Source organism: Ambystoma mexicanum, chromosome 1p (genome assembly GCF_040938575.1).
Source record: "Ambystoma mexicanum isolate Mex_15411 chromosome 1p, UKY_AmexF1_1, whole genome shotgun sequence".
Lineage (NCBI taxonomy): Eukaryota > Metazoa > Chordata > Amphibia > Caudata > Ambystomatidae > Ambystoma > Ambystoma mexicanum.
This window is the reverse complement of record NC_090921.1, coordinates 650,600,172-650,672,260: the sequence shown is the minus strand read 5'-3', so window position 1 is coordinate 650,672,260 and position 72,089 is coordinate 650,600,172.

Genomic DNA, 72,089 nt, shown 5'->3' with positions numbered 1-72,089 from the left:
CAACGTAATGCTTTGCTTTGACTGGGGGAACAATGCAGCATTCCCTTTCTAGGCAGTGGTGTTGCCCATTGTTCAATGTACTGTTTCTCTTGCAGCTATAATCATGCTGGGCATTTAATGTTGCTCAGAGTACACCTTCCATACACGTACCGAACCCACGGCTCACGGCTATGGCATGGGAGGGTGGAGGCACTTCCCCGGGGAGGCTGAGTGCAGCACCACTGCAGACGGGAAGTAGATGTCACTAACGGATGGAGGAGGTTCTGTCAGCTGAGACCGGCAGTCTTGTGGAGGTGATGATAAGTCCCAATGCAGATTGTTTGCCATGGGGGGTGTTGAAAAGATTGGGAATGACCCCCAAAAGAAGCCCTTAGTGTCTGTCCTTCGGGGCCACTGACTGCAGGGATTGGAAGAGCAAGAGGTACGGAGACCCCAACCAGGCAATGCACTGTTGCATGGTGGCCCCAGTAAAAATCAACCCTAGTCCCTGAATTCCAACACTGGAAGGTAAAGTGCCAAATACCAGCCACAATCCACCAAGCTAATTTCCCTCTGAAGTGCCCCCTGCCCTTTTACCACCATGAGGAGCCACTGCTCCGGATTCCCGAGTTCTAAAATGGCCACCGCCATGCATCTGCGATATTTGTTGACATCGGTTGCCTAGCAACCATCTACAACACGAGATATCAGCCCACAAGAGGAGCTGGAGGTGGAAGCCGGCCCACCTAGCCAAAGGCCCACTGAGACAAAGGCCCATTCCTGTCTGCACCTCCAGCTCACTTCCACCCAGGGCTGGAGCCCTGCACCATCCTGCAGCACCACGCTGCCCTCGAAGCCTGTTCGCTGCAGTGGCAGCTAGGCTTCCAGCCGTATTCTGCAAGCCATCCTGCACCTGAATGAGGAGGCCGACATCCGTTGCCTGCAATCCTGCCCACTGTGGCACCCTGTGAAGGCCAATCGTGCTGCCTACAAGGTATGAAGTGCCCCTGCCCTTTTGCCACCACGAAGAGCCTTTGCTCCAGATTCTCGAGTTCTAAAATGGCCACCACCATGCATCCGCGATATTTGTTGACATTGGTTGCCTAGCAACCATCTACAAAATAAGTTGTCAGCCCACAAGGTGGGCCGGAGGCGGAGGCCGGCCCACCTCGCCGAAGGCCCACTGAGACAAAGGCCCCTTCCTGTCTGCAGCACCAGCTCACTTCCACCCAGGGCTGGAGCCCTGCAACATCCTGCAGCACCACGCTGCCCTCGAAGTCTGCCCGCTGCAGTGGCAGCTAGACTTCCAGCCATACTCTGCAAGCCATCCTGTACCTTAATGAGGATCCCGACATCCGTTGCCTGCAATCCCACCCACTTTGGCACCCTGTGAAGGCCCATCGTGCTGCCTACAAGGTATGAAGTGCCCCCTGCCCTTTTGCCACCACGAGGAGCTGTTGCTCCAGATTCTCGAGTTCTAAAATGGCTGCCGCCATTTTATATTTGTTGACATCTGTTGCCTAGCAACCATCTACAACACGAGATATCAGCCCACAAGGTGAGCCGAAGGCAGAAGCTGTCCCACCTCGCCAAAGGCCCACTGAGACAAAGGCCCCTTCCTGTCTGCACCACCAGCTCACTTCTACCCAGGGCTGGAGCCCTGCAACATCCAGCAGCACCACGCTGCCCTCGAAGTCTGCCCGCTGCAGTGGCAGCTAGACTTCCAGCCATACTCTGCAAGCCATTCTGCACCTGAATGTGGAGCCTGACATCCATTGCCTGCAATCCCGCCCACTGTGGCACCCTGTGGAAGGCCATCATGCTGCCTACAAGGTATGAAGTGCCCCCTGCCCTTTTGCCATCACAAGGAGCTGTTCCTCCGGATTCCTGAGTTCTAAAATGGCCACCGCCATGCATCCGCGATATTTGTTGGCATTGGTTGCTTAGCAACCATCTACAACACGAGATATCAGCCCACAAGTTGAGCCGGAGGCGGAAGACTGCCCACCTCGCCGAAGGCCCACTGAGACAAAGGCCCCTTCCTGTCTGCACCTCCAGCTCACTTCCACCCAGGGCTGGAGCCCTGCAACATCCAGCAGCACCACACTGCCCTCGAAGTGTTCCCGTTGCAGTGGTAGCTGGACTTCCAGCCATACTCTGCAAGCCATCCTTCACCTGAATGAGGAGGCCGGCATCTGTTGCCTGCAATCCCACCCACTGTGGCACCCTGTGAAGGCCCATTGTGTTGCCTACAAGGTATGAAGTGCCCCCTGCCCTTTTGCCACCACGAGGAGCTGTTGCTCCGGATTCCCTAGGTTCTAAAATGGCCACTGCCATGCATCCGCGATCTTTGTTGACATTCGTTGCCTAGCAACCATCTAAAAACGAGATGTCAGCCCACAAGGTGGGCCGGCCCACCTCGCCGAAGGCCCACTGAGACAAAGACCCCTTCCTGTCTGCACCTCCAGCTCACTTCCACCCAAGGCTGGAGCCCTGCAACATCCTGCAGCACCACGCTACCCTCGAAGTCTGCCCGCTGCAGTGGCAGATAGACTTCTAGCCATACTCTGCAAGCCATCCTGCACCTGAATGAGGAGCCCGACATCCGTTGCCTGCAATCCCGCCCACTGTGGCACCCTGTGAAGGCCCATCGTGCTGCCTACAAGGTATAAAGTGCCCCCTGCCCTTTTGCCACCACGAGGAGCCGTTGCTCTGGATTCCAAAGTTCTAAAATGGCAGCCGCCATGCATCCACGATATCTGTTGACATTGGTTGCCTAGCGACCATCTACAACATGAGATATCAGCCCACAAGGTGAGCCATAGGCGGAAGCCGGCCCACCTCACAGAAGGCCCACTGAGACAAAGGCCCCTTCCTGTCTGCACCTCCAGCTCAATTCCACCCAAGGTTGGAGCCCTGCAACATCCTGCAGCACCACTCTGCCATTGAAGTCAGCCAGCTCCAGTGGCAGCCAGACTTCCAGCCGTACTCTGCAAGCCATCCTGCACCAGAATGAGGAGCACGACATCCGTTGCCTGCAATCCCACCCACTGTGGCACCCTGTGAAGGCCCATCATGCTGCCTACAAGGTATGAAGTGCCCCCTGCCCTTTTGCCACCACATGGAGCCATTGTTCCGGATTTCCAAGTTCTAAAATGGCTTCCGCCATGCATCAGTGATATTTGTTGACATTAGTTTCCTAGCAAGCATCTACAACATGAGATATCACCCCAAAAGGTGAGCCGGAGGCAGAAGCCGGCCCACCTCGCCGAAGGCCCACTGAGACAAAGGCCCCTTCCTGTCTGCACCTGTCCGCACTGGCAGTATGGCGCGGGACACTACCGTCGTGACCTTAAGCTCCCCCTGAGCATTACATCCCTCTACCTTGTGAAAACCGATTAAACTACAGGCCGTACCACGATCAACCTGGAAATAATCTTCCTTGGACATTACCCTTGCTCACCTACTACGCTAAGGACTATCAGGTACCTCCCATTGCTCCGGACTATCAGCTACTTGCCGCACTATTAGCGCACCCTAAGCACACTTGTTACCACAAGTCACGCACGAAAGTGCAACACTCAACCTTTACCCATAGGTAATAGGCTACCTTGCATATGCTCTCGATTCTGCTACTACTCAGGCTAGCCTTAACTCTGTGCTTGCCCTAACCACACTCCATTGACATCAAACAACAGACCATACCTAACCATCTGAAAGCTACATTGTGTATGCCTGCAGACCTCCAGTGTATGCCACAAACGCTCATGCCCCATGCCAGATTGTATGCCTGCTCTAAATGAACAGATTCTCTATTTAGTCATCACTATGCATGCCTTCCAGTAACTGCCTAATGAACAGGCCACTCTGACACGCATCACTGCCCACTTGTTCTGAATGTACCACTTAAAATGTACTGATCTGTATGTACCTCTGAAAATGCACTTATACATATCTCAACTCTAGTCAGCACGTGCATCCTGTAATACACTCAACCACAGCCTGCCTGGAACCCCTGCCACTATCCCGATATCTGACCATCCTAGTAATTAAGAACCCACCCTCCTGTTGTTTTAACACCCTCTACTACCGCCCTATGGCCATTCTGCATACCAACCTAGCGAGGCTACTATCCTGCCTGCTAACTTACGCACTATCCCTATATTTATGTACTCACAAATGTTCACAAACCACCGCAGAATACCAAGCCTACAGTGACCCACAAATGGACCATCCTAAAGGCAGATACGCACTTTCCAAGTCCGCAAGTAGCTGCACCTTAATTTTGGCCATGACACTATCCTGTCTAGACAACATCCAACCCACAATCTTCCTACCAGACCTGGTACAACCCACTACTACATAAACATCCAACTTCCACCTAGATCATGACTTCACACCTGAACAATGGATTCAGATATTCGCTAGGAAACCCACACATAACAGACCATGCCCTACCACTATCAGGGACGCAAGACTAGGCTACAGATTCCTGAAAAGACACCTCAAGACATTACCTAACCTCTGCTTCAAGCAAAAGTAAAACACAACACACAACAAAGCACCTATCACAAGTAATCCTCCTACCAGCCCTAACTCGCCAGCCAAAAGCATCATCCAACAACCATCACCTACCAAGACCAGCTCCATTTTGAAAGGAGATCTTATCAACGCAAGGTCACTAACTGCCCATGCACTCAATATCAATGACCTCATTACATCCAATGACCTAGACTTCCTAGCCATCACAGAGACATGGCTCCACAGCGCCTCAGGTCCCCTCCTGTCACTAGCCATCCCAGACCAATACACCATCATTAGGCATGACAGAACCTCATCCAAAGGGGGCGGCGTAGCTATCATCGCTAAATCCTCCTTAGGCCTCAAACAGGTTCCACGCCAAACACTAAATTCTACTGAACACTTATCGATCAAACTACCTCTATCACCATCTCAAAGTATCACAGCCCATCTGATCTACAGACCCCCCGGCCTCCTCTCCACATTCGAAGAAGACCTATCACATCTGCTAACTACCAATACCAAACCATGTTCGCAAACACTCCTCCTCAGAGACTTTAACCTGGGTCTACATGACACCACAGATAAAAACGCTACAGAGATTAGCAACAGCATAGCAGACTTAGGTCTTACCCAACGCCTGACACAAGCTACTCATTCCAAAGGGAGACAACTAGATTGGATAGCCGACTGCAACTGCAATATCGCCATCACATCAAACCATCCTCTTGCCTGGACAGACTGCCATGCTATCCTCTTTTCTATTCCTAGAAATCCTCCGAACCAGGAGAAAACCCTAGCCCCTCCAAGATTAGCCAGAAACTCACTAACATAACAGCCATTTAACTACTCCCACTTCTTCAGCAAATCCTACATAGGGACACAACCATCGAACCCAATGAGGACCCCACTCACCTGGTAAACCTATACAACACTACCATCCAAAATGCCATTGACAAACTGGCCCCTCAAAAGCCTTGCAAGGCCAAACCTGTTGCCCACCTAAACACTTGGTTTACCCCACAATTGAGAACACTAAGAAAAAACAAGAGCAGCTGAAACAAATTGGAGAAACGCACCTACGGCGGCTAACAAAGAAAACTTCTTAGTATCATCTCCCACATATAAATCTGACATCTTCTTAGCTAAATCTGAGTCCTATAACAACCGTATTCAGAATGCCAAATCTAACACTAAGGAACTATTCAGCATTCTCAGAGAGCTTGAATCACCCACACAGCCTCCTAATACCTGCAGCAATGACACCACTTGGTGTCAACACATCCAAAAAGCACTAGCAGACAAAATTGAGCTCCTACAAGAGAAAATTAAAACGAAAAAAGCTAATCTAACTCAAAACCTTCTTGCTCACGCAACCGTGATTCCACCCACGCCTGAACCTAACCTATTCAAATTCTCCGCACTCAGTGTCAAGGAAGTAGAAGAAATAATACTAAGCCTCAAACCATCTCGATGCATGGCGACATCTGCCCTGCTCCCATCATAAAAGAAACAGCGAAGGAGATTGCCCCTTTTATCACCTCGCTACTAATCAACGCCTCCTTCAAGGCCAATGAAATTCCTTCTAACCTGAAGGACGCGTGGGCCATGCCACTCCTCAAGAAACCCTCCTTTGGTCCCAACAACCCCTCAAACTACAGACCAATTACCACGGTACCCTTCCTCCTCATCAACATCATCGACAGGGCAGCCTACCTACACATCAGGGAAAGCAATAACCTGCTAGGGCTACGTCAATCCGGATTAAGACCTAGACACGGCACCGAAACAGCCCTGATAGATCGAGTAACCGAAATCGATAACATCAAAGAATCAGGCAACCTCGCCCTCCTTCTCTTACTAGACTTATCAGCGGCGTTTTACCTAGTTGACCATAAAACTCTCTGCAAACACCTCTCCTCCGCAGCCCACTTCTCTAATGACGCCATAACTTGAATCCAATCATTTCTTAACGACAGAACAAGCTAATTGTTTGCACCTTCAGCTTCTGCACCCCCATCGACTGTCACATGCAGGGTCCCACAAGACTCATGTGTCTCCCCCACACACTACAACATATTCACCAAACCACTTTTCGATAAACTTGACCAACTGGGCATATCCTACACTAACTACGCCGATGACACACAAATGCTCATACACATCACAGGCAACCACGACCATGACTCACAACGACTCAAGGGTATCTACCTTATCATCCAAGCCTGGATGGCACAACACGTTCTCTGCCTCAACGACGACAAGACTGAACTTCTCCTAGTGGAAACCCAAGCTAGATTCAATAAATTGTATGACAAATTCAACACCTTTAATATTGACGGCAATGACATCAAAGTATCTAAAGACCTCAAAACCTTAGGTATGTACATTGATGACACTCTCTTGCTAGGAAAACAAATCAACACCACAACATCCACTACAGCCTACACATGCAAGCTCATTAACGCTTGCAGAACTTTCCTCACGACTGAAAACTGCATCACCTTGGCCAGAGCACTGGTACTTGCCAAGTTGGACTACTGCAATGTGCTATATTTAGGCACCAGCCAATACAATCTACACAAACTACAAATCTATCAAAACAATGCGCTCAGAGCAGCTACCAACTTCCCTAGAAAACTACACATTTCAGATAGTGAGACGTAACGTCCACTGGTTATCTATCAACCAAAGAATTAAATTCAAGACCCTCTCCCTCGTACATAAATGTATACACAACCAAGCACCTAAATACCTCTCTGACAAATTCAAACTCAACACTTCAGTCAGACAAACCAGATTCTCCCACCCCAACCTCCTTACCGTACCAAGGTACAAACTGGAAAAAGCAGGGGGTAGAAGCTTCCCAGTTCTCGCAGCTAAAACCTGGAACACACACTACCGCACAACATCAGGCTTGAACCATCCATTCACAAATTCCGCAACAGAGCCACATCTTGGCTCATTCAGAATGAAATCTAACCCACAACACTCACTCACAGTCTCTTTATAGATACTCTCGTACCCTATGCAATCCTTGTAAAAACTTCTGTGCTCTATGCTATCTATGTAAATATTATGTATATAAGCGCTATGCAATCTGCTTACCGTCCATGCTGGTAATCTTGTTTTGTTTATTTAATGTAACTGTACATATGCATATCTGTCTGTATCTAAGAAATGTGCCCAGTTGCCTCATGGCTCGGTGCGCTATATAAATAAAATACAATACAATACAATTCCCAATACGAGGATGATCACAGTGTGTGCATGCCCTGCACTCCAAATGCCCTCATAGATGATTAGATGGCAGATAGAGTCCAACCCTTCCAGCTGTGGCCACCATGCTAGCCAAGGTATGTACCAATGTTACACTGCATTGGCCCACTCCAGGCTAAAAGAGCCTGTCACTGCCAAAGCAACGACTTCCTAGAGTATGTGACCACAGGGCCTGCCTGATAAGGACAGTTGTGGGGAATAGCAAAGGTATAGAGCATAATGAAGACCATTGCTTAGACAGTTATGGGACTGCCTACAAAGACGGGTGGGGTGAGCTCCAATGATGAGGTGGTGGTGTATGTTTGCAGTGAATACAAATGGGTTCATGGAACGAAATGCAAAGCGGTTGTTTGCGCCATTGACTATTTGATATGTGCGTTTTATTTCCAACCCTAAAATAAAGGGCATATTTTGTTCATAGTGTTTCGTAGTGTGTTGCGTGTGCCATAAGTGCGGTGTATGGCCTGTGTGCCGCGTGCACCCAACTTTACGTGTGGTTGGTTTATGGTCCCTGCAAAGAATAACGTACTGAGAGCAGAGTGTCTCTAGTGCGGTTAGGGGGCCCAGAGGACTGCATGCATTCAGTTTTCAAAATGGTCTCAGAGTCTGTATGTTTGCAGAACTTTGGGCACAGTTTGTGTGGTAGGTTCTTTGTACAAAGGGGTGTTTAACATGTGTAGCATGTGTGGGCTGCATGGCCAACGTACTAGAGCATCATAGTGCTCCCGAATTAAGACCACTCTGTTACATTTGTGTCTGGTCTATGGCTGAATGTGTGTATTGTTTTTGTGATGTGGCTTCCGTATGTATGTCTCTGCTCAAGTGTGACTACATGAAGTGGCTGCATGTGAAGAGCTTTGTATTATCCATATATTGTGTGTGTTTGTGTGTGCGTGTGCGCACGCGCGCTCGCACTGTGTTTGAGTCACACACTGATCCTCATTTTGAGGTGGGCGCAAAGGGATACCGGGCACCGTTAAGGACATCAGTGACGCTAATCCCTTTGCGCCCTATTCCGAGGTCCCTTAGCGGGTCCCTTCCTTAATGCCTGGTCTGACCAGGTGTTAAGGACGGGACCCGTTAAGGGACTTCAGAGCTAATAATGGTAGCGCAAATTGTGGTACCGTTATTAGCTACTTCCCCATTCCCATTGAGCCCTATGGTCAGAATGGACCGGTAAGTCCCCATTGGACCAGGGCGGACTCGGTACCGGTATGGGAGGTAGTCATGGCGCAAATAGCGCCATGATTACCTCCATACTCGGAAGGAGGCCCACTGTGTCTGAGTTGCGAGGGTGTCTAAATTAAAATACATGGGAGGTCTTTGGCTTAAACATGTTTCTAAAAATAAATGTACTATGTATTGTGAATGTTGTGTGTGGTGATGCCTTCCTCTTCTCCCAAAGAAGAGGTGGTACCATCCATGGCACTGCCCAAGACAGATAGGCCAGCTTCCACACATTGCACAGGCCCTGACGTGCACTCCTAGGACAAGGAATAGACAACACCTCTGAAAAACCAACGCTTATGAGCCAGATTCGTCACCTGGCCATCATCCTTGTGGGGAGAAAAGCCCTTTCTGAACCTCGAACTCTGTTGGTACCATAAACATGGCAGTCCAACACAATCCGCTGGGCTTTTCTAGAATGCAACAGAAAACAAGCAGACACATTTACTGACAGAATACAGCTTCAATGGAAATCAGGCCAGTCCGCAACCAGAACTCTGCAGCAGGCCGGCCAGGTCATTCCACCAGGAAGACATGTTATTGGGAACTGTATGGCAGAGGGTAGGCCACTTGTGAATTTTTTGAGCACTGACACAAATTGAAGTACCAGTACCGACTGGCCCTCATGTTAATATTCATGGATGTACAGACCAACGCATAGACAGTAACTCACTGTACTACACTACTGTTAAAAGATGCCAGCACATCTGCTGGATACTCACAGCCCCTGCAGTGTTCAGCTGCTCCTGAGCTAGGTCCACACTGAAGCAATAGGCCCCGAGCAGGGGGGCATTACCACTTCAGGTAATGCCCCAAGGGCCCATAGTGGAAATGCCCGCCTGCGAGGGGCCTATTGCTATTAGTAACCTGGCCCATAAGACCGGGGTACTAAAAGTATATTTTTCTGTTCATAAAATGCTCCAGCGTTTCGGAAGAGAAAAAAAAATGTCCGCCGGGGAAGGGAAAACGAAGTCTGTTTTCCCTTTCCATGGTGGCCATTGAAAAAAATGGAAAAAAGTTTTAAAAAAATGGGCCGCCATGGAAACAGGAGAAGGGACTACATGTGGTCCCTTCTCTCTTTCCATGGTGCCCATTAAAAAGGTAAACAAAAAAATGGTCCCTGTGGAAAGGAGAGAAGGGATTACGTGTAGTACCTTCTTTCTTTCCATGACGGCCTGTTGAAGATCAGGGGCGGATGCGCTGGGAACAGAAGTGTTCCCAGCGTATCTGCTCCTGAGATGGACTTCAATGAAGCTGAGTGGGAGTTGGGGGGAGGAGGGAGGGAGTTCAGTGGATGCGGGGAGTTAAGAGGGACACCACTTACCTCATTCCCTGGCGGGGGAAGATGGCGGCCTCCAGCCATGAGGCTGCTCGGAACAGGGTGGATTACTACAGGTAATGCCCCGGTTCCGAGCCTCCGTACTGGCTGAGAGTCTGCCACCCCCCTCCCCGCTGGGTACTAATTTAAAATAAAAAAGATCTTCTCACAGACACACCTCATAGGTGCACTTTATAACAACACACAAAGTCAAACGTTTGTATTTGAGAATTCACACCAACATGACACAAACCCCCCAGCTGGCCTTAGTATCACGACTTCTTCTTGATCTCGCAGGCCACTTTTGACACGGTCATTCACCATATTCTTCTTTCCTATCTTTCTAATTTGGATTCCCGGGACTCTGTGCTGAATTGTTTTAATTCCTACCTCACACGGTGCAGTTTTTCTGTTTCCTGGGTTGGTCACTCTTCTCCCACCTGTCCTCTTCTGCATGGACTTCCTCAAGACTCAGCTCTTGGTCATTCTTCTTCTTCTTCTTCTTCTTCTTCTTCTTCTTCTTCTTCTTCTTCTTCTTCTTCTTCTTCTTCTTCTTCTTCTTCTTCTTTTTCTTCTTCTTCTTCTTCTTGTTATTCTTCTTGTATTTATTGAGCGCAGACCTTGCTTCGATAAGCAAGGGAGCACTTTACAGATGTATACAACAGTACAGATACATACCGAGGTGCTTTACAGTGGTATACAACAGTACAGATGCATAACAGAGTGCTTTTCAGAGGTAATAACAGAATAGATATACAGCAGGGGAAGGATACAGAGGGGCACAGAGGAGGGGTACAGCTGTACTGGGTAGCTTGGAGCAGAGGGGCAGGCGAAGTCTAGCAAGTCAGGTGGCATGAGGGGCAACGAGATGGCCTAGGTGTTGAGGAGAGTTTCTTTGAAGAGGTGGGTCTTGAGTTCTTTTCTGAAATATAGTAGTGTGGGGGTGAGTCTGATGCTGATAGGGAGGAGGTTCCACAGTATTGGGGCGTAGGCAGAGAAGGAATTTTTTCTGGTCCTTTCCATTTTGCAGTGGCGATTTGCAGTCTGTACATGTCCTGGCTTCTGGTGGTGCGCTCCACAAGAGATGGTGAGTTTCTTCACAAGGTAGCTGGATGACTTGAGGGTGACTATCTTATTGATGATACAGCAAAACTTGAAGGTGATTTGTGCGTCCAGTGTGAGCCAGTGAAGATCGATGAGGGGCAAGGTGATGTGGTCATACCTGCACAGACAAGACGGGCGGCTGGATGTAGGACACTTCTCAGGGGCACAAGGGAGGATGATGGGAGGTCTTTGAGGAGGGCATTGCTCCCAACCAGGTGGGATAGGACCAGTGCTTGAACGGTGGATCTAAAGTTATCCAGAGGGAGGAAGCACTTGACTTTCCACAGGAGGGAGGATGATGGGAGGTCTTTGAGGAGGGCATTGCTCCCAACCAGGTGGGATAGGACCAGTGCTTGAACAGTGGATCTAAAGTTATCCAGAGGGAGGAAGCACTTGACTTTCCACAGCAACCCCAGATGCATGTGTAAGCCCTGTTGGGCCTCATCATTGATTTGAAGCTGTGCCTTTATAATCAAAGTGAATAAGGAATTCACGTCTGGATTACCCTGGGTACCTTAAGATAATTAAACAAAAAAGATTCTAATAGCATACTTAAAATACACATTAAAACAATCCAAAGATGCTCATTTAGCTTTTTAGAAACATGTAAAATACAAAAACATATGTTTTTATAGCTAAACAAACTAAATGTATTACAACGTGTGAAGAAGCAAAGGAGAGAGATGCTAACAAAAGGAAGGCGAGTGAGGCATGCACCGATGGGGCAAAGGTAGCACAGAGCACCACAGCAATGAAAGGGCAGGAAGCTGGCTCAAGGAGGAGGGACAAGGGGAGTGACTGATGGCTACAGCAGGGAATCATGGAGGTTCAAAGGGCTGAAACTTCTCTTGTTTTGGCAGGAAGTGTAGGAGGAAGCCGGGAGCTTCAAGTGGGCATACTGAAGTGAAGAGAAGTTTTTGTTGCGCCGCCATGGCGCCATTGGTAACCGGGCCACGTTGGGCAAAAGATGCAAAAAAATTAAGAGAAGCTTTTGTTGTGCCGCCAGAGCACTGTTGAGAATCAGCCCGCATTTGGGGCTGAGACACAGATACAAGAGCTGCCGGTTCATTACACCGCTGCGCGCCAACCATCAGAGACGAGCAGGGAGGTGAGACTGACAGCGGAAGGCTGAGGAGGAGGTTTAGATGGTAAACACTCTTCCTCACAGTTATACCATGAGGTGGGACAGTCTGTCCTTTGGAGAAGAAGAGAAAGAGGGACAGTGAAAGTTGTAGTGTCTTTAATCCTCCGCACTCTTAACCCCATAACAGACAAGAACTGTGGGGTCATCATGGGCCACGGTTGTTCTTTTTGTACTACAGTGCCAATATCCCGGCGGCGGCCTTTTCAGCACCATCCAACTCTGAAGTTCCACTTAGTTAAATAAAAGGCTGAATTTAAAATTCCCACAAGAGTTTGTCCTTACTGCCGCACAGCATGTTTACACAAGGCTGAGACAAGTTCACATTCGCAAAGGTACATGTAGAAATATTGCAAAAAAATACATTCAAAATGCTGTAGACAAAGCATTTGATATTCAAAAGAAGTTATTTTAGCAAACTGTAAATGCTCAAAAGGAATTCACTATTTCTCTTCACATGTGTTTACATAACGTTTCAAATGTTAGAAATAACAAAAAAACAATCTCTTAGGCCAATGTATGCATACTTCCTCTTCAGAATATTATTTTGCTAAATAAACGTTAGCAGTAAATAATTATATAACACCTGCTTTTCATACAAAAGGTAATGCATTGAATGTAGAAATGGAAACATTCATGATATAATTGAAGTTGAAAGTCATACAAAAACTAAAAACAAGAAAATGCAAGTAATAAATTACCACAAGTAAAGCAATGGACATGTAATCAAACAAGGCCTGCACAAGATTAACACAACATCATTTAAAACGTTTGCTGTTTTAAGTATTGCCAAAGAAAAAACAAAGGCTTCTTTTAACTTTTGCAACAAATGTACTGTTGTTGCATGAGACAATGTACCAGATTACTTGGATATCATATTTCCTGTTCTTCTAGAAATCATTGCAATGGTACATTTCATCAGATTTGCATGCTTGGTGCACAGTTAAGGTGAAATCTATCATCAATAGGAAAAGCAAAGATTCAATGGTTAATAATCTTTGAACCAGTAGGAGAGATCAACACAGCATTTGAAATCCCTATGTCATGGCCCGGCGCCCCAGGACTGCAAGGTTTTGTGCAAATCTGTTTAATGGTTCAAAAGATTTAAAGCATCAAAAATGGGTGTGTTTTTTACTTTTCCATCCATTTTCCAACAGGGAAAATGTAAGCTTTTTGCTCACCCTGACAGCTCCAACAGCTGGACAGATTTGTATCAAATAAGAAACAAGTAGGTCAAAAAGTGCACAAAGGAAATCCTTTCTTGTTTTAGCACAAATCCATCCAGTGTTTTCTTTGACATTTTGTGCCTAGCATGGTGCCCCTGTAACCAAAAAGTTAGTCAGATCTCCCAAAGTCGGGCATTACAAGAATCGACATGGTAAAGTGGCCATAAATGATGTACAGGGTGCACATAAGGGAGTTTAGAAGGCAGAGGGCAGGGAGCAAGTGGGAAGAATAATTAGTAAAGGGTTGGGTCTTGGGGAAAGCAACGTTTTTTTTTTTTTTTCAACCTTTTTGCCAAGATCGAGAAGCAGCGTGAACAGGAAAAAAAAGAGGAAATACTCAAAATCTTTGCTACATTGAGATGTGGTTATCAGTGTGGTTGCTAGTTATTAGGGGAAGGTGAGCATTTCAAGTTAATTTAGGATATTTAAAAAAAGATACATTTACATAAAAAAAGGCTTTCTAAATTAATCGAAAATGTTTATGGGGTTGTATTAAGGTGATTTGATGGCCTGCGCTTGTGCATTGAGATCGATACCTGTTTTATTTAACTTTGTTTTGTGAATATAAAGTGCATCACACAGATGCTTTCATGGCAGAGCTGTGGTTACATTGTGTTTTGTTTTGATTGAATGAGGTTTTCACGTGATCTGAAGGAACATTTCTTGATTCAGTGTTCTTTTGGGGTGGTTCTCAAAGTCAGGCTTTGTACTGAAGTTTGAAAAGTTGCTTTTAGGATTGTTTAATGTTTCATTTGTTTGACGTGTGGGTGGGAGGGTTATAAAGGAGGTAGAGTAGTGTTGTTAGTTGTGGGGAAGAGGCATTGGGCACAGAGATAAATGTGTACTATTTTGCATGATTTCTCGATTTGTAAGATGTGACTAATGAAGCATATACAATCAGACCCTCCAGCTTATTGCGATTTTGCGATCCCGCAAAATGCCGCGAAAACGGCCGTTTTGCGCAAAATGCCACAAAAATGGCCGTTTTGTGCAAAAACAGCATCTTTTAAAAAAAAAAATTCTTTTTTTTTTAAGTAATCTGCAAAAATTACTGTTTTGAAAAAAAGAATCCTCAGGGTGCCAGGTGCTCAACTTTTTTTTTTTGTTTTTATTTACACAAGAAATGAAATCACTTGCGCCCCAAAAATTGCAGCCCAATCCACAAGGGACACATGAATGGGCACATTTTATATGCGCGCCCATTCAGATGGCCTTTTTCACCTCCTTGATCAAATAAAGTGGCGTTTCTGTCAATTTAAAAGCACATCCCTCATTTCCAAGCAAGATGCACTTTTAAATGTGCAGAAATTGTAGGCAACCCTACGCGCACGGGATGTGGGGCTGCCACTGCATGACAGGGTCTTTCCTGACCCTGTCATGCATTTCTTTTAAGGTATGAACCGCTGCTGAGTCGCTTGCATTTCTGTTCCTCAAACAGGATAAAAATGCATTTTTTGGGTCACATTTTACAGCGGCAGGCACCTAGAGTGCCTGTCCCTGTGAAAGGCGCTGGGAGCTTGCAGAACACTGTCGGGAGAGCGATTCTATTCAAAGTACTCCCCATTTTGATGACAAAAATCTATCGAATGTTACAATTTGACCAATTACGTGCAGTACTATTCGATCGATTTTTATAAATACTGAACATGTGTTGCGGGGGTGTCACCCGCTCCCCTTGTTTAGTATTTTTGGTCTAGGGTGGTTGCAGAAGTGTTTTCCCCTTTTTCCTCAAAATTGGAGGCGGGGACAGAAAAAAAAGGAAAATAACGAAAAAAGGACCCTGCAGAGTCGGATCCGACCCGCGTTAGAGGGACGGATCCGACCCGCGTTAGAGGGACGGATCTGGCACCGCAGGGTTGCAGGGGAAGCTGCAGCGACCAAGCGGTTAAGTAGGGGAGGGGGTCGGGTGGTGGTGAAAGGTACATTTTGGGTTGTTTGGCTGAAGTGCAAATCAATTTGCAGCAAAATTGACTACGGTCAATTCCGCCGCAAATAATTACACTTCGGTCAAACAACCCAGAACACAATTCAAGGCAGCTGCCAGCGCACAATTTGCGCTACAGCTCAAGCCTGTGATAATGCGCCGGTCACCTTTGAGAATAAGGTGACCTGCTCATTTCCAAAAATGGGTTGTCTAAAAATAGCATATCCTCCGTTCTTTTTTTAAATGCCCCCTCATTTGAGGAACTGGGACAAAATCTACATTTAAAAAAAAATAATAAAAATGGTTACACTATGAGAGAGAGGGAGAGTGATGGGTGAGATGTGAAGTGATGGGCAAGAAAGCAGAGGAAGAGCAGTGGGTCAGAGGAGGAAGTGCTGCACAAGAGAGCAGAGGAAGCAGTGATGCGGTGGGCCAGAAATCTGAGAGCGAGCAGAGGTACAGAAAGTAGAGGAAGCGGTTGGCCAGAAAGAGGCAGTGAGCTGCAGATTGGGAAAAAGGATGAGGGAAGAATGTGATAGAATGGGAGAAAAGATGCAAGATGCAGAAGCAGCACAAAAGAATGAAGGACTGTATATTGAGGGAGGAATTGTAGAGTGTAAGGTGTGAGTTGGGAGTATGATTTGGAGTGTGGCAGGGGCTGGGCAGTGCAGATTGTGACTTGACAGTGTGACATAGCACGTGAGTATTTGTATGACAGAGTGAGAGGTTAAGGAATTTAAGTTATGATGGAGAGTTGGTGAGATGTTTGTGGGTGTTTGGGGGATTGGAGAACATAGAAGGGGAATATTTTCAGCATTACAATTGATAATGATCAATTTAGTTAATACTATTAAATAGGCATGAACATTAAACCAGAAATGTAGCCAAATCAAACACTGTTCTGCCAAGCCAGAGACATCTGGGACTCTTCCTATTAAATTAATACAAAAGACACATAATAATGATACCCTGGCTCTCTTCTAGCCTTGCACTCTACCTATTTCCTGCAATGTGGCAATCTTACACCCTCCAGTTGATACAAAATGTCCCGCAAAAATGCCGCAATAAATAAAGGTTTGTGCCGCAAAATTTGCCATTTCATGCCGCAAAATTTGCCATTTCATGCCGCAAAATCCTGGAAGGTCTGTACAATGCAAAAAAGGTGACGTTTATTTTCCAAAAGTAAAAGATGGATGAGTATTGGTTGAAGAACTGTAATTCTCGATTCCAATGATATATTTGTACATTAAATGTTGATGGTGTTGTGTTAACCTTGTTAAGTTTATATTTATATGATCAAGAGCTCAGGATGATTGGTCAGGTCGGTGTATCCACTACGTTTCATTACGTTCATGGAAGGCTTTGCAAGCCAATCAGGATGCTTAAAACTTGGGGTGTATTCTCCTGTATAAGGCTGTGTTATAAGCAGCCTGAGTGCTGCTGGACAGTGCCCCCTTCCACTGAGCATCCTTCGGCTCCCCGCTCTTCCCTCGCCTCTTAGCAACTGTGTAATTTACTCTGCGAGTGCTAAGTGTGTTTAATAATTAAATGTGAAACCCATGAAGGGCAGGCGTTCACACAATCTATACCGTCCAAGACATCTGCATGTGTAAGTCAGAACTGGATTCAGATTGATTGCAACAGCTAGTCATGGTATATAGGCACGCTATGACCAAATATGGTCATACACACAAAGATGGACACGGGAAGGGCATGTGATCTCAAGTATTGGAGTCAAACAAAGACTAACTCCCATTTGATAATGCAGGAGTAGGTCAAAAAGGATTAAGCTATCTTAAATGCTTTAAATGAGGTGGCTATCTTAAACCAACAAAAGATGCCATGTGCCTCGCCACATGACTGCCGGAGGTGGTACCTTCTCTAGGACACTATAGGGCGCAGCTGCTTAGGAGTCTACATCAGTTTGGCTTTGTATCATGCCTGGCCAACAGGAAAATAGTGTCCAATAGCCAGCATAAACGGACTTACTCAGCAGGATAACTTGTACTTGTGAGTTTGAACTTTGTGAAAGGACACGCTGAACCCTGCTCATATCGCTAATTAATGTATCATGGTGTGGGAGAGGGTGGGGGGTGGGAACGATGGAAGGGGGGATGAAAAGTTGTGAACATTGATCTTTTGTTTTTTCTTTTTTTCCAAATGATGTAGCACTGTTTTATTCATGTCACGATTATAAAAACTCAATAAAACCAAATTAAAAAAAATAAACAGACTTTTCACCAGTCATGATGAAATTAGTTGAAAACCCTAGTTGTTGACAGTTTTATGAAGTTTAGGTGGTGGTCTTCTGGAAAGAGGTGTTTGTGTATGGATGTATATAGTTAGCTTGCTAGGATGGAATTGTGGCTTATTTGGGGAGTAGTTCTGGAGCCCCTCAAAACTTTGGAACTGTGACATAATTTGGTCACCAGAGGGACTGCTCCTGAGATTTCCCTGCTGTTGCAACCCTTTTGCTTAAGTTTAATGCTCATGGTTTGGACATAAGGCTCTTTTAGAGTAGATTTCCCTTTTTGTGTGAATTTCTCTCCTCTTGTGAGTCCCCCAGCACTTTTTGCTGGACCATTGGCCTTTTAACTAGTTCTTCTGAGTGAGTGCAAACCTTTTCCCACACTCACTCATTCTTTTACCATTCTTTTACCCTGCTTTTGAGAACCCTTTTTATAATAAATAATAATAATAATAATTAGGCATTTATATAGCGCTACGAACCCTCAGGTATCTGAGTGATGCTTATTATTACCCACGGTGTGTGGTGCTCATTTATCGACCTCGGAAGGATGAAAGGCTGATTCGAACCTGCGTTAACAGGCTCTGCACGGATGTCAAAGCGAGCGCTCTACTCGCTGTGCCACTTGACCGGCTCATTACCTCTTTATGGGATTTTATTTTGGATTCATGCTTTCTTCGAACTTTTCTGGCTTACACACTTTACTAAAGCAGCACACAGCACCTTCCATACAGTGTTGCTGGGAGCTCCACTTTAGTATTTCTTTATTTTCCCTTGGTTTACTCACAGTTACCAAGAGAGGGGAATACTTTTTATCCTACCTCTATTTTCTTCTGCAAGATCAGCATACCCAGCCAAGGTGTCCCCTTTCTCGACTCTCCAGTAACATTTTGGTTATTGTGACAAGCTCTTTGTTCAAGCTGGAGGCAGTGAACCTTTTTGAATGACTTTTTGCAGACTTTTGTCATAGACTGTCTACGGAAGGGGACACAAGGGTCCCCATTTACCCAAATGGTGGCTGTACCTTTTTACACCCTGAACAAGATGGCTTGTTCTTTCTGATGTCTTCTGCTACCTTTCTAGGTGGGGGAGGATTCTCTGGTCCCTTTGTCTTTGCCGGGCTTCCCAAGTAAAAGCTTGCTAAAGGTCTCTGAGTGACAGGCAGGACAGGAAGTCGGGGAGGTGACTGAAACTCCCTCGTTCTTTGTCCTGCAGTGTGGCTGACTATAACCATTTCATACTGGGAGGATGTCTATCCCCATAAACATAACAACACCATCAACTCCTAGTCTACAAATGTACAAGCTGAATTGAGAATCATGGTTCTCAAACCAATATTCATACATCTTTTACTTTCAGGAAAATAAGATTCAACATTTTTACATTGTATACTCTTCATTAGTTAAATCTTACGAAACAAGAAGTCATGAAAAATAGTGCAAATGTATCTCTGTGCCCACTGCCTCTTTCCCAAAACTAACAGCACTGCTCTCTACATTTCACATCCACCCTTCAAATAAATTGAACATTAAACAATCCTAAAAGCAACTTTTCAAACTGCTGTACAAATCTCAGTTTCGAGAAGTGCTCTGCAGCCCTTCAAACAAATTAAACATTAAACAATCCTAAAAGCAACTTTTCAAACTTCTGTACATAACCTGACTTTGAGAACCGCTCCCTAGAGAACACTGGACCGCGCCCTAGAGAACACAGGATAGAGAAGACATGTTTTACATTGTATACTCTTTGTTAGTTACATCTAATGAATCGAGAAATCATGCAAAATAGTGCAGATTTATCTCCGTTCTCATGGCCTCTTTCGCAAAACTGACAACAATAATCTACCTCCTTTAAACCCAACACTTCTTCCCTTCAAATGAATCAAATGTTAAACAAACCTAAAACCAACTTTAACAACTTCTCTAAAAATCCTGACTTTGTGAACCGCCTTAAGAGAACATTGAATCAAGAAACGTTCCTTCAGCTCATGTGAAAACCTCACCCAATCAAAACAAAACACAATATAACCACGGCTCAGCCATGAAAGTGTCTCATTGGTGCAATTTATATTCACAAGACAAAGTTAAATAAAACAGTTCATGAGCTCAATACATAAACACGAGCTGTGAAATAACCTTAGTACAACTCTACATATTTTAGTTTAGTTTGGAAAGCATTTTTTTTAAATATATAATTTTTTAATTCATAAATTTACTTGAAATACTCATCTTCCCCTAACTAGCAATCATACTGATTACCGTATCTCAATGTACTATAGTTTACAAGTATTTGCTATTTCTTTTCTACGTTTCTGCCACTTCTCGATATCGTGTAAACGCTCCACAAATAAAACCTACACTGTTCCCAAGCCCCGCACTTTTCCCAATCATCCTTCCGCACCCTGCCAACATGCTCCCTACCATCAAAACTCCTTAATTAACACCCTTTATGTAAATTTGAGGCCATTTTCATTGTTGATTCGGAACTAGATTTGCAAATCTCATAATGGCCACCTTTCAGAACTGAAAAGGCTTGGCAACAGCAATGCATCATGGAAGATATAAATAACTTCTTGTCTACAGGGACACCCTGCTGTGCACCAAATAAAAAAACTCTAGACTGATTGTTGCCAAAACAAGAAAGGTTTTCCTTAGCATTGTGCCTGTATTGTTCCTTATTTGGCATAAATCCATCCAGCATTTTGGGTGTGCATGTGAGCACAAATTTGACATTTTCCCTATGTGAAAATTAATTTAAAAATGAAAAACACACTGTGTTTTGGCCCTTCATATGTCTTGTACTGTAACACAGATGTGTATAAAACTTTCCATTCATGGGAGGCCCGGACCCATATATAGTAATGTCAAACGCTGTGCTGATCTGTGCTTATATTCTTCACTTTTCCTAAGGATGATAGGTTTCACCTTAGCTATAGGGTGTCGAGATGTATGTATGTATATATATTTTCTCTGAAAAAACTTTGTTAAAGGGAGTTATGGTTAAGTTGCACTAATAAAAACATATGAAATTCAATGAAAAAACATTGTTAAAGGGACATCATGGTTACAAGTAAAACTGAAAAACCTCAGAAATTTGCCAGTAATGGTAAGCTAAGCAACCATAACGCACACCACCACTGAGCACTACCAAGACGAACACCCAGGACATCAAACATGACATCACAAATGTCATTGATAACCGTTCTCGGGGGATAATGACCCCGCAGCCCAAGTTATGAGCCCAAGTAAAGCGAGGGTGGATAACGAGGGATCCAGGCCATTATCCCCCGTTCCATCCCCTGCAACAGGGGATGAAGGCCATTAGCACTCTGGGTTGTGGTGCTAAAAAAGCATGTTCCTTCCCACAGCAGGATGCACGCAGCGTCCCACTGTAGGAAGGAAAATCCTTTCCCAAGATGGCCTCCATGGAAAGGGAAGGCGGGGCACCATACGGAGCCCTTCTTCCCTTTCCATGGCGACGTGTGGCAGGCAAAGAGAAGGAGTGAATGTGGATGCGGCACCCACCGCCACTGCCAAAATAAGGTAAATAGGGGGATGAGGGGTTTAAAAGAAAAGAAATGGAACAGAGTGTGGGGGGGCGAGATGGCAATGGGGAGAACCAGCCGTCAGGCAGCTTGGAACAGGGGCTTCTACCAGTGGTTCAAGCTCACGTTCCTAGCCACCTGATTGGGTGGCTCCCCCGCCCAGGGTGCTAATGGACAATTGTATAATAGAGAAAAATATAAAAGGACAGAAACAATTTTCTGTCCAAAATACTTTTCTCTATCATACAATAAGGACCATAATCAATGGACCTTTATAACTATCCACGGTCTCCACTGTCCACGTTCCAGGCCATGGATCATTAAAAGACCTGGATGGTATGTGCACAACATTGCACAGTGTAGCCCTTCTCCCCTTTTTTATTATATATTTGTAACACTCCCTCAATGCCTGCTTTCAAGCAGTCACATCCATCCTTCCTCAAACTGTACATACAACCATATGACCATATTAAGCTTCCACACAACAACTGCCACTTAACGATCTTCTACAAATCTTTTGCATCTGAATTTTAGATGCGAAGGTGGAATGCCACTGGCTAACTACTAGAACAGACGAGTCCCAAGGGTGGGATGCATCTTAACTGTAACATCCCTTTAACAACGTTTTTTCTGTCAATTTAATAGGTTTTTATAGGTGGAAATGGTTCATGGTTTTACATCACTGTATATCAGTTATTAATGTTATTAATAATTCCTCTTTTCATATACATGAAAGAACTATAAACCTCCTTTAAGAAACATATCTTTTGCAACACATACTTATGTCTGTCGTTATCAGCAACGCATGCTTGGGATCCAATTCATCGTTCAATTGCCTATGGCATAATGATCCACCATGACCGCAGGCAAACCAAACCACCCCCATTATTCATTGCAACTACTCTGCATCCTAGCTCAGTGTCCACTATGCCCTAATAATTTAACCAATGGCCAGTGCTCATGGCTTGCAGCCATGGCCAATCTACAAATCCATGCGCACAGGCTTTGGCCATGCCACATTCCCCAATAATCAAATCAGAGTGAACTTTTGCATTTGGCGAGGGCCAGGCCCACAACCCAGACACCAAATGTATATCACTAGTTTTTCCGCTTACATTCTGACACTTTGGAAAAATAAAACAGATGACATATTTCCCAAAACATGATGCTCGTCACGCAAGTTTGTTGTAATCTAGTCCACCACTGCAGACTGTAAATGCAATCAGAATATTATTTCCCTTTCAAACCTATCGCTTGCCCATGCCGCATGCTCCAATAAGCAGATAACAGTAAACATTTCTCCTTGCTGATGGCCAGGTCCATTGCCCAGACACCACTATTACATAATTGTTTTGTGTACTTACATTTTCACACTTTCCAACAAATGAAATACAGGACATATTTGCAAAACATGCTTTGAAGTTCTTGCTGACCCTCCTCGTTCATATTTACTGCAATCCCATCCAGCATTTCAAACTGTACCCACAAGCAGAATGTTTTTTCCCATTCAAACCTATCCTAATTAAAAAAACTTTACAACATAGCTGTTCCCTGGTGGCCATGCCCACTTTAACCCCATTGCTAGTCCCTCGTGATCATGGGCAGTAGCCAGATTGTCCGAGGGATCACCTTAGTCCAAGACGCGGACAATCTGACCACTGCCCATGGCCACAGGCTATACTTCAGTCACCAAAGGTATATTACTTTTTTTTTGTACCCACATTATTACACTTCTCAAAAAATAAAACATGGACACATTTGCAAGACCATGCTTTCAGGTCCTTGCCAATACTCCTTGCACGAGTTTGCTGCAAATCTGCTCATGTTTAATTTTTTTTAAAAGCGTCAAAATGTACATACATACATACAATAGTCATATAACTTAGCCCTCACTTGACAAAATCCGTTCAGACTTTGCACAAACATTCAAGGTTGGGTCTATAATCTGTTTGAAAACATTTCTGCAAATTTGTCAAACATCAACAACGCTATAAGCCATCTAAAAATGTTGACACCCCTCTGTAGTTTAGCCCACTCTTGACAAAACTCCAACAAACTACAAAATTATGTATATCTAGATCTAAAATCCTTTTGCAAACTTGTGTGCAGATTCGAGAGAAAAGGCTCTAAAGAGACGAGACACACTGGTTCTTTGGTTTTGACTTTATTTGTGCTTTATGGGCAGAACCTTTGTGTCATTAAAATAGCCCACAGTCTATTTTTGTTGTTGCTGATTCATCAAATGGCAGCACATTTATAAGCATTTACAATATTTTGGGAACAGCCCTGTAATTTTGTTCCCTCTTGAAAACACAGCACACACTTTCCAAAACCAATCAGAATCAGGTCTAAAATGAAATTCCAAGTTTTCCTGCAGTTTCATTGAGTGGCGTCAAAGTTATAAGCCATCCAAAAACGGCTTTTCACCAACCCTGTAATGCACAAATAAGCATAGATGTCACCTAACATCGCAAATGTTCACAGACATCTCAGGACTGCCCCGAACGGTTCCGATAAATCAGAGAAGAAACAGGCAGTTTTTGTGCTTTTTAAGACCATGTCCCATCCCCATCGGCCCTCACCTGCCCAGAGATTGTTTGATAAGTTTGACAAGTACAATGTTGTGTTTTTTAATATGTTTGTACCATTTTTAATGACCAATAAGCAGGCGTGTCCGATGGCCACGGACCCCACGTCGGCCTCTGGACAAATTGAATGCCCGTCCGCGGATCAAACAGGGAAGTGAGTCTGCAGACCAAACCCAGATATTATTAATTTATTTTACCTACATTTTGGTCATTTTTAAAAAGAATACTGCACCGAGTTACACCAAATTTACAAAAGCACACTTTCAGGACCAAGCTGCCACTCCTGCTGTTAGTTTGGTAAAAATCCATCCAGCGGTTTGAGATGTAGGTGTGAGCACATTTTCTTTCTCCATTGTGTCTATGGGAAAAACCACACATTTTGGGACCCAGTCTATAACTTTCCCCTCATTGATGAAATTTAACCAAACTTTTCAGGATCGATCTGACAGAGCCAAGTTTCGTGAGGATTCGTCCGGGTGCGGGGGCGAAATTATAAGCCGCCCAAAAACTGCTCTTCCTATGGGTTGAGCAAATTAACCATAACTACAGGGCCATTTTTGCAGGCCCTGTAATATATATATATATATATATATATATATATATATATATATATATATATATATATATATATATATATATATATACCCAACAGCAAGTCAGGGGGAAGGGACAGAGTGAGGGCTTGCCAGGACTTTGGGAAAACAAGGTAACAGGCAATAGAAAGCAAGAGGCTACAGGGGCCATCTTGTTTCCTATCAGGAATCACCTGATTCTAATGGCAGGGTCTGCGTATCCCAAAAGGGGGGCTATTCAGAGCACCTGCCCAATTCAGCATGGAGCTGCCACCACCCCATACCCTGCTCTGTGGCCATACACAGGTGTCCAAAAACATCCACTAGGGGGACAGGGTTCTATCCCCACCCATGGGTGCCATAAGGGTATCCCATGGCTCTGTACACCAAACCAAAAGAGAGAGCTGCACCGCCAGGAATCCCACATGAACCCCTGTGGGGAAAACATGACAGAACACACGATAAAAATCAGTAAAGGACAAGGATACAGAGGCCCTGTTCCTCCGATGCATTTCTGGCATCACAGTCGCCCCCCCCCCCGAGACTGAGGTTAGGGTGCCTAATCTCCCACGAGATAGACACCCTCATCCAGGCGGTCAACATACCTTCTGTAAAGTCCATCTGCATTATCGTGACTCTTCCCTGGTCTATGCTCTACGATGAAGTCTAGCCCTTGCAGGCTAGTGGACCACCTGCGCAGTTTCAGGTTTTCACCCTTCATCTGCATAAGCCACTTCAGGGGTTTATGATCTGTTTGGACCTTGAAGGTGGACCCGTAAGGTAGGGTCTAAAATGCCTAAGGCTCCAAACTATACTAAAACATTCCTTTCCAACAGAAGCTCACCTAAATTCTCTACTCTTGAGTTGTCTACTGATGAATATGATTGGATGTTCCCTTCCTTTGTCATCTAACTGGGACAAGAGAGCTCTAATTCTGGTGCCGCAGGCATCAGTTTCATAGCTCTCAACCATTTTTCTTGCAAAGGCGGGTGAAATCACCCGATTTTGTTTCTGGCGGGTGAGACGCCCATTGGAATGAATGGGCGTGCAGGAGGCATGGCGGGTGAGTCAGCCCTTTGCAAGGCGGGTGACACCCGCCAAAAGCGGGTGAGTTGAGAGCTATGCAGTTTGAACGATAAAGGGCTTGCTGTGATCAGGCACACACAACAGAGGTGCCCTACACAGACGTTCTTTTAAGCCATCAAAGGCCCTCTGACAGCCATTAGTCCAATTAACCTTCCTTGGTTGTTTGTGTGATGTCAGAGGGGCAGCTATGGTCCCATAGCCTGCCATGAAATTGCGATAATACCCAGTGAGGCCTAAAATGGCTCTCACCTGGGTTTGAGTAGTGGGAGTCTCCCAGTCATGTACATCCTGCACTTTACTGGGGAGAGGTTGGATTTGACCCCCTCCTACCTCATGACCAAGATACGTGACTTTCATCTGAGATATCTGGCACTTGGTGGCCTTGATAAGGAGGTTAGCCCTTTTCAAGGCCTGCAACACCTTATCCAGATGTGTCAAGTGCTCTTCACAGGCAGAACTGTAGACGGCAATGTCGTCTAAGTAGGCCACACAAAAGGCCTCCAGCCCGCTGAGCGCATGATTGACCAACTTCTGGAAGGTGGCAGGGGCCTTCTTCAACCCAAAAGGCATGACCCTAAACTGGTAGAGTCTCTCAGGTTTTGAGAAAGCTGTCTTTTCCTTGGCATGGTCCGTCAGAGCTATTTGCCAATAGCCTGAGGTAAGGTCAAAGGTTCTCACAAATAATTGGTACCTGCCTAGGAACTTGCGTTGAGGACAAGGACCACTGGACTGGACCAGGGGACTGGTTCAGGGTTCAATAACACCCAGATCCAACATCTTGGGGACCTCAGCCTGGATGTGGTCCTTAACGATATCTGACATACGGTAGCATCTGCTTTTGACAGGCACACTGTCACCAGTGTCAATTTCGTTCCTACACCATGGTGTAAGGCCTGGTGTCAGTGAGAACAGAGAAGCATACTACCGGAGCAAAGCCCTGCAGGCCCTCTGCTGCTCTGTCATCAGATCTGGAGAGAGCTGTATTCCCTCCACTGAGCCCTCCTGAGGGTTGCTATGCAGCAAATCAGGAAAGGGCTCACTCTCATCCTCTTCTTGCTCTGAAGCTAGCAAGAGACATGAGACTTCCGCTCGCCTATGTAAAGGCTTGAGCCTGTTGACGTGGAATACTTGAGGTGCTACCCCATAGACTCCCATGTCAACCAGATAATTGGCTTCACCCATCTTGGAGATTATCCTGAAGGGTCCAGTCCAAATATCTGCCAAAGCTTGAGGCTTGGTAGGCTCCATGACAAGGACCTCCTGTCCTGGAGTCCAATCCACTTACGATGCTTTAAGGTCATTCCAGTACTTGTACAATTCCTGTCTGGCCTTCAGATTTGCTGTTGCCTGACCCATCATCTGTGTCATCCTCTGTCTGAGGCCTAACACATAGTCCCCCACTTGCTTGGCAGGACCTGAAGGGGTGACTTCCAAACCTTCTCTGATCAAGGCAAGGGGCCCCCCTCACAGGATGTCCAAAGAGTAACTCAAAGGGGCTGAAACCAACACCCTCTTGAGGTGCCTCTCTGTAACATACAGCAGGCATGGTAGGAGGAGATCCCATTTCCTCCTTAATAGCTCTTCCAAAGCACCTAGCATGCCCTTGAGAGTTTTATTAAATCTCTGAACCAGACCATTGGTCTGGGGGTGGTAAGAGTTGGAGAACTTGTAGGTTACCCCGCACTCTTTCCACATAGTTTTCATGTAACTAGACATGAAGTGGATCCTCTGTCAGAGGCAACCTCCTTAGGGAATTCAACATGGGTGAAAATGCCCAGGAGAGCCCTGGCAACCACCTTGGCAGTAACAGTCCGAAGGGGTATAGCGTCAGGGTACCTGGTGGCATGGTCAACCAAGACCAGGATGAACCGATGTCCACCTGAAGTGGGAGGGTCAAGGGGACCGACAATGTCGATGCCCACCCTCTCAAATGGGGTGCCAACCACTGGCAATGGCTGCAGTGGGGGCAATGACATTGCCTCCGGTCTTGCCAGACAACTGACAAGTTGGGCAGGTCCTGCAGTGGGACTCCACTTTTACTCCCAACCGAGGCCAGTAGAAATGGGCAGAGAGCCTCTGCTTAGTCTTCTTGCTACCAAGATGACCATCTAAGGGCACCACATGCACCAACTGCAGCAGGAAGGGCATAGGAAGGGCCTGTAAACCTGGGGTACCACCAACCTCTTGAGGGCACCAGGTTAAGGCATAGTGTGCTCACTAACAAGGATCTCACCCTCCCAATAGATCCAGAATGTCCTAGGCATTTCTCCCTGTGCCTGGGACTGGGCCTGTTTTCTCAGACCCTCGACAGAGTGGCACTCTCTCTGACCCTTTCAGAAGTCCGCTCGGGAGAGTTCCCCTTCAGCTAACAAGAATTGAAGGTCGGGGTGGTCCTCCGGGTTGAGTACCTCTCCCACAGGAAAGTCTTCTGGCTCTTCTCCCACAGGAGTTGAGACTGGGTTCACCACTGGACTCAGCCTGTCCGGAGCATGAGTCCCAGTGGATGCTGCAGCAGCAGCAGGAAGAGAAGGAGTCCCCTCCACAGAAGTGGCCTTCTTACCCTTCCATTTCCTTCTGTTTCCTTCATGCCTTGGGTTTCCCCGTCGCTGAGAGTTCCGGGCTCGCAGCCTGACCCTGTGTGACCTGCGCTCAGGTGACCGTCACAATAGCCATGGGTAAACCATCCGTGATCATCCCAACTCGACCAAATCGTTGCCTAACAAAATGTTTGCAGGCACGTTGTCCTGAACCAGGACCGGAAGCTTCACTGTCTTGTCTCCAATCGTGATGTGGACTAAGGCTACAGGCGATAATTTGGGAGGTCCCAATAGGTAACCTGGTTGTTCTCAGAGTAGCACCTACATAGTTCTCTAGCTTGAGCAGGGTCCTGTCCACCACTGTCATGCTTGCCCCGGTGTCTCTCAAACCAGTAGAAGGCTGGCCATTCAAGAGGACACTTCTCAAAAACCTACAGGTGTTCTGTGGGATAGTTCCTAGTACTTCTGAGTACTGGTCCCAGGGCCCCAGGGACACTAGGGAAATCTCTACGGGAGCACCGCATGTGATCCAGGTCGAGGAGGGGAGGACAGCGGCCTTCACCTCAGGTACGGAGTAGGGGTAGTTCAGGCTGACAGCCTGGACTCCTAGTGCCTTACCGTTACACTTGGGGTCACCCCTTCTGTGATCCAGAGCCCGACAATTCCAACAAGTGCCGGGAGTGCGGGTTACGATACTGGAATCACTTGGACCCTGCTTTGCAGCAGGCGGACCACTACTCTTACTCCCACCCACAAAAGACTTATCCCCACTAGGTTTTTGGGTCTTAGGAGAGGAAGGTTTTGGTTTACCCGACTGTGATTGCTTTTAGCACTCCTCAGCTTTCTGAGAGGTCCCCTTGTCTTTGCCCTTGTCCTTCCCACTGAAGTCCTTAGGGGACACCCGGTGGGAGACCAACTTCTCAGCCAGCCTAGCCAGCTTAAAGGGATCCAAAATGTTCTGGTCAGCAACATACTGACGTAGCTCTGGTGAACAAGCTGCAGAAAAATGTTAAAAAAACAAAAGGTGGGACAATTCAACAAAAGTTTTCACCTTGAATCCATCAATCCACCCCATCATGTTCATATGTGCAGCAATAGCCCAGTCAACCCAAGACACATTCTCTCTTTTCTTAAAATCCCTGAACCTTTTAAGGTATTGGGTAGCTGTCTTGCCAAACTTGGCAATCAAACCAGACTTCATGCACTCATACTGACCCCTTTCTTCCACACTCAGTTTCAGAATACAGTCATGTCCAGTCTGAGGCACTCTGCTTAACAAACACTTCGCCCAATCTCTCTTATCAACATCATGAATTGCACAAGCCATTTCAAATGCTTCAATCCATTGGAGGATATCAGAACCCTCCGCATACACACCCACCAAATCTTTCATAAACTTGGTAGCTGGGGACGTGACACTCTCAACTGGTTTCGCTGAAGTCTCCACTCGAGCTTTCTCTAACTGGATTTTATGACATTCAGTGTCCCGGTTCTTGAGTTCAAGGTCCTTGTCTTTGAGTTCAAGATCTGACTTTTATTTTTTATTTGTTTATTTATAACACAGCACAGAGGAAACAAGACAATAATGGCATGTAAGTCCCACAGGCAAATCAAACAAAATAGATTCAAATACCCTTCCCTCCCCACCCCCACAGGATCCCGCGTCAGCGGCAGAGGAAGTCTCATTCGGCCTGAGCGAGTTGGGAGCCCCCCTCCGACGGGGAGAGGGCCCGGGCGATCAGGCGGGCTTAAAAAGTCAGGGCCGGGTAATTCCGGTCATAGTCCAAAACTGGGGCCCACATGACAGCGAATCGGTGAAGCAGACCCGCTTTGGCTGCCGTGACTTTTTCGGCTATTAAGATATCCCATAGTTTAAGCCACCAGAGACTTATCAGGGGGCCTTCTACAGACTTCCAAGTGCGAGCCACTGTGATTTTGGCAGCCAGTAACAGCTGGGAGACCAGTGCCGCTCTTCTCCCTGTTCTCGGATACGAGTCCGGAAGTGGAATCCCCAAGAGGACCTGTTCAGGCGTCAGGGGGATCTCCATCTGGGTCATCTCTCGGATAATGGCCAGGCATTGAGTCCAGAATTCTTTCACTCTGGGGCAAGTCCACCACATGTGGAAGTAGCAACCTATAGAGCCACACTGGCGCCAGCATTGGGGGCCCAGGTTTCGCTGGAAATGATGGAGGCGTAAGGGGGGTAATATCAGCGCAACAAGAGTTTATGAGCGCATTCCCGATTGGTAATGCATCGGGATGTGGTACGTGTTCTCGTCCAAACGTGTATCCATGTGTGGTCTTCAATCGCTCGACCCAGGTCCGATTCCCATTGGGCCATATAGGAGGGCCTGAAGAGTAGGGGGTCATCCTGCAAGAGTTTGTATAGGGCCGAGATTTTACCCCGGGCCGGCAGGTCCTTAATCATAAGTTCTAGGGGGCCAGGGGTCTGATTGCAGCGGCTCGAGTCTGGGGGTGAGTGCACCAATGCCTTAGTTGGGCATAAGAGAATCTGTCCGTCTCTGCAAGCTGGAAAATCGATTTGCATCGTTCAAAGGTGAGAGGAGCATCGTTCTCAAAGAGCTGTCCCAAATTTTCGAGGCCTCCCGCCACCCAGTTCCTGAAGTTTTGCGGGCGAGCTCCCGGGGTAAAGGCGGGGTTAAGAAAAAACGGGGAGGCTGCGCTAAGGGATCCAGGGATGCCTCCACACCTGCGGGCCCATTCCCATGCTTTCAAGGTCTGCTTAGTGGCAGTCAGTATCCCTGGCCAGTTGCGTCTAAGAATAGTGGGAATGAACGGGAGGAAGCGGGGGTGGGAAGAGGAAGGCGAGATTGCTCAGTTTCCACCCATTTCGGGCGATTGGAGGCCAGGTCCCAAGCTTGAAATTGGGCCAATTGTGCGGCAATGTGATATTTCCGGAGGTCCGGGACTCCCAGCCCTCCCAGTTTCGTACTGGACATCATTGTTCTCCGGGGAATCCGGGCTTTCTTGCCTTTCCATATAAAGCCAACAATTTTCTTCTGGAGCCGCTGCAGAGGGGGAAGGGGGATTGTGGTTGGAAGGGCAGTGCATAAGTAGAGGAATCGGGGGAGAAGTTTCATTTTGCTTGCCGTAATGCGCCCCAGAAGCGAGATTTCCTGTGTCTGCCAATGGGCTAGCTCCTTCTCTAGTTCCGCAAAGAGTGGGGGAAAGTTGGCCTGGTAGATCTTCACAGGGTCAGCGGGGATCTGGACACCCAGATAAGGGATCGCCTGAGTATTCCATTGGAGCGGGCTAAGATTCTGCAAGGCTTCTATCTCGCCTGGGGACAGTCCCACGCCGAGGGCAACTGACTTGTGGAAGCTGATAGTGAAACCCGAAACGTCCCCAAAAATCTGCATCTCTGCTAGGGCCGTCGTCATAGAATCTTCGATGTTTGTGATGGTCAGCAGCACATCGTCCGCGTAGAGGGCAATCTTGTGTTGGGTAGCGCTGATCTTCGGGCCAGAGATGAGGGGGTTCTGGTGAACTCGCTGGGCCAACAGCTCCATGGCCAACGCGAAGAGCAGGGGAGATAGCGGACATCCCTGTTGCGTGCCGCATGTGAGGGAGATCGGATCCGGCATGCGGCCGTTGACTCTCAGCCGGGTCCTCGGGGTCTGGTAATTCGCCAGGGCCATCCGCATGAATGTTGGTCCAAAGCCAAAGGCCGTTAAGACGAAAGAGAGGTAAGGCCAGTCTATTTTATCAAAGGCTTTAGTTGCATCCAGGACGATCAGAAACCAATTGCTGGGAACCCTGGGCAGTGACTTATATTAGATCTAGAGCCCTGCGGATGTTGTCCTTCATTGATCTGTGGAGGATGAACCCTGTCTGGTCCGGATCTATAATGCTCGGGAGGTTTGGGGCAAGGCGATTGGCCAGGACTTTGGAGTAGATGTTAGCGTCCAAGTTCAACAAGGAGATTGGTCTATAAGAGCAATTTTCAAGGGGGTCTTTTCCAGGTTTAATAATTAAAACGGTGATAGATTCCTGCATCGATGGGGTGACGGTGCCGGAGACCGTGAACGAGTTGAAGAGGGGGGTCATGGGGGCCACCAGTTGAGGGTGGAAGAGTTTATAGAAGCGTGTGGAGAACCCGTCAGGGCCAGGAGCCCTCGGCTTTAGGCCTTTGATAGCTTCCTCCACTTCCTCAATAGTAATCGGGGACTCCAATTCCACTCTCACCTCTGGATTGAGGGGCAAAAGCGAGGCTTCCTGAATGTAGGCGCGCTGAAGATCTGGGTCACGCGGGGTCGCGGTCATTATCTCCAACTGGTGGGCTGTCGCCAACCGTAATTTCTCGTCTTCCGAGTGATGGATCCTTCCTTGCGCATCACGCAGGCCTGGGATGAAATTCCTGCTCTTCTCCTTGGTCAGTTTACTGAACAGTAATTTGTTGGCTTTGTTGCTGTGGACGTAGTACCATTGCTTGGTTCTGGTCAACAGATTCGCTGTAGCATCAGCGTAATGCGCTTCAAGTTTCTGCCGCGCCATCCGCAGGGCCCTGTAGGATTTCGGGGACCAGCCTTTGCATTTGTGAACGGCCTCTGCCTCGCGAACCTCCGTTTCTAGGATAGTCCGTACTGCCTGCTTTTGTTTGTGATAGGCGGCGCCTTGGGCAATCAACTCCCCTCTAAGTACTGCCTTCATAGCATCCCAGGTATTGGCCGGGGAGGTGTCTTTGTCGGGGTTTTCAGCTAAAAAGTTTTTAATCGTTGTAGCAATCGTATCTCTTATAGCGATGTCTTCCAGGATGGGGTCGTACAGGCTCCACTGGTGGCAGGGAGGTGGATCCGGGTCGTGAGCCTGCAAGGCGAGCGAAATCGGGGCATGGTCTGAGAGGATCCGGGAGCCAATCTTAACATTATTTGTGAAGGAAAGAATCTGGGGGGAAACCAGCATCAAGTCGATCCTGGAGAAGGTACGATGAACGTATGAATAGAAGGTGAAGTCTCTCTCTTCAGGAGATAGCACTCTCCAGGAGTCAACAACGTTCAGCACACGGAATAAGTGGAGTAGGGCCGTGGCCAGCTTCAGGTCTCTAGCTGGCGAGGGGTGAGACCTATCTCTGAGTGGGTCCGGGACCCCGTTGAAGTCGCCTCCAATGATCACCTGTCCCTCAACGAATGGAAGGAGGGAATCCTCCAGGTCCTGGTAGAAGCCTTCCTGGTGCTCAGTCGGGGCGTAAGCTGAGACCAGGGTGTAGAGTTGCCCAAGTACTGAGCATTTGACCGTTATGAAGCGGCCCTCGAGGCAACTCAACGAGTCTAGGATCTGAGGTTTCAGGATCCTTGCAAATAAAATCACAGTGCCTCCTTTCTTGGTACCTCCGGAGGCCAGGAATTGCAGGGGGTAGAGCTTGCTTCGTAAGCGAGAGAAGTCCGTCGGGAGCAGATGCGTTTCTTGCAGGAATGCGATAGAGGTTCCCTCACTATGCAGCATGTGTAGGATGGATTTCCACTTCGGGGGAGAGTTCAAGCCGCTGACGTTTAGAGTGGTGAGCTTCAAAGTTATGTGCAGGGGGTGAAGCCCCGAGTCCGCTTGTTGCGGGGGGGGAGTGGTGCAAGTTGAGTCAGCCATAGCCGTGAGGGACAGGCAGGATTAAGGTTTCCAATGGCTGAACGTTTTTAAAGGAAGTCTCCAATGGGAGACAAAAACTCCCAACAGTGGCCTCCAACGAGAGGGCCAAACTGTGACTGAGGGGACCGAATTTGATTAGTCGGTGACTCCCCCGGCCACCCTGGATGTCGCAGGGCAACATCTCCAATGTAATTGAGAGTCTCTCCAGGGGTAAAATAGATGACATCCACCCTGGAGGAGGATATGGACCGCATTGGGTCCGCGGTAAGCTTGTGGGTATTTCAGTGGTTCCTGTGTTATATGTGTTTCGGAGCTACTAGCCCCCGCTATCTGGGTTTGCGGTTCCGCTGCACTCTCGACCACGGGGTCCGCTTTGGCTTGGGTGAGGCAGCGTCTTGACCAAAGCTTGTCTGGCTTGAGGAGTGTGGTTCTGTAGACCCAGGGGAGTCCGGACGGAGGATGGCAGCTCCGTCGTCCAGATGGCTAATGGTGCGAGAAGTGCCCTTATATGAAAACTGTAGCGCTGTGGGGAACAGCCAGCGGTAGCGAATCTGTTGGTCTCGCAAGAAGAGCGAGAGAGGGCACAGCAACCTGCGCTTTTGGAGGGTCAAGGGGGAGGGATCCTGAAAAATCTGCAATGGGGAGCCTTGGAAAGAGAGTTCATCTTTGGAATGGCCTATCAACGAAGTGCACTCTTGTAATGACGTCCGGAGGAGTTTCTGTGTCCAATCCCCGGCGGGGCCGCAGTCGGTGAGTGCGGTCAAGCAGGAGCTGTGTCTCATCCATGTCTGGCAGCAGGGATTGAAAAAAGAGGCTTACGTATCCGGGAAGCTCCTTATCGGAGATCGCGGAAGGGACCCCACGAATATGGAGGTTGTTGAGCCGGGAGCGATTCTACAAATCCTCCTGCTTAAACTCGAGGATTTCGGTTCTGTACATTAGCGTCCGGATAGAGCGCTGGACCTCTGTTAGTGCATTAGTGTGATCCGTAGCCAGCTACTCCGACTCGCCCAACCTACTTTCGATGTTGCTGAGTCGTTCTTCCATTTGCTCCAGCCTGGACGTTAGTTCGGTCATGCAGGACCTGAATTCCGACTTGATGTCGGTCATAAAAGCCTGGAGGTCCTCCTTGGTTGCAAGTGACCCCTTATCTTCAGTGGATTTCTGGGGAGTGAGTTTGGGGAGGAGGGGTCAGACTTCTTCCCTCTCTCCGGGGCCAGCAGCATGGTGGAAAAGTCACCCGAGTTAGTGGTTTTTGAGGCTTTAGACATGGTTTCAAGGTGAAGGACTGGTTCAGGGGGCTCGGCCCGGCAATCACGCACCGAGACTCAGGGCACCGGTCGCGGATTCCGGGGACAGCAAGGCTAGGGGAGTGGAGTGGGCCGGGGCACCCCAGGAGGCAGTGCAAACAGTCAATGGGCAAGTCCCCCCCAAGAGTGATCAAATACCTTGATGGCCTCACTTCAAGAGGCCAGGAGGTAGCAGGTCCACGGGTCACCCTCCGTAGAGCAGGTCAGGCTTCCAGGGTCGTAGGTCTGTCCCCCTCAGCTGTAAAATGGGGATGGGCAGGGGCGCCCCAGGAAAGTCAGCGGCGTAGCTCAGGCTGGGGTTCCGCTGTGCAAGATGGCTATGGGTCTCCGATTCACCCTCCGCTGCAGGGGCCTAGGGTGCAGGCGGTAGGCGGTGAGGAGGGGTGGGCAGGGGCGTCCCAGGAGGCCAAGGAGGGTGTCACAACGGACCAGGGGCAGCCCGTAGGAGACTCAGAGGCCGGCGGGCTGTAGGAATGCTGTGAGCCTCAGAAGGTCCCGGAGCCAAAGGGGGACAGAAGAGGAAAATCCCCAGAGCGCTCCAGGCAGGAGAGAGCGGGATCGCCACCAGCACCGAGGGCCGCCGGGCTCACCTGGATGGTGGAAGGGTCCCTCTCAGGAGCTGGGAGCCGAGGCGTAGGTGGGCAGCGTGGGGCCCCCCTCTCGGAGGGGCCAGCAGTTGTGGGTCTGGTGCTGGGGGCCTCCTCTCAGGGGCCGAGGCGTAGCAAGGCGGCGTGGGGGCCCCTCCTCCAGGAGGGGGCCAGCAGCCGAGGACCTGGTGTTGGGGGGCTGCCGAGCTCAACCGAATGGCGGAAGGGTCCCTCTTGAAAGCCAGGGGCCGAGGCGCAGGCAAGTGGCATGGGGGCCCCACTCCTCTAAGAGGGGGCCAGCAGTTGAGGATCCCCGCCCCAGGCTCCCACAGGATGGGCACGGGGTCCCGGCGCAGGCGCGCCCAACGGGGTTGCAGGCCAGGAACCCGCAGACTGCGGGCATGGAGCGGGAGAGTCTCTGAGTGGTGGAAGGCCGGAGCGATGACGCACAGGGGGCGGAGAGAAGGCCGTGGGTGGCAGGAGACTCAGTTCGTGCCTCCGGGGCTCAGGGGCGCGGGGCGAGCCAGCAACACAGGCGATCCATGTGGGGTGGGGTGAGGCTAGTGGGCGAAGGCGTGCGCCATCACTGCACCTCCCGAGCGCACAGGGGGGAACCCCGTCTCCAAGGTCTGCCGCGCACCAGCAGGGAGAAGGAAGCAGCCGCCATCTTGGTTGCGGCGCAGGCCACCGGAGAAAAGATCTTCTGCTGCGTTTGTAGGGATCCCGGGGACGTTAGGCTCCCAGGTTGCAGCCATTGGTGCGGGGGATGCTCCCCTGCAGCATTCTGATAAATTGCACAGCGGGCAGAGCAGGAACCGGGGGAAAATCAATGGTGACCGAGGACCCATGCGGAGGCCATTAAAGGAGCTGCCTCATTGTCGGCGCTCCAAGCCACGCCCCCAAGATCTGTATTTTGAGCTCCACTTATTGTGTCAACTCCTCTTTCTTAAGCTCAGCATCTATTTCCAACTTGCAGTATTCAAAGGCCAATTTCATCCTTAATAACTTAAGTTCGAAGGATTTCCCTGAAGAAACATTGCTGGAGGTTGGAACAGAGGCAGCAGGAATGGCGGCATTCCCAGAAACAGATTCAATGGCAATCCCACGGGCAGAGGCCACAATGGTTGCATCCCCCCCTTCAAGAGCTTCACAATCAATCTGGTAGTCCATCAGGGCTGCTATCAGCTCAGCCCTAGACTTATCCACAAAGTCTAACTTCCTAGCTTCAAAAGCACTCTGGAGAGCCTCTTAGCTCATCTGAGTCAATTTACCATTCGCAATAGATTCCATCACTTGTAATGACGTTATCAAGTACACAACTAAACCTCAATTTAACAAAGTGTAGATATTCTGTAAGTGGCACGGTTATACACTGATTCTTAAAACCATAAGCATCTCACCGCTGCCACCAGTGTAAAGGACCACAGGGGGGTGTCTGTACTCCTGCTCTCTATATGGTAGAGGAGAGGCACAGATGACCCCAGCCAAGATACTCTATTCAGTAGCTATGGTCGAGCAATCAAGGCCTAGCTTCTCAGGAGGTGATGCAGGCTGGTTCTTAAGTACAGTGTAGTCCCTAAGCACCCACAAAGGAATATCCACAGTCTTTATATAATTAAGGTTCACAATTATATTCACTATCATGATAACTCGCTTTGTACTCGATTAATCTACATTGGCAAATATACACAGTTCTACGTGGTACCACAATTATTATTAGGTCTCATTAAAGTGCCTCAAATGTCTGGTGGTCAAATGTCACACAAATCAATTAATAAAGGTAACCAAAAATAGATATAGGAGGAAAGCAGTTGGTTAGAACAATAGGCAGAACACTGGCCCCGTTTACCGAGACAGCACTTTGTGGAGACCCCCCCCCCCACCTGGCAACCTGTAAAATAAAGATATACTACAAGCCCAGTCCATATATTGTTCACAAGAGTCTTTCCAATAGTTCAGCAACCCCAAAGTACCTGGTGTTGTAGAGTTCCTCGTCGGGGAATCGACAGCCCTTCTTGAGTGCATTCCCTTTAAGGCAGGAGCCACGGGTTATCAAACGTTTGGTGATGAAAAGCGTGAACTACGGTGGGGAGGTGGCCACTTCGTTCCTACTTGTGCTCGTTGACGATGGAGCGTAGATGTCCTGCAATGAAGAGGCGTGCAGGGCACCTCAGTGACGATAGTTCAGGACTGTTTGAAGAACTTTGGCCAGCAAGGGTGTCAGGTCGTCGGCGTCTCTGTGCTCATCAGGTGGTGGGAAACCCACCGGTGGATACTCCTCGGCTCATCGGCGGTCTCGACTTTCTCGGACGGGAAAAAGTGGTCGACGGTGCAGACGAGGGCGTCCTTGGATCAAGTTTTGTTAGGCAACCGGAGTGCTGCAGCTCCGGTTGGCGACGGCAGTTTTCGACAGTGACGGACAACAGTCTGGGCGGTTCTCCTTGGCATTCCGCGGCAGGCCTTGTTTCCGGTCGGCAACCTTTCATAGGTCTACCAGGGAGCTTTGGCAAAGATCAGCTGGTGCACGATGGTCCCTCATAGTTCGGGGAGAAGTCTCTATACCCAACCTCTCTTTGATCAGTTCTTGGAGTTCAACCGCTTTCATTTCAGCGAAGTAGAGCAACAGCAATTATTTTCTTCCAGAAGGGCTTCAAGGTCCAGCTTCATTTTCAACTCCAGTTTCTCTTCAGCTTCTGAACGATTTCTAGCAGTGAGAGGCCCCCTGATATAGTGTTGATCTCCCATTCATTCTGCTGGGTCACACTCAGGCAGCCAATGACTCAGATTGGCATTCATGCAGGCAGGCAGCCAATCAGGTGCATAGTGCATTCAGGCCATTGACTTCTCTCCAGACACTCACATCATGTTATGTGTATAGGGACAGGTACCCAGCCATTCAACACTCCACACTGCATGCATACCAGTTTCAGTCAGGGCTATCTCACACTCCATTCACCCAAGTCCCACCCACAGGGTGTACCCACAACATACAGTCACTGGGAAGGCTCCAGCCAGTCTGGCCCAGACTTCCCCACAATACCATATATGGAACTTCCACCCAACAGCCAGTCAGAGGGAAGGGACAGAGTCAGGGCTTGTCAGGACTTTGGGAAAACAAGGTAACAGACAATAGAAAGCAAGAGGCCACAGGGGCCATCTTGTTTCCTATCAGGAATCAACTGATTCCAATGGCAGGGCCTGGTTATCCCAAAATGGAGGATACTCAGAGCACCTGTCAAATTCAGCTTGTCAGACATACACTAGGGGCACAGGGTTGTACCCTCACCCATGGGTGCCATAAGCGTATCCCATAGGTCTGTATACCAAACCAAAACAGAGAGCTGCACCGCCAGGAGTCCTACATGAACTCCTGTGTGGAAAACACAACAGAAAACACACAAAAAAGCAGTAAAGGACAAGGATATGGAGGCCCTGTCCCTCTGATGCATTTCCAGCATCGCAGTGGGTACAGGTTGAAATGCTGGATGTGATTGAAGCAAATATGGAAAGGGAGGGTCAGCAAGAACTTCAAAACATGGATTTGTAAATATATCCTGTATTTTATTTTTTGAAAGTGTGAAAATGTAAGTACACGGAAATGTGATATAGCATTTGCTACTGGGCAATGAGAGTTGCTGTCAGCAAGGAGAAATGTGTACTGTAATTTTTTTATTGGGCTATTGGGCATGCAACCTGGGCAAAGCGGTAGGTTTGAATGGGAAAAAATATTCTGCTTGCGGTTACAGCGTGAAGTGGTGGACTAGATTACAACAAACTTGCTCGACGACCAGTAGCATGGACATGAAATCATGTTTTTCTAAATATGTGTTGTGTTTTATTTTTCCAAAGTGTAAGAATGCAAGTAGAAAAACTAGTGACACACATTTGGTGTCTGGCTAGTGGGTCTGGGCCTTGGCAAACGCAAATGTGTACTCTAATTTGTTTATTGGGGAAAGCAGCATGGCTGAAACCCACATGCCCCATGGATTTGGAGACTGGCCATGGCTGAAAGCCATGAGCAGTTATCATTGGTTATATTATTAGGGTATAGCGGAATCTGAGCTAGGATGTGGGCAGGTGCAGTGAATAATAGGGTTGGTTTGGTTGGGCTGGCTTTATGGTTCAGCCTTATACCGTAGGCAATTGAATGATGTTTTGCATCCCAGCATGCACTGCTGATACTGACAGACATAAGTGTGTATTGAAAAATCAGTGTTTTTTAAATCAGGTTTATAGTTCTTTAATAAATATGAAAACAACAATTATTAATAACTTTTATACAGTGATGTAACACCATGAAAAATGTTCACTTATAAAAACCTATTAAATTCACAGAAAAAACATTGTTAAAGGGATGTTACGAATAAGATGCTTCCCATCATTGGGACTCCTCTCCTCTAATAGTTAGCCAGTGATGTCCCCCCTTGGCATCCCTCAGCATTTCCCTCTTGGCTTCTCATGAGCACTTGCCCATCCGTACTGCCCCTTCTATTTGTGCACTTCTCTCTCTGCACAATGAATATGTGCATTTATGAGAGCACTGTGTACAATTGTTTTGTATGAGTAAGGGAAATGCAGATGCAAAAGATTAAGTGGCAGTTGCTGCGTGGAAGCTTAATATGGTCATAGGGTTACATGTGCAGTTTTTGGAAGTGATTGGTGGATGATGTGTGACTGACCGAAAGCAGGCATTGAGGGAGTGTTACAAATATAAAATCAAAAAGGGTGGACGGGCTGCCCTCTGTGATGGTGTGCATGTGCCATCTAGGTCTTTCAATGAACCATGGCCTGGAACGTGGACTGTGGGGACCGCGGATAGTTATAAACGTCCATCGAGTATGGTCCTTATTGTATTCCAGAGAAAAGTATTTCGGGACAGAACATTGTTTCTGTCCATTTATATTTTTCTCTAGTGTACAATTGTCCATTATTCCCATAAGCATCACACAAAATGCTAATAGAAATGTTGGTGAATCTTATTGAGTCTAACTACTTTACTGTGAAATGTAGATGGAGTCTATAAGATTATTTTGTGTTCTATTTTTTAACTGTGAAAGGTGGTTCCTAAAGGAACCTTTTTTGGTGTTTTTCTTAGTGTTTTTCTTTTGTTGCAGGAGAGGTCAGAAAGTAAGGTGGGGGGAAATGAGGGAAGAGGCAGCAACCACATATATGGAGGGGCAGGTAGTCAGGGGAAGATGGTATTTGTGTGTTACATCTAAGATAGGGGTGAGTGTTTTTCATGCTCCAAGATTACAGCTTCAAAAGCACTTCATAATTGCTCCCCCTGCAGAGTGTGTGTTGCAGTATATACAACGTACTGTTCTCTTCAAAAGATATGGATCAACAGCCTCTTTTATCACTTGCAAGGTAGCGGGTTGGATTTTGTGTCCCACAAAAGTAGGCTGTGTGGTTACAGTATTGGTTGAAGAAGATGAGTTGGAGGAAGACAGCCTTCTACTTCCTAAGAAAGGGACAAGCTTTCTGAGACCATTACAGTGGTTGGATTTGGTGTGGCGGTGCATGGAGGTGGTCCCGTAGGAGTATTGTCCAGGTAATCTGTGACTGACTACAACATTGACTCAGTGGATTTCACTTTGGTAGCTTTAACCTTTGGTACATTCCCAACAGTGGTAAGGAACTGCCTCACACATGATTAAATCTGGATGCTAGAGGTAAGCTCTTCCTCTACCTCATCTTCTTGGTACTCTTCATTGTTTTTTGAAGTACTGCAATACTTTTTTTTGAAGGTCCTCCTGGTGGCGGTGGTGGTGGAGCTTGCAGAGGAGTGATGGCAATAGCTGATGCCATTTTGAGATAAATAGCAGTTTAGCTACTATTCTTCCAAGTATGTGCTGTGTGCCAGATTGTTAATGGATAATGAGTAAGAATAGGTGTAGGAGCTGTGCAAGGGTACATTTTGAGCTTCAAAGTTCCTAAATGATCTGAAAATGCAGTTTCAAACTGTTTGCAAAGTAGAGGCACGTTCTCGAACATGTCATCATGCTGCGCGCAAGCATGTGGTCACGTGACACTGTCCAGAAAGTCTGTGATGACGTCAAACATTCACAAATGTTGATGAACTCAAAAGCAGTGCAAAAAGTTGCAAAAAGTGTATAGAAGTGTTAGAAATGATGCTAGAAGGTGGGGAATGGCAGAGTTTTAAGGTAAAAGGTTGTAAATTGGACAGAAACATTGCTACATTGGGGTAAGTGTGATATTAGTAGGTTGTAGGAAATTAGCATGCACTGGTGAAAACCCATGAAATTCACTGCAAAAACATTGTTAAAGGGTTATTATGGTTAAGTTGCACTAATAAAAACCTATCAAATTGAAAGAAATATCTTTGTTAAATTGATGTTATGGTTCCAAGTAAAACAAAAAAAAATAAACAGAAATGTGCCACTTATGGTAAGCTAAGCAACCGTAACTCATGCCACCACTGTGCACTGCTAAGACTAACATCCAGGACATGAAAGATGACATCACAAATGCCATTGATGACATCACATATCTGGGCCACTTGCTTTTGTTTACTGTTTTTACTGACAAAAGACATTTCAAAAATTTTAAAAGGTGCTATATGTTGGAATTCTCAAACATTTTAAGGGTGCTATATATGTACACATAAAACTTTTGAAATATTCTTAAAGTACTTTCCGTAGAGTTTAATCTGAACTCATATATAACATATATAACATTCATCCCTTGTCCAAGACAAAATACTAATAAAACAGATATTCTTGGAACATCATACACTTTTGAAATCAAACAAATTCGTATCAATCTGTGGACAAAACATAGCCCAACATGTTTCTGTCCTTATGATATAACTTATTACAGGACATTCCGCAGGAGGTGAGCAATAAAGCATAATTATATATTCCATAGTGTTCTATAGAAGTGCAGCATATTTTCTTGGCTAAAAATACAAACCAGAGAGACATTGGGCCTCATTACGATTTTGGCGGGGGTCCCCTATGGTGTGTGCTGCCGCTAGGGGGTGTTCGCAGAAGAGGCCGGACGCGAGGGCCTTTTCACATGATTTGTGAACGGGATGCGCAAATTCGGGGGGTACGCGAGCCAGTTGTCACGCACTGGCGCGAGCGGGGTGCACAATTTTGGGGGGTACGTGAGCCAGTTTTCCTGCAATTTGGCTGCCTCGTGTGTACATGAGAGCATTTTCACACGATTTTGCTGGCGCGAGCGGGGTGTGCGATTTCGGGGGTACACAAGTCCGTTTTCATGCTATTTGGCTGGTGGGGGTTTATGTGAGGCCGTTTTCACGTGATTTCCCTGGAGCAAGCAGGGTGCGCGATTTCGGGGGTACGCTAGTCAGTTTTCATGAGATTTGGCTGGCGCGAGCGGGGTGCATTATTTTGGGGGGTACGCGAGCCAGTTTACATGCGATTTGGCTGGAGGGGGTGTATGTGATGTCGTTTTCATGTGATTTTGCTGGAGCAAGCAGGGTGTGCGATTTCAGGGGGGTATGCAAGCCAGTTTCCACGTGATTTGGCTGACGCGAGCAGGGTGCATGATTTTTGGGGGTAAGCAAGCCAGTTTACACACGATTTGGTTGCATGTGTGCACGTGAGGGCGTTTTCATGCAATTTTGCTGGCGCAAGCAGGGTGCACGATTTTGGGGGTATGCGAGCCAGTTTCCACGTGATTTGGCTGGCGCGTGCGGGGTGTGTGATTTCGGGGGTTATGTAAGCCAGTTTTCATGCGATTTGGTTGCATGTGTGCACGTGAGGGCGTTTTCATGCAATTTTGCTGGCGCAAGCAGGGTGCACGATTTTGGGGGTATGCGAGCCAGTTTCCACGTGATTTGGCTGGCGCGTGCGGGGTGCGTGATTTCGGGGGTTATGTAAGCCAGTTTTCATGCGATTTGGCTGGTGTGGGTGTACGTGAGGGCATTTTCATGCAATTTTGCTGGCGCAAGCAGGGTGCACGGTTTTGGGGGTATGCGAGCCAGTTTCCACGTGATTTGGCTGGCGCGTGCGGGGTGCGTGATTTCGGGGGTTATGTAAGCCAGTTTTCATGCGATTTGGCTGGCGTGAGCGGGGTGCGCGATTTCAGGGGGTACGTGAGCCAGTTTACACGCAATTTGGCTGGCACGGATGTACACAAGTGCGTTTTCACACAATTTCACTGGCGCAAGCACGCAAGGGCCTATTCAAGTGATTTTGCTGTGGGGTGGACCACCCCATCACCCGTGACAGTACCCCACAGGAAGCCCACACCACAGGGCACACTCAACACCTGTGTCCATACCCCGCAGGCAGACCATCACCCGTGACCATGCCCCGCAGGCAGCCCACATCTCAGGGGACACCCAACACCCGTATCTATACCCCGCAGGCAGCCCACACCACAGGGGATCGTCCCAACTCCCATGTCCATGCCTCACAGGCAGCAGACACCATAGGGGACCCCCAACACCCATGTCCATGCCCCACAGACAGCCCACACCACAAGGAACACCCAAACACCCATGACCATGGCCTGCAGGCAGCCCATCACCCATGTCCATGCCCCACAGGCAGCCCACACCACAGGGGACCCCCAACACCCATGTCCATGCTCCACAGGCATCCCACACCACAGGGGATACCCAAACACCCATGACCATGCCCTGTAGGCAGCTCACACCACAGGGGACCCCCCCATCACCCATGACCATGCCCCGCAGGTGGCCCACACCAAAGGGGACACCCAACACCCGTGTTCATACCCCGCAGGCAGCCCATCACCCGTGACCATACCCTGCAGGCAGCCCACACCACAGGGGATCCCCAACACCCATGTACATGCGCTGCAGGCAGCCCACATCACAGGGGACATCCAACACCCATGACCATGCCCCGCAGGCAGCCCACATGGCACCATACACCGCAGATAGGGTCCGCCTCATGTCACCCCGACCCCCACCAGTGACAGAAACCGGCAGGAAGGCCCTGACTCTCGTCCCCCCACCAGTGACAGCAACCTCCAGGCAGGCCCTGACTTATATCCCCCCACCAGTGATGGCAACCTACAGGCAGGCCCTGACTCATGTCCCCCCACAAGAGATGGCAACCTGCAGGCAAGTCCCGACTCATGTCCCCCAACCAAACACATTGTCCCAACATTAAACCATGTAGCAAATGTCCACCCAAATGCCACCACACGCTGCCCCCCTCTCAGTGCAACTCAACACCCATCCATTGGCCCCCTTCCCCAGTACATGCCCCATGGCATGGGAATCACAAATGCACACATGCATGCACCCAAAGACATGACCAACATCGTTCCACAGCAGTGACAAATGGCAGAGCCAATGACGAGTGACACATGCACCAAACCATTGAGAGCAGACACAACTTTGATTAGATAGAATGGAAATTTATTAAAATCACAATAACACACCAAATGAAAAATAAACATGAAAATGAAATGAACGCAAATGAAAATGAAATGCAAATCAAAAAGGAATCCGAAAATCCAAAAAAAAGCTAATGCAGAAAGTGGTCCATGTCCAAAGTCAGTCCTTCAGTTCCAAATGTAAATAAAAAAATAAACCATCAGTCCATGGTGAAAATAAAAAGAAAGAAAACCAACAAAGTCCAACTATATACAAGGATGACGGGTCCATGATCCCAAAAGTAAAAACAAGACACCAAAAAAACCCCATGAAAAAGAAACTATGTATAAATTGTGGAGCTAAGTCCATGAACTCCAAATAATAAAAAAAGAAAGGAAACCTAACACTACAGAACTATATACAAGGGTGGCGGGCTAGTCCTACGACTCACCAATGTTACCAAGAGTCTGGGCCAGGGCATCATCTCTGTGTCAATATCCCGGAGACAGGCCTCAGTCTATCCTCGAGGGCTCGCAGGTAGTCCGTCATGCTCCTTTCAAACTCCCTGCAAGTCTCCTTGAGGAACTCTGCACACCTCTCTGCCCGACGTATGGAGTTCTCTGCACTAGCCATGGTGAGTCGTGCCCTCCGTGCCCGCCGCTGCTCTGCATCTATTCACTGGCCCATCCGCTGCCACACGGAAGACACACTTGTTCTTGGGTTCTCTTGCCCATCGGCCGATGCCTGCCCCGGTGTTGTTGTTGGCCCCGAGTCCTGACGCCTCCTAGGTTGAGCCTGCTGCTGCCTTGAAGACCTGTGCCTGCTCCACCAGGACTACCTCCGGGATGATGACACCCCCCATGGAAGTCGTGCACATGCCCTGCTCAAAGGTGCCTGCACAACCTCCTTTGCCAGTGGTCCTGTTGCTGTGGTGACCACCTCTGCTGAACCTCCGACTCCCGACTGTGGTAGGGATGTGATCTCCACCAGAGTGGCCGCGGTGGCTGGGACAGGTCCACAGGAGGCCCTGTTGGCATCTGGGCCAGAAGACGGCTGGGAGGACGACTGGCGCATATTGGGGGAAGAGGAGGTGGGGGTCACAGCAGGGTACAGCACCTGTAGCAAACCTGTGAAAATGAGCTGTGCTAGCCAGTGCAGGATGGCACAGACCTCTTCGTGATGATGTGCATGGTCCTGCCAGGAACCACGCACATCATCATGAATGACAGCTGTGCGCATTTGACTAGCACGGGCTCAACCCTGTCATAGATTGCATGTTCTGCAGGTATAGGAAGGTCCGTTGATGCGGACTCATCCTCTACCTGCGGAACAGCCTGGACTGAGGCATACCTGCAGGTGCACACTGATGCAGTTGCAGGATCAGGGACAGGATTAGGCACAGGCACCTCCGCTGCGACCTGCGCTGCCTCCTGCCCCTGCCCGTGGACTGCACCAATTGCACCTGTAGCATCACCCCCTCCAGGCCCATGCTGATCTGATGTGGCCTCCTCCTCGCCCACCACCAACCTGGATGACTCTGAGACGTCTTCTGCATCGGATTGCCCCTGTGGGGGCTCAGCCTTCCCACCCACTGCCGAGGAGCCCACGTCCAACTTCACCTTGTTGGGCCTCCCCTCAGTATCTGCGGCCATTCTTGCGGATGCGGCACTAGTCTGTTCGCTCGTGGAAGATATTGTCACCTGGGAGGAGGACTGGGCCTTGTGTCTCCACCTGGTGGAAGCATCCCCGCCGCGTTGCTCCACAGTGCCATCTCCGCCCTCTTCCTCCATCGCCGCTGTAGATAGGGAGACATTGAACACAAGCATCAGTGCACCGAACAAATGTCTGCTAGACACAAAGCAAATGCACATGAGTGGCACTGTCAAACGTCAGTACCATCATCAAACTCCAAAACACACAGGACAGTGCAAGCAACACACATGCACAAACAAGCATGTCACGTGCAATAGATACTCACATCCATGTCTAAGGCACTGTGGGAAGAACAGAAGGGGGCTGAACCTCACATGCATCATGGGACATGCACATCACATGCACACACACCACTGGACAGTCATGCATCTGGCCATGTCTACCTCCTGTCACAGTGCACTCATGGACAACTGGTCCGCATCAGTCAATTACTCATCATGATGCTCATGTGTCATGCATTCATGACGTTTTCCAGTCACACACTCACCACTCAGACACACGCACATGTACACCATGCATGTCCATGAAGGTGACATAAGCATCCATGTCTCACACCCCAAACATGGGCAAGTCCAGACAGATGCATGCAAACATGTGTGCATCATCACATGCTGGTGCACATCATGCATTGCAACACAGACACCATTGATGTGTAACACGCTTGAATGGACTCACATGCGGCACTGTCAAGTCCCTGCACACAGACATCCATGCATGGGGCATGCCAGACAAAAGGCAAAGGTGCACACTTCAGCCACACCTCAACATGCACTACACTGGACAAGAACACATGGACACTTACCACTCAATTTCAGACGGAGCTGCAACTGTAGGACCTGGTGGTAAAGCGCTGGGTGTATGTGCCCCAGGATCCTCATCTGGTTGTTGCTAAACTGGCCCGAGCACCCCACTTCATTATCAGCTGTGATGAGGTGCCGGGCCTTGTGGAGGGCCCTGGACCTGAAGTCCTCCCAGTGCTCCCAGACGCGGTTGTTGTCGTGGGGTACCACCCCCTGCACATTGATGGCACCCACAATGTACGCCCAGATCCTACTCTGTCCTTCCTTGTTGAGGCGCAATGTTGAGAAGAGGGTATCATTATGCCCCTGGATTTACTCCACAAGGATGCCAACTTCATTGGGACTGAAGCTGGCAGCCCTCTGCCTCTCTGCCGGGGGGTTGCCACTAGCCACAGATGTTACTTGGTCTGACATGGCAACCCCCGAGGCAGGTGTGGGTGGGCAACTGGGTCCTGGGGCTGGGCTGTGGAGCGATGATACAGCGGTCGAGAGTCTTTTGTATCAGCAGAGTTGGTCTCAGGCAACAGGATCCCTGGCAATGGATTCAGTGCAGGCACCTAATAGCAGGGTACGCAGGCAGCAGGCACACTGAGTGGGCTGGTAGCAGCAGATGGCCCGTAGGAGGCAGCTCAGGGCATTGGGGGGCAGGTAAAGGGCCTTGTGGGCAGGAGCGTGGTCTTCCGTGCATTGTCAGCTTGATGCAGAGTGACTGCACGTGCAAAAACAGCACATTAGTGTGGAATTTGAGGTAAGGCCCTTTGCGCATAAGCGTGTAAGTGATGTGACACGCACAGGCTTTGCCTTCGGTACGGGTTAAAGGTCTGCTTTGCTGTACGTGCTTTTCATGGGGACTGATGCATGAGATTCTGCTCTTTTGTGGGTTCACACATGATATCTTCACTACAGTTGCAGTTTGTACTTCTTCTTTTGGCAGGGGAGATGCTTACGTGCACATGCGCGTGTCTTTTTCTTTTTTTTCAAGGCAGACGGTGAGTCGTGCATGTATTTTTCCCACTGCAGGTGCCCCTGTGTGTCGTGTACCCCATTTTCGAGGTCAGAGTAGCCTGCGTGTTCCACGCGTATGCATTTTTTGTGTTCCTGGGTCATACGGCATACTGCAGGACCTTTATTCCATGCACGTGGGCTACCTAGGGGTCGTGTGCATTTTTTATTTGTTTTTGGGGTGCCTGAGCATTGCATGACCTGTCGTTTTTCCCCAGGGGTCTCAGACAGCCTTGCAGGAGCACAGGGGTACATATTCCTTCACGTACCCTGCCCCCTTCACCCCAATTGCCCAGGACAATTGTTGTGTGCACCTCCCATTCGCACTAGTCCCTCAGTGCCATGGTTGGGAGGCCACCAAGTGGTAAGGGAGGCAAAGCTGGGCAACCTCCCAGAGATGGCCGTGGTGGGGGACGTGGCCTGGGTACCAAGGTGGCCAAGGTAGGGGACGTGGGAAACGTGGGCAGGGTGGTCCACGAGGGCAGTGTGTCCAGGCCCATCCAGGGACAGCTATGCCCCCCCTGCGGGTCAGGGTGATGCAGCTGTTGCAGACATCCCCAGTGCCCATCTGACCCGACAGGATGTGCCATCTGCTGTCACAAGCCCCCAGGTTGTGGAAGTTGCCGGTGCAGCTGCGGCTACCACCACCCAGGCTTGGGGCCAGCCACCGCGGGCTGTATTGGCACAGGCACAAGAAGACTGCCTGGCAGATTTCTGTGTCGGGAAGGCCAAGGCACTTGTGGCTAAGGTTGCTGTGGCCAAGCCACGTGTGTCTGGGGCAGTAGTGACATCTGCTGCCCCAAGCAGCCAGGTTGTGGCAGCTGCAGGGGCAGATACAGCTGACACCATCCCAGCTGTGAGTCAGCAAGCCAGGACTGTGTTGGTCACGCCCCTTGGCACCGAGGCAGTTGTGGAACTGGGTCCTAGTGACAGTACCCAGCAGCCAATGCCTCCAGTAAGGCCGTCTGCACCTCCTCCCTCCTGAAGTCCAACATGTGCATACACCCCTAGTGGGGATTCATGATGTGTCTCCAGGGCATGGTTGGCCTGCATTTTGGTTTGTATATTGTTAAATGTTCATGTTTTCATGTTGCTTATTCATGTATTGCCTTGCATGTCTACATTGTTGATGTACTTCATGCTGTATGTGGTACCATGCCCCCTATAGCTGTCAGAGACACACTCAAGATGGAAGGTAGCCATGTGGTGGCACTGTCACATTGAGACACTTGTGCTATGGTGATTGGTCACTGTCTGATATTGTCACTGTTGGGTCCTGTGTTCATAATATATTATGCTGGTGAATAGATAGTCCTGTTTGTCTATTCCTCCTTTAACATTCCTCAGAAAAGCTTGCAGTTTAGTCAGCTTTGATTACATGTTCAAATATGGATGTTCGTCATCAAAAATTCTCAGAATCTTGCTGTTTACAGTCACTTCATAATGGTGACTAATAGAAAAGAGGCAAAAAAACGACATAGAGTTCATGAAGAAATGTTCCTCACTATGTCGTCATTAACGTGTATCAAAGAAGCCTGCAAATCAATCAGTAAAGAGAACGTAAAAAAATGAGCTTATTTGTAGTTCACAGTCCAGGGAATGTTCTTTTTTAGAATACATCTATTCTGAAGTAGAGTGATAGCAATGCCGTAGATCTCACTGTATCGCAGTTGTTTAATGCAGTTTCTAGCTGTTTTAATGCCCGTAAACGACTAAACAGTTTCAATGCGCATGGATAATAAAGGCGCAATTGAAAGGAAAGAATGCTCGCATGTGTAAAAGAATTAAATACACCTATTCAGATGACGATAAAATGTGTGTGAGGCGCATTATTTGTGGCAATATTTTTTTAAACGATTTTAATTGAAGGGATAATATTACGTTATAGCCTCTTCAGTGGTTTCTGTCTCTGTTTTGCAAAAGGTATTTTCGTTGATGTGCTCAAGATTGTGTTTCTGTTGGATGTCATGCAATAAACATGTGTGTTATAACTTGTTTTTATTTGTATTTTCCCTTTCTGGTGGTTTGCTCAATGAATGAGAATGAATGAATATTGGAAATGGCAATACACATGCTGTTTTTTAGGTATCGGGTCATAATGTCCCTATATATATATGATTGTTGTATATAATGCCACCGGAAAAAGTTTGTGGCAACATTATATTGGTGACCATATATATAGGGACAGGGAGAGCAGGGGCTGCGAGGGTGTCCCCTGCTCTCCTTGAAAAAAAAGGTCTGGGGGATTTCAGGGGTGTCCCCTGCATGTTCCACATAATAATATATGTGCAAAAAACAGCTCACTTTTTGCATGGTGACATTTTTGCGGGGACATTGTTACATGGAACCGTTTTTTAGGGGTGCATCCTTGCTATCATGCATCAGTGCTGTGATGTTTCACATTATTTTTTACTGCCGTGTCAACTTGTTATGGATGCATGTTTATGGGTCTTTTGAATTATGTTTAGAGGACATCTGTTTACTAATTGCTGTTATTATTAGTCAAATTTGATCAGGCCATATTGTGTTTGGGTGCAGCGTAAGTGAATGCTAGTGTAGGAGCTGCAGGGATTTCCTTTCACGAGGTACTATGCCTTATTATGTTTTGGCGTGTGCTTTGTTGCACTTTGAAACTTTAATGTAGGAGTGTTTGGAGTGGTGTAATCCTAGCAGATTACATTAATGCTGATAAACATTGTATGGGAGGATTATGTGTGAGTGTTGGGGACTGGATATGAGTATTCATTATCCTTGAGAAACTAGTGTTGTGATATTTTGCTTTATTTTCTGGTGCACTATGAAACTGTAATCAATGAGTGATACGTGTTGTATGACAGGTGTTGGCAAATTTTTGAGTGCTTTTGTTTGACTTACCAGCCTTATTGTTAGTGTCTGAAAATGGAAGTGTGATCTGCGTGGCAGATATCCTGCCAAGTAATCAGAGAAAACGTGGGGGCCTTTTTCTATTGCGCTGGAGTGTGATAGGAAAGCACAACATGCATGTATGCTTCACGTTTGCGCTCCAGCTCTTTTTACAGCCACCCTAAGGTGTAGGAGGACACCTAAACTGAGATAGCAGGTAATTGGCATTGTATTTAAAATGCCCCCAACATGTTTTGATGTGAGATTTGTGTATGTTGAATGCAAGAGTGAGCGGGTGTATGTGAATGTGGAACTGTGTAATAGGTATGAATTGAAAACGTTCATTATGTAGTCAACATGTTCTTTTTTTCTTTTCTTTTTTTTGCTATGTAGTCAACATGTTCAATGAAGGTGTGGTTGCTCTGAGGGCTTGAAGGAGTACTTTGCCGTCACACTAGGGGTGTGACGGGATACTTTGAGAAATTGTGAACTTGCTGTGTCTTTGGATTTCGCTAAAGAACTTTGCATGGGTATGCCAGCGAATGGTTATGCAGGGACATGTCTGTGTGAATGGGCGTTGGGTTGCTGGCATTGTTTTCGGAAACATGTTGCATTTTGTTTTTTGCTTTGTTAGCCTGGCACTCTGAATGTTTCTTTATGTTCCACAGCCATTGCTGTGCATGTGTAGCATACATACCTTGGAATGCATGGGTACAATGGATGTGCGTGGGTTCGTTTTGTACAATATATAGTTTGTTCAGCTATCACGTTTTTGTCCTCGTGTGCTTTACAGTGATTCTTGAGTTTATTAGTTTTTATTGTTTGTCAGGTTGCTGATGTGTGCCACTATTTATTGATAGGTGGGGACTTCTGGAACCTCTGAATCCAGTGTTTATGTTAATCATGAGACTCCAGTTAGTAGAACATCTTATTGCGAAATCGAGTGACATCATCTAATATAATGGCCGTCTTGTAGTGTTGAATGTAATGAAGAGCCTGATGTTCTTACACTACATGTTGATGGGGATGATCTTGGGTGCACCAAGGGTTCTGGCCTTCTCTGTGCAATGAGGGCTGATCTGTAGAGTTTGTTTAATCAGTTTCCATTGTGCCACTTTGTTCTTTCTTGCATTGCCTCTCATAAATTATAAAGGTTTTATCAGGTATAATCGATGAGCCACTAACTGATTCCTTGAGCATCAAATCCTGCCTCAATCTAAACACTCTCTGACGGCTGCGCATTATGAATGGATAGTCGCTGCAGGTCTTTGGCCCGGCATAGGCACGGTTGCATGGGAGTAAGTAGGAAAGATGTGGCTCATTAAGGCAAAGTGTTGTTGTGGGACTGTCCACGGGATGAGGGAAGTGGCAAGGGGTGGTGGTGAGGTGGGAGGTTGGTTGAATGGGGCATGAAGTACCCATTTGTGCACTCGAAAAGTAAACTGTGGGTGGGAAGCATGTGGGGTGGAGAAAGGGAAGAGGAAGGAAGATGGAAAAATGTGCAAAAGACCAAGTATGCCTACATACGTTATCATAGGACGTTTCATGCCTGCCAAATAAACATCAGCAGCAATGACTTCTCCCCCATATTTTCTGTGAACAGTGGGCTTCATTACAAGGTTGGTGGTCCGTTTGTGAAAGCAAAGAGAAAATATCCAGGCGAGTACCCACAAAAGGAAATACACCGAACACAGGTTACAAAGGAACATACAAAGATCTTTATTTTATACTGAACAGTTTCAAAGGACAAAGCAACAGATAGCTATCGGCCCTCAGTACAACACAGCGAACTCCAGCATGGTTTGGTGTGCTCAGTTAGTGGGACTGTACATTAGAATAGTCACACCTTATATACCTTTGAAAACATGATGTCCAACCCTACTGTGGGTTAATACTGGTTAATACATTACGGATCTAGGGTTCGTGCCGAGTTCACACATCTGTACACTTTAGGGTTTGCCTTTAATACATTGGCCAACAAGCCTCAATGGCAACAGTGTACTTTAGAATTTCTTATAGAGACCTTCTCAAACATCCATACAATGTAGTTTAAACAAATGTTCTCAATTCAGTATATGAATACATTGTTTGTAACATGCTCGCGGATTAGCTTCATTGGCACAAGTAATCCTTTACACATCAAGACCCTAACAAGGGGCCTGCAGGCAAGTTACACATTAGTTTGTACACAGAGTTCAAGACGGCCATGTTGCATTCGGAATGACACCGTCCACCATTTTAGAACACAGGGTGACTTGGCGGATGTTTATAAAATGGTGGCTTACACTGATCTAAGGTCAAGACCTTGCAGCGCAGATTTCCTCGCAAGTGGCTTATAAGCAGCTTGGCGTAGGCCAATACACATATATTCATACAGCATAGGAGGCACAATATAATTTCCCGTTTGACAAGCCCTCCTTTTGGCCTATGCCAAGTGCTAAACTACTTCTGATCTTCTTGCAAACAACTCCATGTATCATCGTCCATGCACCCTGAATCACGGTTGGAAATATGTATTGCCATTAGATCAGTTGCTAAGATTTCTTTTAACCCATATTCTTTGGATTTTTTATCTGGGGCATGTACCTTCTGTCCTATTGTACCTATCGCCTGTGCGCAACATCCCCCTAGCATCGAACATATATTAGATAAACACTGGATACAACAGCAAAGAAACAACAGAATTCCCAAAATGATCAGTAAGACCGACAGCACCTTCCAACCCCAAGATCGCAAGAAGTCCCAGAGCCAAGCACTAAGATCCCAGCTTCCCTCGGGAACATGCACTTCTGAACTTAGGACGTGCAGATACTGTATTGCCTTGAAGACAGTTGCGGAGGAATCTGGCATGAAAACACAGCAAGCGGACCCCACCAATTTACACACTCCACCACGTTCAGCCAGAATGACATCTAATGCCATCCGGTTCTGAAGTGCTACTAACCTTATTGCTTTCTGTTCTAATGTCATATTGTAGAGTATGTCCATGGTCCGGTTGATGGTTCTCTCCAGTACTCTCGCTAGTCTTCTGATGTCCTCGGAATTCGCTATCTGCCCCAAAATGGCACGAATGATTTTGGTACATCTCCCAAGACCTGTGCTGGAGTGTCACCATCCTCGTCCCACCGAGGGCGAGCCTTTGAAACCTCTACAGTACTAGCTATGAACACCCCGGGTAACAGGATCCCTAAATAACAAATTCCCTGCCAATCCCTGGGTAACCATGGAAATGCTACATTACCGCAAACAAAGTAGACAGGTTCGCCTACATACAAAGGTCTGTCTTCCCCAGTCAAATTCACAACGTTGGCACAACCTTTCAAATTTCCCATTGACTGAGTACCATTCCTCTGTATGCAGAAAGAAACTGAATTGGGGCTATGGTTAACAGTGTACGAAGTAGGCATGGCAGCCTTATTGCCTATCTGAGCCATCTTAAAAGAAATCAAAGATTGAAAAGGACGAGACAGTCTATCAGAAGGCCTAATAGAAGCAACGTTAGGCTTACTTCTATTTGGGAAAAGCGAGCATCCCAGGGGAGTCAGAACACGTTTCTCAAAACTATTCAAATTCGTACCATCAAAGGTCCCCGAGATGCTATCGTTCCAACGGCCAAAGAACAGCGCTCTAAGAGAAGCATAACAAGCAGTTGTCAGAGGTAAAGGGTGAATATACCAACCTAGCCCCTTATCCCTATGTTGCGGTAAATGCGAGCAGACCCAACAGTTGGACCTATTAAAAAAGGCATCTGTGGCATTCATGATAAGTAACAATGTGTTGTTGTGATATCTTTGTCTATGTTGAGAGTCTCTAGGAGACAAAGTATGCAAATGCACCAAAGGAGTAGGGACATTGGGTACATTTTCAGTCAGTAACAAGGTTTCTAATGGATGCACTTCTTCCAGGTACCAAAAACTTAGCACAGTTACTATTATAAAACCAATTATCATTATAAAAAAACAGCAGTATGTTTTCGGGGCCCAAACAATGTGTCCATTCTCACTGCCGGTCACACTATCATTTATCAGTCCTGTACGAGCGGTAGCGGCTGCAAGCATTGCCATCTTCAAACGAAAAACCCCAAAGTTATTTGCTGGCGACCTCCCGGCCGTGCAACTTCTTAGTCCTTTCACAACCCTAGCCAACAGAATCCCCTTTTCTCAAACAATTACTTGGGCAAAAAGCAAGCCCGTGATGAGTTTCCTTTCTTCTTCGAATGCACAGCCGAACCGTGCCGTAAGTCTATTTTCTTGGATGCAAATTGTGCCTTGCTGTTCCCGGTACTGATTGATCCGAGAACAATGTGTCGTCACTTCCCGTTGGAAGCAGCGTATGAAAAACAAGTAAAGATGCAAGATCCGGAACAACAGTTTCCGGAAACGAAACTTTTGGAGAGTGTGGAGATGAAATGACGGGTTCCCCAAGCCTCACGGGCTCAGAGAGATTCTCCAATGCACTCTCGACACTATTTACTGCTTTGGGATCGTTGGTTGCAGTGTTAGCGACGGGTTCTGTTTCTTCTGTATCGTGTGGCACTGGGTAAGGAAGTCTCTTGAGATGTGTCGCGTGGATCCAGTTAGTTTTTTCGGCCTGCGACACACACCGCCATCTGTGTGACCAGCAGGACCTGTAATGGGCCCCACCAACGAGGTGCAAGGCAAGAAGAATGCTCAAATGCCTTGGTGAGCACCCAATCTCCGGGCCGAATACTTTGGACCAGGCCCTCATATCGCACAGGTAAAGCTTCTCGCAGCTGGTGATAAATCAAATACAGGTTTTTAGTCAACTGGCTACAGTAATCTGAAAGAAGTACATTTTTGACATTCTTTAAAGATCGACATTTAGGAAGGTTATTGGCAGGTCTCCCCATTACCACCTCAAATGGAGAGAGCCCAGTCTTAGGTTGAGGGGTTGTACGCATGGCTAGTAACACAATCGGTAAGGCATCCGGCCATTGTAGCTTTGTGCCGGCACACGGCTTAGCAAGCTTGTTCTTGATGATACCATTGTGTCTTTCTACTAGTCCGGCGCTCTGAGCGTGTCTGGCCGAATGGAACCGTTTGTCAATCTGTAATGCCGTGCATATCTGCATAATTACAGCAGCGACAAAATGTGGACCATTGTCCGACCAGATGACTCTTGGTAGCCCGAACCTTGGAAAATATTCTTTTAACATAGTTTTTGCAGTAGTCATGGCTGTAGCGTCTTTGACAGGGAAAGCCTCAACCCATTTACTAAAAGCACAGATGACAACTAACACATATTTCAAATTATTACACCATTCCATTTCAATAAAATCAAAGTGGATGACCTCAAAGGGGACAGAAGGTGGCCCAAAACTTCCCCTTGGAGTTGATGTTCCCTTTCCCATATTGTGCTGTAAACAGATTATGCAATCCAGAACATAGCGCTGAGCTATTTTCGAAATTTCGTCATTCGCCCAAACTTTTTCTAACATTTTCGTAACCTTCGGGGCACATATATGTGTAGGGCCATGGGCCATGACGACCATCATCATCACGTATGCATCAGGAAGTAGCCATTTCCCTTCAGCTATGTCCACCCAACACCCATAATCATCGAGTTTCCCCAAGCCCTCAGCCCACCTCTTAGATTCTTCTAACGTGGCATCGGCTTGGATATCCCTTATGGACCCAACACCCTCGTCCATTGCATAGGCATTTATAGTCTCCCTTGAAACATACATCTCCGTAAAGAGATTGGTGGCAGTCTGTTTAGCTATCTGATCAGCGAAAGCTTTCCCTTTTCCTATATCATCTATAATCTTTCGATGTGCTGCACATTTCACGACAGCTAACTGAGTAGGGAGCGCAAGTGCTGAGAGCAGTTGTACTATTAGGGAGCCGTGCTGGATCTTTGTATCATGTGAAGTTAAGAACCCTCTCTCTGACCGAAATCTCCCAAAGTTGTGAACCACCCCAAAGGCATACTGACTATCAGTATATATGTTTACTGTAAATCCTTCGGAAAGTTCAAAAGCTCAGGTTAATGCTATAATCTCTGCGGCCTGCACGGAGTTATGTGTGATTCTCTTGGTTTCCACGACCTTGCTCAATGTAGTGATTGCATAAGCAGCTGTGGATGTACCATCTGGGAGTTTGAAGCAGGAGCCGTCACAAAACAGCTCCCATTGTGGATTGTTCAAAGGAGTGTCTTTCAGATCAATTCTACCCTTTGTCTTTTGCTCGGTAGTATATAGACAGTCATGTGACTCTTCGTCACTGCAAGCAGTACCTTGCGGGAAAGGTAAGAGTTCAGCCGGATTAAGAATACAACACCTCTTAATTTGTATGTGAGGAGCAAACAAGATCAATTCATATCTCGTCAACCGTGCGGAAGTGAGGTGGTGTGTTTGGGTTCTGTTCAGTAGAACATCTACAGAGTGAGGCACCATCAGGTTAGATCATGGCCTAGGACCATTCCCTCACTCTGTTTTACAGACGCAGCAGCAGCAGCGACAGCTCGCAAGCATCTTGGCAAAGCGCATGCTACAGGATCAAGGGCGGAAGAAATGTAACCGCATGGCCTATTCTTCCCTCCATGTTCCTGCGTTGATACAGCCAAAGCACATCCATCACATTATTGCACAAACAACACAAAGGCCTTTTCATAGTTTGGTGTGCCCAAAACCGGTGCCAAGCACAATGCAGTCTTGAGCAGATCAAATGATTGCTGGTGTTCCGTGTTCCACGGCAATGGCGAAGAAATGCCCTTCTTCGTCAAAGCCACATCGGGTTAATCACTAGTGAGAAGTTTGGGATCCACAACCTACAGTAAGAAGCCATCGGCTCTAACTTCCTTCTGTGTATTTGGGACAGACATGCCGGAAATGTGTTTTATACGTTCAGGTGTCAATCGTCTTCCCTCCTTTGACAGGAGATAGCCTAAATAGGCGACCTCCTGACAACAATATTGAAACTTTTTAAGCGAAGAGTTGTGACCATGTTTAGCCAGATGAATATGCAATAACACAGTGCCCTCCTTACAAGCACTCTCAGAGTCTGCAGCTAAAAGCAAGTCATCAACATACTGAAGCAATGTATAAGAAGAGGGCAATTCAAGGGTATCAAGCTGTTCTTTCAAAGCCCTACTGTAGATGCTAGGACTTTCCATGTAACCTTGCGGTGCACGGGTAAAGGTGAACGAGCATCCCCCTAAGGTGAACGCGAACAAGTATCTACTGTCCTTGTGTATAGGAATATTAAAGAAAGCATTCTTCAGATCCACAACACTGACGTAAGTAGCTGAAGCCGGAATCATAGTTAATATTGTCGTCACATCAGGCACAATTGGAAATTGCGGAGCGACAACCTTGTTGATGGCACGTAGATCAATTATGAAACAGAATTGAATTGCATTATCGCCTTTTTTGTACACGGGTAAAATTGGACTATTGCACAAACTTCCTGCAATTTCCTCAATCACCCCTCGTTGTACAAAATCGGAAACGATGCATTTCAAAGCATGCTCGCCCTCAACTGAAATCTTATATTGTGGAATATGTGGCAGCTTTATTCCATGTTTCAAGACTATTTTAACAGGCTCGATCTGTAAAACACCAACATCATTGTCGTCAATTGCCCATAAACACTCTGGTACATCACTGAATTCTGGTGGCAAAGGTCTGGTTAAGAACTGAGAGACAGAAAGTTGCTGTGGTGAAATCGTCAAACGCAAACCATCAGAAGAACATTGAATTGCCGCATTTAATTCCTTCAACAGATTCAACCCCAGCAAATTCTCTCCACAATTCCAAGTCAAAAGGAATGGACAGTGGTCCGTAAAGGGACCCAAAGAAATAGGTACCGCCGAAGAAACTTAGCAAACAACTGGTGTGCCAGAAAACCTTGCGGAAACATTGGTTTGCCATGACAGTGGAATGTTTGGAACCCGAGAATGATCAATGGAACACTTCTGTGCCCCAGTATCTACCAAGAATAGATGTTTACTATTTCCCACTACCATTTCAACGTAGGGACCTTTCTGATTAACGGGAATAGGCGTAGGTTCCAAACCTTGCTTCGGGCAATCCTAGTGAAACAGAATTTCATCAAAAAGAAGTTCTTCAGAGAGATATGCAGCAGAAGGATGATCAAATATTTTTCTGGTATCCACACTCGGAGTCTGATTATCCTGTGGAAAAGGCTGCTGAGGATCCTGCGCAAACTGACCTCTACCAGGGCCCCCTGCACCCAGGCGACCTCTGGATCGTCTACCCATATTTCCAAATGTGTTATTTGACCTTTGTCGAAGGACGGGGCATTGTGCATGCCAAAGACCCTCTTGTCGACAATAGGCACACTGGTTAATGTTCACAGGACCCAAGGGCACATTCCCTTGTGGAACATACTGACCTCTAATCTGCGAACTACCCCCTCTAGGGCCTCTAACAATTTGTTGTAATAATACTTTAGTCTTCAAATCACCTTTTCTCTTCTCTACTCTTTCCTTTTCATTATTGACACGATTCTCATAGTACTGAGCCATGTGCAGTACTTCTGATTGGGACTTCGCCTGCCAAGCTCTCTCAGAAGACATAATTTGTGACTTGATGTCAGGCAGCAATCCACGCACACATTTGTCCACAAATAATCTTTTCCCAGATTCTATGCCTAAGTCTTGTCCACTGAAATCCGAGAATACCTGTTCGAACCGATTAAAGAACTCAGTAGCACCGTCAGACTTCCCTTGGACACAGGCCGTAAACTTGCCCCAAATAATCCTCTTTTCAGGAATTATGGTTTTCAATTTTGCAATGATTCTATCAGGCAAGCTTAGTATCACCTGAGGCGGTCTCTCACGAGCTGGCTTTTCTCCATCGATTCTAATTATGTTAGCCCATGTATCTCCCAACCTTGGTACATCATCTATAGTCCTAACCTGTTTCCACAAATCTACAGGCAGGAGTACAGGAAATAACAGATGCAAGACAGACTCTATTTCTTTATAGAATCCTGTCGGATTTTTCCTAATGTCAGGAATAGATTGTCTAATGGTATTCACTTCCTGTCTCGAGAATGGGACGTGAACAAACTGTGATACATAATGTGCAGGAATGTTCACAGCAACTGCATTCATTGCAGGATTAGCCGCAATCTCAACCTTCGGGACAAATGTCGGAGGAACCTCTCTCATAGGCAACTGAGAAGTAGGCAACTCCGAACGCTTACTAAGCAACAGAGCCAAGTTGAGCGCTAAAGCAGTCTAAGAAGTGTCAAGTGAAAAAGCTCTCTTATAAATACTCAATAACTCTGTGGGACTACAAATCTTTCTTTTCACACAATCATCCTGCAGGTACTCTATCATTACCTGTATCACTTTCCTCTGTATTTGTGGCGTATACTGACTCTACCTATCATATACTTCAACTGGAGTTAGCGATATGTCTGAAATCCATCTAATCGCATCTTTCGTACAAATTCGTGTTTCTTCGGATATCTGTTTGCGACAAGGAAGGAACCGTTTCTCTACATATATGCTATCCTCATCATCCTCATTCTGTAACCTTTCCAACTCCTTCCTATACTCAAATATCCTCTCAACATGCTCATGTACTTTCTCCACAGTGTCTCTTGAAAACACTGAAGTGTTCAGATCTCTCAGCCCTTGTGGTAGATCTGCATTATTTAATTTGCCCCACATTACACATAAATGAATCCCTAAACCTTCAATGAAACATTTTTTTCAGGAAAATTATCCATATTAGAAAGTGTGGCAAAAACATTTGCTCGATCATCTCTCACTATACAATGCTTACCCCATGCAATCAAATTCCACTTTGTCTCTGGAGGTACAGTATTACGAGTGACAACCCTTGACCCTGCGCCCTGATCGACTACAACGGTACAAGACCACTTGGAAGAGGGGGAGCAAGTAAATTCAATGGAGGTATTGTTACTGGTGCAATAGGAAGAGGTGGAGGAACAGGTGGAGGAACAACAACTGGAGGGAGAGGAATATTAGGAGGAGCAGGAACAACAGCAGGAAGAGCAGGAATAACAGCAGGAAGAGGCAAAGCGGCAGGAAGAGGTACATATGGAGGTGGCGCAGAGGCACCAGGCCTTCGTTCATTTAACAATTTGCCAAAAAAATCATCGGAAACATGGAGGTCTTTGGAAGGATAGATCTTCTGAATGCCAAGTGAGAAAGCCCTATCCATATTCCTAGCTGACTCAGACTGTTTATCTTGGTCATATAACAACGCTTTTTCGGTGTTCGTTTTGTGACAGCGCGCATGTTTTTCTCTACTCTTAAGTTGCTGCAACGCTTCTTTTTTCCAATTCTGCAAAACATCGAATGCTGCAGGTCTAGCCTTTTTCTTTAACAAAATTGACTCTAAATACTCAATACGAGGGATTTCAAAACTACCATTGATTGTCCACTGAAGTTCGGCGGCATGTCTGGTTTGTCTGTGCCAAATATCATTAAACACTATACTTCCAATGCCATCCTTCCAGTACAAGCCGGCGACCCATCCTTTGGTGCTGACGGCTAAATTCCAAATATTGCCTATCACTGCGGAATAACACCCTGAAGCAGGTAGACAATTTCCCAGGCATATCAAATTATTGGTGTTACCTGGTCAATAATAGTATTTGCAGATACAATGCGCCAAAACAAATTATCAGGATACTTAAGAATCGGGTCACGACTCACCTTATCAATCCTAAGGAGGTCCGATCGGATTTCAAAATTCTTTTCTAATGAATATTACCTCGTGTTTGGTGATTTCGGCAAAACTGCCCGCCTCGATAAGTGGACCCCGTCGAGATGCCGTCTCGGACCACAAGCTAATCGTCCAGGGATCGGGTCGTGCAGCGCTGCTGAGGTGTCGCATCTCTTTCAGAAAGGGGCCCCTTTATTTTGTCACACCGTCCGATCCCGGTCCGATAGCGTGTGTCAACCTTCGACAATCCGGCATCAATCTCGATGGTCCCTATTCGGGCACCAACTGTGAAAACAAAGAGAAAATATCGAGGCGAGTACCCCCAAAAGGAAATACACCGAACACCGGTTACAAAGGAACATACAAAGATCTTTATTTTATACTGAACAGGTTCAAAGGACAAAGCAACATATAGCTGTCGGCCCTCAGTACAACACAGCAAACTCCAGCGTGGTTCGGTGTGCTCAGTGAGTGGGACTGTACATTAGAATAGTCGCACCTTATATACCTTTAAAAACATGATGTCCAACCCTACTGTGGGTTAATACTGGTTAATACATTATGGATCTAGGGTTCGTGCCGAGTTCACACATCTGTACACTTCAGGGTTTGTCTTTAATACATTCGCCAACAAGCCTCAATGGCAACAGTGTACTTTAGGATTTATTATAGAGACCTTCTCAAACATCCATACAATGTAGTTTAAACAAATGTTCTCAATTCAGTATTTGAATACATTGTTCGTAACATATGCTCACGGATTAGCTTCATTGGCACAAGTAATCCTTTACACACAGGTCAACGAAGGACAAGGTCTCAGTTCATGACCCTAACAAGTGGCCTGCAGGAAAGTTACACATTAGTTTGTACACAGAGGTCAAGACGGTCATGTTGCATTTGGAATGACACGTCCACCATTTTAGAACACTGGATGACTTTAAGAGCGAGAACCTAAAATGGCGGATGTTTCTAAAATGGCGGCTTACACTGATCTAAGGTCAAGACCTTGCAATGCGGATTTCCTCGCAAGTGGCTTATAAGCAGCTTGGCGTAGGCCAATACACATATATTCATACAGTATAGGAGGCACGATATAATTTCCCGTTTGACACGTTAATAACGATACCGGTAAGGGAATACTGGCATCGTTTACTGGACCGGGCCATCATGACTTGCAATGCCGGTCTTACTGGCATCGACATGGACCCGCTGTGACCGTGCACCACCATACCGGATTTTGCACGGACACGCAGCCGCCGTGCCAGTACCACGGGCATGCCTCAAGGAAGACCACATTACGAGTCGCATGGACATGCACCTACCAGCATCCAGATGCGGGTAACAAAGGCCAGTAACACCAGCATCACGGGATAGCCATTAATGGCAATCTGCTGTGCTCAGACCTGCCACAGGTGCACACAATCAGCACAGGTGGAGGCAATGGAGTCTGGCCCAGCACAAAAGGTGCACACTAACACATCATACCCCTTCCAAGACCAAAATGATTCCACTAGTTGTTGTGATACAGGGGCTGGAGGACATGCCTCCACTGCTACTCTTTGATTAGGCAGTACACTAGGGATTAGAGAGGAGACACAGGAGGAGGACGAGGAGGGTGAGACTGGCCCAGCAAATACCACCAGTGCAGGCAGCCACCAATCCCTCGCATAAGGGCCAGTCCATTCCACTTAACTCCAGCACAGATCCAAACCCTATATCGGCTGGACAGGGACACCATCACCACCATCGTGGATCTCCTTCATGATGACCTGGTCAGCCTGATCAACATCCGCACCACCATCCCCCCTTTGCTGAAGGTAATGTCTATGCTCCACTTCCTGGCCACAGGCACCTACCAGCACACAGTGGGGCAGCTGCATGGTATCTCGAAGCCATGTTTTCCTGGTGTGCTGAACCAGGTGCTGGATGCACTCCTAAAGCACGCAAGTGCCTACATATCCCTACCACGGACAGCACAGGAGGTGAATGACACCAAAATTGCATTTCATGCACTGGCAAGCATGCCTAATATCATTGGTGCCCTCGACTGCATCCACCTGGAGTTGGTAGTCCGGCATGCCGTGGAGGTGGTGTACCGCAATCGGAAGCAATACCACTCCATCAATGTCCAGATGGTGTGTAATACAAGCAAGAAGATAACACATTGCTGTGCCAGATACCCAGGATCCACACATGATGCAATGGTGCTGCAGAACTCCACGCTCCCCTGCTACATGGAACGAAATATTGCACAACGTGCCTGGCTGTTGGGTAAGTCTAACCACAGGGCCATGGAGTTCATATTTGGGGGAGGGGGTTACATGTATATGCAACCTGTCTACTTCCTGGGACATGGGGTTTATTTGGGGGGATCACATGCATATGCACCCTATCTGCTTCCTGGGCCATGGGGGTTCATTTGGGTGTTCGGACACTGTCCTTGGTGGCAAACACTGTGACCCTAATCATCCCAACCTGATGCATGACACTGACAATGGATGCAGATGTACCATGGCCACACATCAATGTACTAATGTCAGACTCCAATTCAGCACCCACCCATGCACATGTTCACTGGACATCATCAGACCGCACTCACAGGTACCACGATGCACCATCCTGCAACACAAAGCTGAATCCACATTAGCACATCAAAGCACATCACAGGTCATGCATCCATGACTGCGCAATGTAAAATGCCACTCAGGGAATCCCCTGTCACTGCCCCACCCTGATAGGAACACCACATAAGACCATGCCATTATGTGCAGATGAGGGCAAACTGAAGAATCCCATGTCACAAGGATGCTGAAAATAGATTCCATGAAGTAGTGAACATCACCAACATGAGTGTGATTGGTGCGGGAACAATCCACAGTACATAAGTACCAGCATGCCAGTTGACACCCTGCATCATAAAAGGAACATATCCCTACACTGGTGGACCATACCTCCAATCACATCGTGCCATGGTTACATGGGTGAAGGTGTTAAGGGACATGTGCATGGAATCATCAATTATTTGAAAGCATGACAGTCAAGCCCACCTGTATCATGTTGGACATCAGCCAAATGCATCATACAGTGTTCAACGTGCATTTGGTTTAATTCCCTGCCACACACCCCTCACAAGTGAGTACATCATGGACCTTCACACTTCATCTGGGTGAGTGGTGTATCTCATGTCAAGGTCCCTAAGTTGTGTATGTCACCCATGCCCCCCACCATGGCTTACCGAGTAGTACACAGGCCTGATATTTGCACAGATGTGATGGCAATAGCTGTCATTGGAAATGTAGTGCATATGAACATGAACAATGTACAGGCAGTGCACACATGGAATGACATAAATACAATCACACTTACTTTTACTCCCATGCAGGTGATGCTGGCAATCCCCTCCTCACCCCTGTCAGGCATCCACTGAACCGGCACGAAGAGGACTACAATCGTGCACATACATGCACTTGTGTGGAGATAGAGCAGACTTTTGGCCTTTTGAAGGCACGGTTTCGCTGCCTCAGCAGGTTGGGTAGGGCACTCATTTATGGGCCCAATAAGGTGGGCAAGATTGTATTGGTATGTGCCATGCTGTACAACATGTGCATCCTGCGCAACGTACCTCTGCCACCTGACATGGACCAGACACCACCGGGTGAAGATGATTATGAAGAAGATGCTGCGGCCACGTCGCGATGCGCGTGAAGGACGTACTGTACGGCAATCATTGATTGCACAATATTTTTGATGCACTGGGTCACAGAAGGTGCCGGTAATGTGTGACACTGGGCACTGGGATTGGGGGACTCTGGACACTGGTCACTGTTGAACAATAAATTGACAAATACTCAAGAAGCAATGTCCAGTCATGCTATTCTTTTCACACAACAGGTGTATTAATGAAATGGTACAGTGTGCATGAATTAACCCTCCACCCGCATTACGTTACAGACTACCCACCACCCCCCCTCAACACCCCCACACACCCACGTCCCCCCACAACACCACCACACACCCATGCCCCATGCCTAACACCCCCACACACCCATGCCCCCCACCCCTCAACACCTCCACACACCCACGCCCCCCACCACCTAATTCCCCCAAACACCCACACCCCCTCTGCCCAAATTGAGTTCAACACTACTGCCACATAACATGTCCCAGTGTCCCTGTCTATTGTCGCCCCCTTTTGGATGGATTGGTTTGTAGCTCCAGACGGTCCACACTATGCAGGGACCTGCACACAGGGCTCGTTTGCGTCGAGCTTGCAAGTGTTGTGCTCGATGATGGTGGTTGTGGGTCTGCCAGGGCAGGACGTTGTTGTGCCATGTTGCCAGCCAAACTGTCGACAGCCTGTGTCAAGGCTAAGATGCCCTCATCTATCGTCCTTGCCACACGGTTCACTGCACAAATGATTGCATGTGTGTTCTCCCTGTTAGCCCTGCGTGTGGTTTCCCTTTTGGCCAAGTGCTCTTTCACCATGTCATGCATGGCTTGCTGTCTCGCCTCCATGCCGCTCAGCCGCCCCTCGATGTCCCGTATGGATGTGCTTCCAGATGGTTGTATGGCAGATGGTACGGGAGGTGGTGATATACTCCTCACGGGGCTGAAGCCATGTTCAGCCATCTCCTCCTCAGTACTCTGGGCACCAGCCTCATGTTCAGGAGAGCACTGTGGTGTGTCCTGCATGCTTGGGTGTGTTGGCCATCCCCCAACATGCTAGGTGCAGCAGTGTTCATCTTCAGTCCCATTGTCCTCCTCAGTGCTATGTTGTGCTGAGGCTGCCACCTTGCCCATGGAACTTGTGGCCATTGAATGCATACCCTCAATCACTGGCCACTGTGGTTTGTTCATCGTCAGCAAGAGGTGTCTGCTTGGGGGCCAGTTTTCTCATTGGTGCAACCTTTCTGGCTGCCTCATCTTTTTGCTAGTGTGCCTTGATGGCACAAAAGTATCTTGCATGGTGCTCCTGAGTGACTGTTGCAGGTGGCTGCTCCTCCTGGTTTTGGGGTGTGCACCGTGTTGGGCACTGGTGTGTGATTTAGGTGTGCCTGTCTTACGAGTTGCAGCCCTAGAAGTTGATTGCCTGGTGGCGTCATCCTCACCCCTGCCCATGCGCGCAGGTGTCTTTCCTGTTGATGTGGCGTGTTCGGCGTTGCTGTCTGGAATAATGCCTATGGGGGATGGAGAGGCATGGCATCAGCCATGGGAGAACTTACACCCTGAATGCATCGATGTTGGTACGATTTGGGTCATGTGCATCGTTGTGTGGATGTTTGAGAGGCACACATGGTGCTTGCAGGATTGGGGGGGAATTGTATTGGCATCCTTCTGGTGCTGCCATGATGTCCATGGTGTTGTTGGGTGGCCTACAGGTGTGTCATGGCTTGCATGCTGTAGCCATGTCTTAGGGGCCTTTGTGCCATGTGCTGTTTGGTTGTGTATTAAGTGTGTATTCGCTAGTGGAGAGGCGTGCAGCATGCATTTCAATGGGACGGTGGTGATGCCAGCATCTGAACAGGGATGTGTGTGTGTGTGTGTGCATGCATATGTTGTTTGTGTGTGCAACTGTGTGATCATTTTGTTTGTGGAATTGGGTTTGCTTGTGCGTTTTTGTGGCCGGGATGTGGTGTTTGGTTTAGGGATGTGTTTAGGTGGGGCTGATGGGCCATGTATTTGCTCTTATCTACTTCCCATTTGGAGAACAACTTTGTACTTGGGATATCAAGTGTGTGTGGTGATTTCTGTATTGCGCAAAGGGTCACTCACCATCATCATCCGATGATGGGACTCCCATCTCCGCATGGCCAACTCCATTGATTGCCTCCATATCCATCACAGAGCTACACGTCTCCTCCCACCGTGCCAACTACATGGGTGAGGCAGGTCCACCACCTGTTGCACTCACTCGCAGCCGCAGGTCATCCCATCTTTTGCGACAGTTCTTCACACTGTGTGGGGTTGTCCCCACAGCAGAAACCTTCCTGGCCACCTCCTCCCATATTTCTTTCCCCTTATTTGCGCTGCACGGCGCAGGTCAGCGCAAAACACAACGTCAGCATGCTTGATGAGTGTGTCAGCGAGCATGTTAAGTTCACCATCGCTGAACCTGGGTTTTCACAGACGAGGGGTACCTTTTCTGGTTGACTTTGACATGTTCTGGCAGGCAGGGTAGTGTGTTTTCTGAAACAGGTCCTGTCTGCAGTGTATGGCAATGGATTGTGTTTTCCAAGATGGCCATCGGCACAGTTCTCGTTCCGGCGAGATGACATTGCTTCCAATGGCTGTATTACTGGTGCCGGTATTGGCGGTACCGGTGTCAACGGTGCCGCTCTTAGTGGAAACAGCAATGCCGGTGGTGGTCTCTGCACATTCAATAATGCCGCTTTTGGGGGTGGTAAAGGCCTTACAGGCATGGCAGTGCTTCCCTTACTGGCATGCCGGTACGTGCATGCACGCGGACTCGTAATCAACCGTTGATTATGGGGGCAGTGCAACACAGACACGTTAGTACCGGCATTCCGGTAATTGCTATTCATTACCACCAAACTAGTAATGAGGCCTAACATTTATTTAACTCAATGTTGTAGCGGAACAAATTCTATGTTTTGTTGAAGTGAAACTTTGTTTTGTTCCCTGTATTTAATTAACTATTTTGTGTGTTACAAAATATTGGGCCTCATTACAACCCTGGCGGAACGGGCTAACGGGGTCTGCAAAAGGAGGCGGACCCGTTAAACCTGTTCCGCCACATTACGAGGTCCCCTCGCGGGACCGGTAAGGACGCCTGGTAAAACCAGGCGTCCTTACCGGGTTCCACGAGGAGAAGAGGGAGCAAACAACGGGCCACTCATAATCGGGCTATTGTTTGCTCCCTCCCCCATTCCCATTCAGCCCTATGGGGGCTGGAATGGGAATGGGGAAGGTCCGGGCCTGGATTCCTGGAGGGAGGAATTACCGGGTCCTCCAAACTCGGAATGGCCCGGTAATTCCCCATTCTGGGAACCCAGACCCGGACGCGATTTCGGCGGCAGCCATGCCGCCAATAGCAGCATGGCTACCGCTGAGGTCGTAATGAGGCCCATTATATCTGTTCCATGTTTAGTGTTTCGTGGCATGGAGCATTTTCACAAACAATATTGTTTAATCAAATTTCCTTATGTCCTTATTTATCAAGGGTTGTGGTGGTGCTTATTAATAAACTTGATTGCTACCGCCTTTCTGAAGATAGATTGTGTTTTAAAGGGGAAGTTCTCTCAGGAATGTTATTGGCACAGTCGAACAGGCATGTATTTTTGAGCATATATCGATCAATCCCCATAAAATGTCCAAGGATCTTACCTTCTGTTTTTCTCACATTTACACAAACGAAACTAAGGGGTCAGAAACCATACACTTGTACTAATGTTATCTGTTGATCCATTGCCTTAAGTTCTAGTGCCCTCTTAGCAGTAAATCAGATCACTCTCCCCTTAAGCTGACATCATTAGACGCTTAAGTTCCTTATCACAATGACAGTGATTGTTTCATTTGAATGCCCTCTGTACGCAATCTATTGATATGTCTCCATGGAAATGTCAAGACGCCTCTTTCCTCGATAAGTATCAACAAACCCTTTCTGATCAGACACCATTGGAGTTTCTTGTTCCTTTGTGTAAATCTATTTCATTCTGAGCCTGCATGACTTCTATTTGCACTTTTCTGCTATCTAGCAAGTATGACGTATTGAGAACAGGTTCTTACACTACCTCAAATGAATTAACTGTGTAAGTGCTTTCTATTATTTGTTAAAACAATATAATGTACAAATGTTTTTACCAAGCCATATTGACATTTTATATTTATAAGACTTCTTTTTTACACGTGCAAATGCAACATTTTAAAGGTTGGACCTGTTCCTCTTGTCTTTGCACCATAGGTTTCGGTAACATGTCTGGTTCTCATAATTTCCATTTACATTGCATTTTCTGACAAAACCTAATTTAGTTACTTTATCAAAATGGCTAATGCTTTATTTTTCTCCCACTGTTGTTTTTATACTTCTTCAATACTCAATAATTATGCCAACATGTCCACCCTACCTGTCTGAGCTTGAGTACCAGAAAATAAAATGCTTGAGACAGAAAGAAGTCAAAAACATGTGGAATCTACTGAAAGTCGTGACAATCAATCACAGGGTCCTGATCCTAATCGCATGGAAGTCATTTCCACATGGTGTACCTGCCATCGATATGAGTTAATGCTGCTGCAGGGAAAACTTTGGATGCTTGATCTACATAGCCGAAGAAGAGCCTCTACCAATATTCGTTATATGGCTGGATGACTTCAAGACAGCCTGCCTTACACGATCTGTTTTGAGAATGATGATGGTCCTGATGCATGACCTTAGAGGAACAGTTCGCCCTCGTTCTCCAAGGTAATGAGTACATTTTGTGTTTATACATTTTATTTGTGACAACCTTGAACTGTAGTCATTCATGTTTTTTCTCCTACTAAATTGTGATTTCGATGGTTCACTGACAATATACATTTCCTTATATTTGAAAAAAGGTATAGTTCTTACTTCAAGGCAAACTATTTTCAACATTATATTTACCGACAACGACTTAACTATAAAATGTCATGACCGTAACGCTACATTTTATACCTATGTTCCCATTTTTTATTGTTCAAAAGGGCGTACACATTTCAATATCATCCTTACTCGAAAAGAATTGTACTGTCAGTACTTTACTCACAAAGGTACCTTTTTAAAACATACTAACATACTAATGCCTTGTATTTTCGAAGATAGGCTGAACATGCTAAATGCAAGTATTTGATTCATTCAACAAAGCTATTTCTGTATCTGTTACACAGATGGTACAGGCCTGTGACTTATCAAGCGTTTACATGGTGGATTCATGGAAGAATGGGATGCCGAGTTTGACAAGTAATACCTGCCTGTGTTGTTGGAGCCATTCGTGAAGAATTCCTTAGGGACTCCGGACAATGCAAGGGATCTATACACAATAATTTCTAGTTTGTATATACTATCAACCTTTTCGAAAAATAAAACCAGCATTTTACTAAAATATTTAACTTTCAATATATAATATATGTACATAATAATATTGCATTGTATTTTTTTCAATTAATTCAATTTATTATGTGTTACATTTAAAGTTTTCCTTTTAAATCTCAAGTTTTCAACAACAACATACAACAAGGCACAAACAATACATTGAAAATAAACAAATATTCTGTACTTGCATTAGAACGGGGATTCCAAATCACATTCTTATCATTTTTTCCCATTACATTTTGCCTTCATGTACTCTATATTACATTAGATTGTATTTCTGTGTAAACAACTCTTTCAATAAAATGTAACAATGATCACACTTTTACTGTCATAGTAATAAAATCAATGAGATAATATGACAAGTGAATAAAAGTAATTTGTAAGTCACCAACACCTCCAAGTATATTTTAAAAAATGTATGCTAGACCATCAAGATCAAGAAAGATTACTGTTACTGCCATCAATCATTTGGAAATATCATTCTGGCTATATCATAATCTAACCAAAGAGTTATCCCTTATCAATGGACTCATTTATTCAATGCCTTTTAGGGTTTGTTTTGTTTTTATTGGGCCAGCAGGTTCAACACAGAGTAAGTGAATGTACAATGCAACATGTTCTAGGGTCTATCAACAAAGGTCCACCTAAGACCGGTTGTCTCCATACTATCCTTAAAAACCACGTCCCTGCATTGACCCTATCTGGGTGTCATTTGACAAGGTTCCATGCCTATTGGACGAGTTTTATTCTTATCCACCCCCTCCTTATTAAAAGCAGTTCTAACCTGGTGCGTATACTCACAAGGAGTATGTGTGGATGAGAACAC